This window comes from Bactrocera tryoni, chromosome 5 (assembly GCF_016617805.1).
Source record: "Bactrocera tryoni isolate S06 chromosome 5, CSIRO_BtryS06_freeze2, whole genome shotgun sequence".
Taxonomy (NCBI): domain Eukaryota; kingdom Metazoa; phylum Arthropoda; class Insecta; order Diptera; family Tephritidae; genus Bactrocera; species Bactrocera tryoni.
The window spans coordinates 50,573,634-50,645,722 of record NC_052503.1 but is presented as its reverse complement, the minus strand read 5'-3'; the positions used below and the strand labels follow the sequence as shown (position 1 = coordinate 50,645,722).

Genomic DNA, 72,089 nt, shown 5'->3' with positions numbered 1-72,089 from the left:
CGGAGTTTATGCATCAATCAGAATCAGAAATATTGAAACAACTTTATCAATATGGCATCAAACCTTTAAAACGGAAACAAGCTGTAAAGTTGTTGGAATTTATATATAATTCAACACATCCATTAATTCTCAAACAAACTCCCAATTGTAGTAAGCAAAACGATAACTCTCGCATTCCTGAACAATCTAATAAAGGTCCTTCGAATCATATTATTCCTCCCGCAAATAAATTACAGCTAAAGGATTGTTTTGGCTCTCAAATACAGCTATTTAAAAATGATTTACAACTCGATTTGGATTGTGAGGACTATATATTTCAGACGAATGTTACAAAGAAGGTAATTTTGATAGTTTAAGGTTATGCCTAGCTTTAAGTCTCAGACAAGGAGAATATGTTGGGAATTTTGATGTTTTTTGTAAATATTTCCCGTATAGTTAGCGAATTTAATATTTTACCTTTGGTCCAATTTATGTGGAATGAAAAAGAAAATTATGGATTTTCACGACACATAAATACTGGGAATCGAACTAAGGAATAATGTAAATTTTAATTGTTGAACAAATTGCGGTTACACCACAGAAAATTGAGCTTCTGCAAAGATTTCTTACTTAAACGTAGCTTGAAAAACTTAAGTTTTTGTATAACATTTTGTTCCTTTCTTCATTACCATGTGCTATGCGTCTCATTCCCGAAACATTTTACATTTACCATAGATGCGTTGTATGCGCGGTATTTGGACCGAATTTGTGTATATCTTAATTTCCCTTTAGATAATTAAGAAAAAATTACCGAATTACATGTGAAACTGATTATAAAAAGTGATATCAGGAAATAAGTACCTAACGCGACTTTCCAAATTCGATTTTATTTTTTTTCTTGGGGTACTCTTAGTTAGCCAAATTTGAATGAGTCCATGTGAGTTTCCCAGTGCTTGTATTACTTTTCAATTAATAGTCTGAATAGAGGAGTTGTACATCTTTGGACGACCACCACTTTAGCCCCTTCCTAAAAATTCTTATTTGTTATTTAAAATGAAAAACTTTTAAATTTTATTACGCCCACAAATTAGAACCTTCAGTAATTAGAATTTGCAGAGATTAGAATTAGAATTAAGCATACATACATATACATATGTTTAATGAACATGATCATGTAATATGTGTTGTACTGGATTTTTTACTTTTGTTTTCTGGTTTTTATCGATAGTGCACAAAAGTGCACAATTTAATAATTAAATAAAGGAGAATTTCATTGTAGGTTTTTTAAGTAAACTTAACCAATTTTTCTGCATAGACATATACAAATAAAATTCGAGAAATCAGAATTTTTCAGAAATTGGAATCACATTACAAAGTGGTTCTAATTTGTAAACGTTGACTGTATTTGATTATTTTATTACAGACGTCACGGCCGCTGTTACCTCTTCATATCGCCTGGCATAATCTCGTTTCCTCCAGTGTAATTTTGAATGAAACTATCCTCACGTATCAGCCCATAGACTTGCAAGAAATTTACGTATTTTTGAAGGAAATCGGATATCGTTTCGACCCAAAGGTTGAATTTTAAAATTGTGTATTTTACAAGTTTCTTAGTTTCTTACATTTTTATCTCTTTTTCAGGACATGAAAGCTTTCCTTGACAAGCGCTGCATAATTTTCCGCTATGATATGACCCAACCAGATCGCCAGGCGGAACGCCATACCCGAAAACATAAAAAAACTACTAAAAGATAGCGAATTGTTATGAATTAAATATTTTAATTTTTTTTTTACCTATGTATGTGATTAATTTTCAATACTGCCTTACAATTATTAAAAAAAAATTATTGAATATTAGTATTTGTATTGCAACATTGAAAAAAAGTAATAACAAGAAAAAAAACAGCTGCAGGAAAGCTATAATACACTTCATAGGTGTATTTCTTTTAACAAGTATGTGTATAACTAAATTCGGTAATGTATCCAAAGGAAAATACTTTGCAAGTTCTTTTTAGCCAGGTTGTTGGATATATAGAACTTTAAAGTCAAATTAAGGTTACTTAAAGGGTTAAATGGGTTTCCACGAGCAAAAAGTCTATTTTCAACATTTTTTTTTCGTATAAAAAAAATTAAATATTTTTTTCAAACTTTATTTATACATATATAAAAAGTACGTGTCACGTTGTTTGTTCGCGATGGACTCGTAAACTATTAAACCGATTTTAGTAAAATTTAGCCCACTGTGTCCAGATCGAACCAACATAGAAGATAGGATAGTTAAAAAAATTCATAAATGAAATTTATTGAAAGCTCTATTAAATAGACTCCCTATTAAGCGGACATCTCCATTAACCACGGACATTGTTGATGTTTATTAAGTGTAATCTATTCTATCTAATTTGCGATTTGAAAACACATTCAAAGTCAGTTGTTAAGATTTTCGAGGAAAACACATTGAATGTTTTAAGTGACTACTTTGACACAGCTAACCTCGAGCGATGAACTTGAGATTTTATGACAATATTCCAGGAATGTGAAGCCGTGAAACCCATGTAACCCCTTAACAAAGAAAAAATATATTTCATGAAAATCGTCATCTTGTTTTTTATCGGGGAGCTTCTATAAAACCTATATGCAGGGCTGCTATATTCTCTGATTTTGACCTTCGGCATTGATTCCCCGATTTTCGTGATTCCTTGGGTTCCTCCTGAGTTTTTTTAATTACAATTTTTGAACGAGTGCGTGAAAAAGTAAGCATCACAGTGTTTTAGTCTACTTGGGCGTTTCGAATTTGCGCACCACGCGTAAGATTGATTTTTCATGAATCATATCTTTCATGGTTGCGTTCCAACACTCGATCGAGTTCAACTCGCGCAGGTTTTTTTTGGTATAAAATTCCTACGCAAGTTGAACTCGGTTGAGTTTTGGAACGCACACCATATGATATCGCCATCATACATATGTACATGTATACCGTCGCATGGAAATGTAACTGCATCATTTGTCACACACATGTCTCGACTCGAATTTGCGGAAACATATGCAATGGGACTGATTTTGACTGAGACCGATATGGTAACCCTACCTACATACATATATGCAATAGGGGTCTGATCTGAACATTATTTACATATTATACCAAGTTCTTGAATAACAAGGATTTGATTATGATCGATTAGTTTGTATAGTATCTGATATCGGCGAAGGACGCGTACTAAATTTCATGGATTAGTTTGCATACATATATATAGAGAGACGGACTTGGGTAACTGAACTCAGCTTAAAGTCAAAAGTTAGCATATAGATGCTTCTAATACCATAATATTACACGGGTCTGCAACAAAAAAGCTGTCCGGATTTTTTAACTCGAAGTCATAAATAAATATGTTTATTTTAATTATTTAGTCACAGATTTAAGTATACAAAAGTGATGTCAACTAATTATTAAAACAAGAGGTTAGACACAATTTTCTTATCTTATCTTCACAGTTGACGAAGTTAAAACACTATTCCGACCATATTTTGTATGAAATTTTCGAACCGCAGCAGCCAAGTTTTCATTATTTTTGAAATATTGTTCCTATACACGTTGTTAAAATTTAAATATTTTTGCTTAATTATATTGAGAAATCTTTTATAAAGTTATATGTGATATAAGCCCAAGGTCTGAACTTATTTACTTCATATTCAGGGCTAAACCATTTAAAAATTAAGAAAATATGTCCGCTCGAATTACGCAAATCACTATTCATTGTATAGTATATTGGGACTAGAGTGATTTGTGGACCTATTTAATGTTCAATTCGGATATCTTACAAATTGGTCTATATGTTTGCTAAAAAAAAGTCAGCCCTGGGCACTTACATCCTCATATTTCATATCTGCGGATCAAAAAATCCTTCAAAAAGTTTTTCAGACGTGAAGTGCCGCACACTGCGGGTACAGTTTGTGGAAAATATTATTGTAATATCTTAACGGGTGCTGCTATCATACATTACAAAGAAATATGAAATAATATCTATTATATGAGAAATAGGCATTGTTTCACAAATTTTAAACAGTGACGGGAGCATATCAAGATAATCGTATGAATCAAATACGATTAAAATTCATTTAATAGTTGCAGAGAAGAGGGATTTTACCCAACGTTTCAGTTAAGCGTAGCTACCGTAAGTGATTAATATGATTCCATAAAAACATTCTCTTTGCTCTTTTGCTACTATATTCCTACAATAAAATAAAAGCTGCGATCAATGTTCATTATAACCTGAAAAGGGTATATTAAGTTTGACTCAAAATTTTTAACACCCAGAAGGAAACTGAACGAACGTAATGAAGTGTTTGCTTTTTCATTTGAAGAAATATCTTCAAGAAATTTTACATGGAATATTGCCTAAGGGCAATGGTGGAATATTCGAAATTGTTCAACTCGGATCAATATATTTAGTATATATTGTAGTTCATGTAAGGAATATTTTGTATTTGTGAAGGGTATTATAGCTTCGGCGTGATCGAAGTTAACATTTTTTTTGTTTTAATCACATTTTACTTTTTAAATAATAGATTGAACAACTCATGTGCCTCAAAATTATAAAATTCAGCTGATATTTTCAATTTGTTTTGTTTTGTATCATAATAGATAGTGTTACATAGATGAAAATACTGTTCTCGCTTATATTCGCACAATAGAAAGTACAATCACATTCTGACATGTAAACTCTGTTATTTAATGTCATATTTACCATTGTGCATAAAATTGGAAACAAAAGTTAAATACATTTTACACTTAATTCGAGTTTAACTTTTGTTATTTTTTAATGGTTATGCCCGCTTGCGCGGTAAGGTTTAGGTGGTTGTCGTTAAAGTCATCTAACGGTAGGCGCAGAAAACGTGATGTTTCGACGGGGTCGGACCATAGTGAGAGGGGTGTAGATGAATGGGGTTTGCTGGGCATGCAAAGAAGTGGTTAGAGTCATGCGGGGACTCGCTGCATGCTGAACAAACATTTAGTATATCGGGTTCGATTCTGGATAAGTAAGAGTTTAACCTGATACAGTATCCAGAACGAAGCTGCGCAGGTGTCCCTTTAGATTCTTGCGGCAACTCCGAAAAATTCCACATTTTCATATTAACGTTCAGAGTCGATTTTCGAGTAGTTTGTATATTCACACTTAGAACTCCGGGCCCGTGTTGAATTTAATGCTAGCACTCTGCAGAATGCGGATGCTCCAATGATGACAAACTTACCCATCCAAACAGGGAAAGAACAGCCTTTGTCCGGATAAAATCCAAGTCATTTACGGTAACGTAGAACCGGTTGTTTTGGGATTGCATTTTATTTTGTTTTTGTCAATGGAGGAAAAAAGCTTTCAATCCACTTCATAAGAACAAACAAATTTGGTTTATAATGGAATAATTAATGTGCCAAATTACTGCTTATACATATGTATAATGTTCGTCAGATCTGTTTTATTTTGATATCAATTTTGTACTTGATTTTAGATCATTTGAAAGCTTCAGAGCTTTACTGTTGAAATATTTACATATTCCATATATGTATATATCTATTTATGTATATACTTATACTATTATCGAGCGTTTAATTAACTAAGTAAGTTAAATTTAAATGATTATATTAACAAACTTAAAAAGTAAAAAAAAACTCCAAAAATTAGAATTACGTTTCGAGATCCTTATAATAAATTGCAAGAACTACTGCAGTTATTAAGCGGTTTGCTTTGCCCCAGTCGTATGGCATCTTCTTTGTCTTCTTCTACAGTGTTGATGTCATGACGCCGCTAAATAATTAAACAAATGGAGTTATTTAGTAATTACGAAAAATAAACACTAAACTAATTTGTCTCATATACTCAAAATTCTTCATATTATCTATTGATTTGTAGACCTATTAGCAAATTTTTAAATTTATATATTTATTCGGGTATAATCTTCATGGAAATATTCATATAATTTTATACGTACTAAAAGGAGTACATTGCTTCATATATATGTTCATGTGTTCGTTTTCGTTTGTTCTAGCTATATCGTTATAAATATAAATAATTGAAGGAAGGAAGGGCCAAGTTCGGATGTAACCGAACATCAAAGACAACTAACTATGCATTGAAATTCGATGATAATATCCCTGAGGCCGATGTCGCCGTTTATTAGATCTTTACGAATTAATCAGACTGGGAGTCATGCTGCCTTTTGAGCTCTTTCGACCGTACATGTGCGTTGTTGACCACTAGACTGGAGTAGCAATTGACAATGCGACAGCCGCAGTTGTGCCGTGCTTGTTGTTGTTGTGGTTATTTATCCCCGTTAGGATTTGGTTGCTATTGTCGGTGCCTTGATTGTAATTTTCATTTGACTATCGTCGGGGGTTTGATAAGTACAAAATCTGATCATAAAAACGCGTCCTTCTTTTGCGAATTTTCGCTCTTCTTCAATAGATCGATTGGCTCGGTATAATCTTGAAAGCCGAATGATGAAGTGCATGACGACTTTGGATCTTTTTCAAGTTTTTTTACCTTTTAGCTAATATAGATTGTGAATAAATATATTAAATGCAAGGGACAAGATTTCTGCCTAGTTAGCACTGGCTAACATGGTTGGCAAACTAGTTCTTAAGCAGTTAAAATAAGAACCAACATAATAATTATTTGAAATTGTTTACCATATACATACATATGTTAAAGTTTATATTTCAATTAGTTTGCTACATACCTTTAATTCCGTTGCCAAACAAACAAATGCGTCTTCAACGTTTGTATTTTGTTTCGCTGATGTTTCCATTACAAAAAGGATTTCGGGTATATATTGGCACATTTGCTTTGCTTCTTCAAAATCCACTTCACGCTCTTCGTCTAAATCACACTTATTTCCAATTAAAATAAGTAACACGTTGGATGCTGTGTAACGCCGAACCTCTTCAATCCACTTTTGAAGATTTGAAAAAGAAGACCTCTTTGTTATGTCATAAACTAAAAAGATTAAATAATTTAAATAAAGTTATTTACAACTTTGCAACAAAATAACATTTTTCTAAAATAAGATCTGTTGTTATTCAGCAATTATAGCAAACAATATATTTAGAAGCCAATATTATATAATTTCTTTCTGAATTTCCTTTCTCTTGAAAAATATGTAGAAAAGGAAACACTGATTATATGTTAGAATGCAAACCATTTCTTATTGTGTGAACAAAAAGAATTGAACAATAGTTAAATATTGAATTAAAGTTATCTTTGCACTATTTACTATAAAATCTCAAAAACCGTAAGGTCAACGGCAATTATATATATACTTTCTTAAACTGGAGAACATCCTCCATCCGCATATGCCCATTTTAACCCCGAAATCGGGAATGCTATTCTAAAATCCCCCCATATTGGATATAAAATTTTTGGTTGCACCAATACATACCAATTATAACACCATTTGCAGAACGATAGTAGCTTTGCGTGATTGTACGAAACCGTTCTTGTCCAGCTGTATCCCATATTTGAAGCTGGAAACGATTATAATTTATTTGTTCACATAATTTATCGAGGCGATACTTACTTTTACTTGCTTTCCTTCGATATTAACTGTTTTCATAGAAAAGTCCACGCCTATAGTATTCCCATGTCTTTCAATGAAATTTCCAGTTTTAAAACGCTCTACAATACAAGTTTTCCCAGTTCCGCAGTCTCCAATCAATACCACTTTAAAAAGGAAATCAAAATTTTCCTCATTTGGCAGTGCCATAAGTGTTTGTGGATTACGCGAATTCATACTCTAAAGCTTTTATTTTTTTAATTGATGTTGCATTCAATATACAATGCAAACTCTAGTGAACAAAACTTTGATATGATACAATAAACCAAAACAATTCATTGAATATCAGCTGACAGAAGTAAGGAATTGGCGTTGCCAATTAGCAGATGTATTTGCTAAACTTCATTTTATTATTAGGTTGTGTGCCAAACGAAAACATTGTCCTTATGTTGAGTTGAGGTGAAAAAGTTTCCTATGTTGTAAACTAATTTTACATTTTGCTTTGCCCAATGGAGAGACAAATTTTGACAGTTGACGCTATTTGCTTTCGGTACATATGTATATGTATGTACATACATAGTGCTTACAAATTATATTTTTTTAATAAAACGAACCATAAAAATTTTGGGTGTTGCAGAAATTTATTTTGGAAACTTCATTATTAGTTCAAATAAATTTTTAACTCTGGCTTAAAATAAAAATACAGGATTTATTTTGAACAAAAATATGTATATATTTAAACTGCTTATACGTGATAAGACCAATATCACGAAAGTGTTCGGTAATTTAGTTTGTGTAAGAACTTGCAAAAGTTCCGTTATTACAGATACAGATGGGGTAGCAATTTATGTTCAGTCTGAATGAAAACTTTGCAGAATCCGAAGTCGAATGTCTTAGTTACGTTAAACTGTGTATGTATAGTTGTATGTATTACATAAAAATAATCGATATATATATAGGATTATGTATATATAAATGATCAGGATGCACAGACGAGATGAGATCCGGGTGGCTGTCTGTCCGTCCGTGCAAGCTGTAACTTGAGTAAAAATTGCGATATCTTGATGAAACTTTGTACACATGTTCAGAGGCAAAAAAGTAAGGCCGAGTCTTTAGTTGGGCGTAATCGGACTACTACCACGCCCACAAAACGCCATTACCCGAAAACTTATAAGGTGCACTTAATTAAGTTAGAATTAGAATTGTAATTTGCCACAGGGGTTCCAGTAGCAGGAGACATCTATGGAAAACCAGTTTTAAAAAAGTGGGCGTGACTCTGCTCTATAAAATGTTTAATGTATATACATACATACATATGTATCTCTTAACTTAAGCTAAAACAACTAAGTTCACCTAGCGCAGATATTATACGAACTCTTACTGACAGTGTGAAAATGGATGAAATGGGAAGATAACCCCGCCCATATAGCGGTATTGTTAAAAACTACTTTAAGCACGATAAATCAATAACAAAACCCAGAGTCATTGAATTTTACCCGCGAGGTGATATAATAGGCCTTTATTGGAACCGGTGTCAAAATTGGACTATGGGCTTGACACCGCTCACATATAGGTTCTACCTACACATATCTCGAGACCCGCCAGACCGATTTCGATCTAATTTGGTATACACATTCTTATGTCAATGAGCGGACTTCAACCACGCCTAAACGTAAATGTTTAAGCCCCAAATATAGGAAATATGAACTCCAGTACCTATAGTTAACTTTTGACCGAAAATATCGGTCACTGTAAGGGATCTTCTTTATTGGTGTAGACACCGCTTATGCGGTTATAGCTGAATTTATAACAGGGCAGCCGTCGTTCTTCCTTTTCGCTGTTTGTCGTCAAATGGAGATTCCAAGTGTAGCCAGGTCCTTCTCCACCTCTGATTCCCCCGGCTTGTACTGCGTCGAATACTTTTAGAGCTGGAAGTTTTCGTCCGTTCAGTCGACATGACCTAGCCGCTGTTTTTTAATTCGCAGAGCTATGTCAAGGACGTTGTATACCTCATACGGCTCATCGTTCCAACGAATGCGTTATTCGCCGTTGTCAATGCACAAAGAACTATAAATCCTCCGCTGAACCTTTCTATCGAAAACTCGTAAGACCGACTCATCCGCTATAGTCATGGTTCATGCCTCTGCACCATATAGCAGGACGGGAATAATGAGGGGCTCATGGAGTTAGGTCTTTGTTCGTCGAGAGAGGACTTTACTTCTCAATTGCTTACTCATTCCGAAGTAGCACCAATTGGCAAGAATTATTCTGCGTTGGGTTTCGAGGTGGACATACGACGAAGTTATGATTGTCAACAGTGACGTGGATGCTAAGTCGTGAGTGCGACAACTGTTTGTTTGTTGACAGGAGATATTTCGTCTTGACCTCATTCACTACAAGACCCATTTGCTTCGCTTCCTTATCCATTCTGGAGAAAGCTGAACTAACGACGCGGTTGTTGAGTCCAATGATATCAATATCATCAGCTAGTACACTCTTATAAAAGAATGTGCTTTCTCTACTCAGCTCTGCAGATCGAACTATTTTCTCCAGTAGTAGATTGAAGAAGCCTCACATTGGCAGTCGCCTTGTCTGAAACCTCGATTCGTATCGAACGGCTCGGAGAAGTCCTTTCCGATCCTGACGGATCTTTTGGTATTGCTTAACGTCAGTTTACACAGCCGTATTAGTTTTGCGAGGATACTAAATTAAGACATAGCGGCATAAAGGCAGTTCTTTTTCGTGCTGTCAAAAACAAGCTTTCGAACAAAATCTTTCACACAATATGCTTAAGAGAACCTTATATGCGATGTTGTGGAGACTTATCCCACGATAGTTAGCGCAGACGGGGGGTCTCCCTTTTTGTGGATTGGGCAGAACACACTTAAATTAAAGCGAAGGGCATGCTTTCTTTTGACTATATTCTACAAAGAAGTTGATGCATGCTCCTTATCAGTTCTTCGCCGCCTTATTTGAATAGCTCGGCTGGCAATCCTTCGACATCCGCCACTTTGTGGATCTTCAGGCGGGTAATTGCGAAATTCTTCATGGTCGGGCAATGGAACGTCTGCTCTATCTGTCATCGAGTAATCGGATTCAGTATTTCCTGGTGTTATGCTTTCACTACCATTCAGTAGCCTGGAGAAGCGTTCCCTCCATAATTTCGGTATGCTCTGGGCATTAGATACTAAATCACCTCTGGGGGGTTCTACAAGGGTATGCCCTGGTTTTGAACCTCCTGTTAGTCGCCGCATATTTTCGTAGAATTTTCGAGAATTACCCCTGTTGACCAACTTGTCAAGGTCTTCGTATTCACCCATTTCGGCCTCTCTCTTTTTATATCTGCAAATGCGTCTCGCTTCCCTTTTCAACTTTCTAGCACATGTTATGTTCGATTGTAATGTTGCGAAGTAGGCAGTCTGCTTCCTATCCGCTGCAATACGGCACTCCTCATGTATTCAAAAATTTTTCTAGCTCGGTAGCAGTGTAAAATACTGATATTCGGATTCACCACGAAAAAGGTCAACATTTTACTTTTATCTGTCAGTTTTTTTCTTTTTTCTACCATTCGTTGGTAGTGGTGGTAGTTTCATACAGCTAGAGGTAGTTGCAATAAAACTTACCACCACGAAATCAGCGAAAAAATTTGTCAGTAAAGTAAATTGAATAGCAGTAATATACGTGTAAATTTCGGTGCAGTCCTTCAAGAAATTTACCGATCCGATGCCGAATTTCAGCATACTGGGTCACCGACCAAAATGAAAGGTTAGAATCTCTACCGAGATTTGAACTCGAATCGCTGGATTCAAAGCAATTTTCACGAATTCTACATTACCTTAATTGACTTTTATTTTATCCGACCAAGGGCTGTTTTTCGGAGATCTAACCCCGTATGAATCGGTGAGGCTTAAATTGATCGGTGAAAGATTGAGTGAGCTTATAAATTTGGAACGTAATCTACAGACGAAGGGAGGCCAAACGAGTTAGAGACCAAACAATAACACCTGAGCTGTTACAATTCAGCCATATAACTAGATTAATGGGTAGGAGGTCAAAAATATGTGTAGATGAGACAAGCCTGATTAGACTGACAGCTGGAACTGTAAGACGGCATTTTAGCTCCTTATGTACCACAACACGTGCCGGATTTGGTAGATACCGAGAATTGAGGAGGGAAGCGAGACGCATTTGGAGACAAAAGAAGAGAGAGGCCGAAATGCGTGAGTACGAAGAACTTGACAAGCTATCCGAGAGGGGTACTGCTTGAATATTCAACGAAAAAATAGGGCGACTAACAGGTTTCAAGACCGGATTATTCGTATTATTGTAGACCCCAGAGGTGATTTCGTAACTGATGCCCAGAGCATACTGAAATTATGGACTAACATTTCTTCATCCTGCTGAATGGCAGTGCAAGCATAACGCCAGGAGATTGTGAACCCGATATCTGCAAGCAGCCAGGGCATAGAAATCTCCTCTTTTTCGGAGTATAATTGTAATGTAGTGTTCGTTCCGGCTATTTCATCTGCTTCACAGTTCACAGGGATATCACTTTTCATAATTTTCTATAATTTCATGAAAATATCACACATTTTGACCTATATAAACCTATACATAGATTAAAAGTCAAAATGGATGGAAAAAAACTAGGAAAGTCCTGGACTGATTGTACTAACTTTTGTTATTACTCAAGTATTTTCACAAACATATTTCTAAACAATTTTATTTAGTATAACGAACATCTTTTTGTAGTATTCTAAATCACCAAAAATGCACCAAATCACACATTTTCGGATATAAGCCGAAGCGTATCTAATTTATATGTTCACTTCATATAATTTATTTAATCGGGTGTTTGAAATTCGTTTATTAGGTATATGTGAGATATGTTTATTATTGGCGCGATGCCTTAAGATGTCTATGATACGTTATAAAGTCAACCGGAAATTCCTTAAATTTATTACTATCCATTTTTGGCATCACGACGTACATATAAATTACAGAAAAAGATGCTTTCTGAATTTCATTAAGTGATATCTTATATTTTCGGTAAGCAGTGATGTCCACTTACATATTTGGTATCTGGATAACTGAGTGTAATTGTCCGATTTCGTCTATCTTGGTGAGATCGCATAGCTTGATACAGATTGTGTGTGCACAGTGGCGTAGCTACAACTACGGGCGCCCGGGGCCAAGGATGTTCTGCCGCCCCCCTTTATCTACCTACCTACAAGTTTCATTAGGTGGTTCGAACAAAAGTGAATTTTTACAAAATATCTTCGATATTAAGTATATAAAATTTAGAAATACAATACGGTTTTTGAGGAAATTGATAGTAAAGTTAGAAGACATCTTATTAAAAGCCAAAGAAAAAACCCTTTTCGCCCTATATCTTGTACACTTTTGACACAATTTTCAGGAATTTTTGCCCGAATTGCAGTTTTAAAATACCATTTTTGAAAAATTGGAGAAATAAAAGTATTTGTTACATTCAAAGCATAGGGTAACTGTGAGAGTGTCACGTCGCTAGACAAAGCTAGAAAAGTGCATTTTTAAGTTCTATCACTATTTTTAAGAAAGATATAAGCCAAAATATATAAGACAAATTCAAAGACTGAAGAGTATTCGAGTAAAAATTAATATTTTTCATTGTTATTCAGATTATTACATTGTGAGTGCACAACTCTTCATCATTTATAATAAATTTTGAAAAAAAAATTGTTGAAGTATGTTTCTGAATATTAAAAAACAGCGAGGATCGTTTTGCCGCCCCCAAGACGTTGCGCCCGGGGCGACGGCCCCCTTCGCCCCCCCTAGCTACGCCCCTGTGTGTGCATCATTGGTTCTCGATGAACATGAACAACGTGATGTTAAAATGAAATAAAACACTCAAGTTTGGTCGAAATGGGTTCGGTTTTTTTGTTATGTAGGTAATTTTATGTCATTTATTATTTGAACAAAATGTCGGCCATCTACATACCCCGTTTACGCCAGTTTTTGTAGAAGATCAGCATTTATCCTATAGTTTGCTGAATGTTGTCTTCGCGCTGAAGTAAACCTTTGATTTAACATACCCTCATTAGATTGGGCCATTTCTAGAAATTAATGAGTCGTCAAACTTTGCATGAAATGTGTCCATGTTTAGGATTGAAACATGAGTCGAAGCACCGTTTTATAGGAAATAGAGATCGTCCGTTGATTTTGTCAAATTCCGAAAAAAGTTGGTCTTACTGAACACATTGACTGTCAAAATCACGTCATTACTATTGAACGCTGTATACGTAGTGAACAAAAGTATTCACATTATATTGTGGAGCACATACCTTCTTCTTCTTTATTGACGTAGACACCACTTATGCGATTATAGCCGAGTTAACAACAGCGTGCCAGTCGTTTCATCTTATCGCTACGTGGCGCCAATTGGATATCCCAAGTGAAGCCAGGTCCTTCCTCACTTGGTCCTGGTCTTACTCTTCCTCTGCTCCCCCGGCGGGTACTGCGTCGAATACTTTCAGAGTTGGATTGTAGGCGAGGAGGATGATGGAGTCATGTGTAGAAGTACACTCAAGTGAGGAAAGTACTCTGATCGGCAACACATGAGAGTGGCCAGAAACGATTCTTTTACATATGGCTCAATCAGCTTGTGCGCTGAGTTTGGGACCCGCCACGTAATAAAAACACCCCAAATGAAAAATAACAAACAGCCTCGGATGAGAGACCCCTCTTTTTGGAGCACATACCACTGTATTTAAATTTATGATGAGTCACTTAAAGTCGCGCTACTTACAAGTGAAATCCACTATTCTTTTTACGGATTAAATAAGGGATATATTATATTTCTTAACTACACTTAATGTAACACTTTTTTAAATATTGAAAGATAGACGATGTCAGAGATACATAGATGTCGAACGAAAAAATAATATAGTCCTTGCGTGCGTTGAGCAGTTGAATGGACGTATGCGTTTCCCAGATATCCAATATGTGGCCTTGTGTCTATGCCTGATTTTTATACTCTCGCAACAAAGGTGCTAAGGAGAGTATTATTATAGTTTTGTTCACATAACGGTTGTTTGTAAGTTCTAAAACTAAAAGAGTCAGATATAGGGTTATATATACCAAAGTGATCAGGGTGACGAGTAGAGTTGAAATCCGGATGTCTGTCTGTCCGTCCGTCCGTCTGTCCGTCCGTGCAAGCTGCAACTTGAGTAAAAATTGAGATATCATGACGAAACTTGGTACAAGTATTTCTTGGCTCCATAAGAAGGTTAAGTTCGAAGATGGGCAAAATCGGCCCACTGCCACGCCCACAAAATGGCGAAAACCGAAAACCTATAAAGTATCATAACTAAGCCATAAATAAAGTTATTAAAGTGAAATTTTGCACAAAGGATCGCATTAGGGAGGGGCATATTTGGACGTAATTTTTTTAGAAAAGTGGGCGTGGCACCGCCCCATACTAAGTTTTTTGTACATATCTCGGAAACTACTATAGCTATGTCAACCAGACTCTATAGAGCCGTTTCTTTCAGGCATTTCCAAATACAGTTCAAAAATGGAAGAAATCGGATAATAACCACGCCCACCTCCCATACAAAGGTTATGTTCAAAATCACTAAAAGTGCGTTAACCGACTAACAAAAAACGTCAGAAACACTTAATTTTACGGAAGAAATGGCAGAGGGAAGCTGCACCCTGGCTTTTTTTAAAAATTGAAAATGGGCGTGGCGTCGCCCACTTATGGACCAAAAACCATATCTCAGGAACTACTAATCTAATTAATTTTACAGCAAAATAAAAAAATATGTAAATGACGGATAATGAAATATCGATTATCACTTTATCATGCGAGAGTATAAAATGTTCAGGGACACCCGAACCTAGCTCTTCCTTACTTGTTTACCGAAAATTTTATTTTTTTAATTTAGAATTTAATTTTTTAATAGAAGATAGATAGAAAAATACAATAAAATTTACGAAAAACTTCCGAAGATGCAAAAAATGTTTTTCCAAGGGGTCAATATGGTCACGTTTGGAGTCTTCTTTAAATTTATATATTCTTTAAAGGCGTAACTTCTGTGAAAATGAGTTTACACTGGGACAAAAGTATACCAGCAGGACGTGAACGTGATAAAACAGTTAAGCTAATACTCTCTTCAATGGTGAGCATTGGATCATACAGCAAGGTTCCGCTCCAGCACACAAGATAAAAACCACCCACTAAAACAATATTACTCATTTCATAACTGCGGAGTGTTGACCGTCTGAAAGTTTAGATTTTAATCCGTTGAACTGTGGTTTGTGGTTAGAGTTGGAGAACATGGTTTGTTGAATACCCCACAGAAATTTGGAGAGTCTCAAACGATTTTTGATTCGAGCAGTGGCTTCAATAGAAACTGTGCGTTCTGCTATTGATCAATGGCCAAATCGTTTGAGTGTTTGTACGAAAGCAAAAAGTGATAATTTCGAAAATATTTTGTACATCGCTCTTTTAATATACATATGCATTATTGAATAAACTTAGCTTTATTAAAAAAATTATCATATTTTAATTTTTATAACACCCTGAACTATATATCATAAGTATATCGTTTTACAAGTGGGGAAGTCTGGATGATTTTAAAATAAATAACTTTGGCACGAGCCAATTTGTAGTAATTAAATTCGGTGAGTATATGACCTATAGTACGTTAATAAGATACCAAATACATATTTTTGTAATCCATCCACAATTTTGTCGAAAAATGCATGTTGAGTTTTTACGCAACATGTTTTAATATTATACATACAAGTACATATAACGTTTTGTTAAGACATGTTCCTTGCAAATTGCGATGAAATTATGAACGAGTCAAATCAAATCGAATCACACTATAAATAAGAGTTTTGGTTTTAACTCGGTTTTGGCATTACTTGGAGGAAAACTTCTTTTTTCTCCTCTTTCTTTCTGCTTATATAGTACCTTCGTAAAAGAATTATAAGATGTATTAAAGAAAAACAAAATTCTAATTATTTATAAATTTTTTTAATACAAAAAAATTATTTTACTTTAATTCCATAGAAAATAATTATATGTGCAAAATAAGAAACTTCTCAAAATTCATATCCAATGTTATTTTAACACGTATATAATAAAAAAACTTTAAGTAATTGATGTTTTAAATATTTTTAGTATGTAATAGTATTACCCTTTTGCAGTTTTACCATGCACAGTCTTAGTGGCATGGACCCTACTAAGTTTTGCAGAGTAGTTAGCTTAATTTTCTCCCACTCTTATACAATGGCACTTTTTAGCTGCTTAATAGGATCATACTGCTTGGCATGTGCATATATTTTAGCAGTAAGTATACTCCAAAGGTCCTCTATGGGGTTAAGATCAGGACTCAAAGCTGGCCAATCCAATAATTGGATATTCCGGGACTGAAAAAATGCTTTCGTAGCGCGAGACACATGAATGGGGGTGTTGTCTTGCTGAAATCTCCAATTGTCGCCATGAAAATTCTCAGCAAAAGGGATGAGCATACTATCTAGTAGATCAATGTATACTTCGGTATTCACTTTACTAGGCAGCCCATACCATTAAAGATCCTCCACCTTTTTAATTCTTCCTGCTTATATAGTAAGTACATACATATATGTAAGTATATTCGACTATGACCCGAATATGATGCCAGTTGATGCATCGCAATAACTTTTCTCAAGAGTCACAAAGTAGTATCTCAAAATTTCGGATTGTCAAAACCTTAAGTTATTATATAATATATTTAAAAATGGAGATATTCGTGTTTTACCACGGGGTATTAAGAGCCATTTGCGCCCATACCAGTATTTTCATTTTTCTGCGAGAACGTTTGAATAACAATATCGCACAGTACAGCCTCGCTAACTAAAGCTTCTGACAATTTGTTACTAAAAAGAAAAAAATGCCTCAATGTATGTATTTGTCTGAACATGATGTGTTGATTATTTATGAAACAGTTTAAATCTATTTTTAAAAAGCAATGGTTATAAATTATAGCATATAGGTTATACATTTTAAGAATATTCTGTTAAATTTCCATGCAGAAATATTAAAGAAGACGGCAATTACTTTGGAGCGTCTCAGAAAAAAGTTTAATTGTTATGCCTCTCATAACTCGTTGCTGAAATTAAAATTATATCGTTAGATAATCGCTTTGCCCAGTTAACGCTGGAGGGTTTTTCCAAATTTCAATTTTTGATTTTTTGTGAACTCTTTGAAGAAAAAAATGCGTAGTTTGTTGTTGTAAAACGTAAAAATAAAAAAAAATCTCCTGCGTCACCTCGTAAATTATGTGTAGAAATATTGTTCAAAATTTCAAAACGATGGGCTCAAAAGTTTTGAAGTTATGAGAGGTACTGACTTTGAAAATGTGGGTTGTGGGGAAAAAGCTTTGAATTTTGGAAATTTATTGCGAAGTGTCCATAAGACATACACAAGTATAAAACTACTCGTAACTTCTTCAAGATCAACTTGATATTTGTAACCAAAATTCTTAATCGAATCGAAAAAATTATTTAAAAACCCTCTTCCTCAAACAAATTAAATACGAATAGCAAAATAAGTATAAATATGTTGTTTATTATGTAGATTCAACAAGTTTGACCTTAGAGCCCAGGTACCTCTGTACAGCTTAAGTTCGAGTTGTGTTAGGTGTAGCAGAGAGTTAAAACTGAGCAGAAAAAGCTATTTGACAGCCGCATCAACAGCTACACACATACGTATGTATGTACATTTGTATATTTTGAAACTATATTGTGCATATAAATTGCACACACATCCAAGCCTGCATTTATCGAACATTCTTTTGGGCACGTTTATCCATAGATGTGAATACTCGTATTTGCACACAGAGACGGGCATATATATCAACAGTCATTGCAACAAATCGACGGTGCACTCCGGAGTTGCGAGTGGAAAGACGATGGTCAATTTGTAAATTTGGTTTAGTTAAATTCAATCCACTTGTGCACGCGGTCGCTCTGATACACCGAGTCTCCTGCTATTGTTGCCGTTGTGCTGATTTTTCGCGGTTTTAGACACCGTTTTATTTTCACGCTTATTGCGTATGAACAAAGGATTAATAAATGTTTCATATTTATTACAAGTATACTTAAATAATAAAGTATATAAAAAAATACGATTTCTGTTGAACGAGATACATAGTATATATTTTATACCATATATAAGAGTAAAATAGTTTTCCGTTATCCAATGCAGTTTCTTAAGTGTAAAACAAGGCATTCTGCATTTTAAAATAAGAAAATTTCGAAGGAACAGGACGTGATATAAACGCTCTTATTGCTTTTGCTGGGAAAACTCTTTAACTGCGTGAAGGTAAAACATAAATTTGTTTATATTTATTTGTCAAGGATTTGAACAAATACCATATATGTATGTATGTGTGTAAGTACATATGCCAGCAGAAGTGTATAGTGGCTCAACACGTTTATTGTTCTTAAGACTTTCTGATCACATCTTCATACGCTTTTTGGGGCTTATCAAGTTTTACGCGGCAAAGTGTGATAAGTAATGCGAGTAATTCGTTCGATCGTTGTGTATTGTGATTCATGCAATGTCTGCTTGTGAATATTGTTAATGAAAATAGTGAAATTAAATTTAGTTTATACAATATGCTGTGACGTATTCGATTAAAAATAGTTTAAGCTTGTAGTACCTCAAAGGAAAGTTAATAAAATATTCAAATGAGATTGCTAATTGAACGGGAATACCTTCAGAAACTCGTAATTTTTATCAGTAATAAATAACGCTTTATAATGAAATGTGAAATTTTGAAAAGCAAATTATGAACAACAACAAATATTTTAAGCAAAATAAAACTAAAGTTTTGTTTTTGTCCATAATAAATTAAAAATAAGGTAATTTAAGTAAATAGACATTTTTTTGAATAAGTTGTCTTTGCAACATGTAGTTTGTTTCATACAATTATTTTCCCATATTTTATTACTATTTTTCTCAGCTTATTTTGATTACGTCTCGCTTTGAAAAATAACACCACAGCAGCCAGTATGTTTATAACAAAGTGTATAAAAAAATCGGAATATATAATCTTTAGATTTGATATGACTTTCTATGTTACATATTTTGTGATAGCACAACATTTATAACAGCAAAGTGCAGCATCAATAAATATAAATTCTCCTAATACGCTTACGATAAGGTGTATATTAACTTCTTTAAAATAAATATATGTGACCTGGTCTACGAAAAAGGAGCTAACGTGCGAAAACTAGTTTTCTGGGAAAAGCTGTTAAAAATAATCGTCAGTTTCTCGTTATCTCATTAATTGTTCTCCTTTTTTTTGACACCTAAGCCCCCTTTCCGTAGGACCAGGTCACATATACTATTGGTGGGAGAGCTCCGCACTTAATTCCGACAGCCTACTGTTTGAAGACTAAGTATAAAGCAATTAAAGAATTATGTTTCTCTAAAGGCAACCCAAAACATCGATTTGGTTTGTAGATTATGCACCGGTGTCTGCTTCTTACTTTGTTATTGCTTCTAAAGTATTTAATATTATTTAATAGAAAATTTAAGTAATTTACTAAATACATAATCTTTTCACTACGCTATATAATCCAATTATGCTGGAAATGTTTTGAAATTTGATTTATTTTTGGAAGATAACTCATTCAGTTACGCTGTATAGAACATCAATTCTTGCAGAGCAATGAACTAATTTTGTATTCTCATTCATCATATTTTATTTAATCATATGCAACCCAAATATTTTCTTCTTTTTTTGTGCAAAATATGTTTCAATATACTTGACTTTTTAAGTAAAATAACTAAAAGTAATAAAGTAAACAGATTATACCCCAAATACTAGAATCAACAACCTATAAAAAAATAACTCTGATCGGGGTGTATCAGATTTTTTTCTCGTAGAACTCCTTCTTGCGTTTCGACGTTTTTACCTTTAGTAAATAAAGTACTTTATTTCTAATATTTTTTACGATTTAAATAATTCGACTATTTAAAGAATCACAAACATATAAAGATAATATAAACTGCTTAAATTTGGCAATAAAAGTTGAAACTACAAATAAGATGATGGGTACAAGTAGATGGTATCGAATTTTATCGATATCAACAAAAATTTTTTTCCTTATATTTTCTTAATGTTATACAAAAATTAAATAATTTTATTAACACAGCAAAATTTATATCACGACTGAACATTTATTTATTTATTATTATACATACAAGTATATGCAAAATGCAATACGCACCTTCGTAATTTGCACATAAGCATAAACTCAATAGAGAGAAAAACATTATCAATTGCTTACAATTTTAGAAATGTAAATCTTTTTTCTTAAATCAATTCATATATACCCTAAATATGTAGATGTATGGTATTTTCTTTAACCACTAAGTATCCAAATAAATAGATGTAAACAACGTCTTCTGTACTTAGAACCTTTATAGAAAGTTGCTTCATGTAAAATTCGGTGCGAGGTGTTAAGTTGCTGTTTTTTTGAATATGGGATATGTTAGTCTACCACAATCAAGTTTCGATTAAACCTAAATGCATGACCTCACATGCACATACATGCACTACGCTGTAATTCAACCTTTGTCGCAAGAAAATGTAAGGGAATGTCGGTAATTTGAATAAATAAAAATAAATATTTGAGCTATCTAAAAGGTCAAATTAGCAATTTTTATTGTGTCATATACATACATACTATATTTAGTTATGCCATGACCAGTTTTGCAGGTATATATGTATCACATTGCATTGTAAAGTGAATTTTTGATGTAAGTTCAAAATTTACTTATGAAAACATGAGAATGTAAAAGTACAAACTTGTACATATGTATGTATGTACAGTTTACTTTTGGTTGCAATAAAATAATTTAATAAATTATATATTTAAAAATGTTTTAATACACAATATGTATATACATACATATGTCAGGTTTTGAAAAGCTTAAAACCTTTAATCAGGCTATCCGTAATATGTATGATCATATTTACATCAGTTAAGTAAATACATATAGTACGAGTATATACATATGTAACTGCCTGTAGTAAAGGGTTAGCCAATCAGAGCGGTTATATAATACTGTAGAGGCATAGTGATTTGAACATAATTACCATCAATACCATAATCATTCATACTATCCTTTCTCATCTTTGTTTGATATATAATACATTTAAGTTTTCATAAATCCTTTTGAGTTTATACTTTGTGAAACTTTCCCATCACAAAATACATACATATAAAAGCGTAAACAAAAGTACGCAAGACACTTGTAGCATAAGTGAATATATTTTCAGATAAACAATGACTTCATAACTCCATTTAAACAAATATATAATAAAATATATAAGTAATGTACGCTTTTTTATAAATATACAAATTCAAAATCTAAAAAAAAAATGTGAGATATCTAGCCGCCCTTATTGAAACCCCCTTTCTTTCTTTGCCATTCTGATCGAATCTAGAAACCTTTTGGAGTGAAAACAACAAAAGTGTGCGTGCAAGAGCACAACTTGATTCAACAATTTTTTGTCATTGTAAGCGAGTTTGATGACTCGTTTACGAGGACGACTTCCAAATCTGGCTGGATTCTTTTTGCTTTTTCTCACATCACAGCCAACGGCTTTCGTTTTCCGCATTTGCTTGATTGGATTCTGGTTACATGCCGACAGTGCAGGTGCTGTTGACTATTGGTTTTATGTTAGCATTTTACATATGCTATACTCTTATACTACATACTCACATTAGACGCATACTAATGCGCATACATCTATGTGTGTCATGATACCTTTGAATTTTTGTTCATATGAACATACATACATAAATATACATATGTACGAGGTGTGTTCAAAAAGTATAGCGAATTTTGTGTTTTTTCAAAAATTATTTATTTATTCATGAATATCTATTTTGCCCCCTTCAAAGTAATCCCCATGAGATATTATACACTTGTGCCAACGGTTTTTCCAATCTTCGAAGCACTTCCAAAAATCATTTTTTTTATCTTCAAGTCAAGAGAAACGTAACGTCGTCCTTTCATGGGCCTCTTCAGTTTAGGGAACAAGAAAAAGTCACAGGGGCCAGATCTGGGGAATACGGTGGCTGCGGCATCATTAGTGTGTTGTTTTGGCCAAAAAGTCGCGCACAAGCAACGATGTGTGAGCAGGGGCGTTATCGTGGTGCAAAAGCCAATTTTTGTTCTTCCACAAATGCGGGCGTTTCTGGCGGATTGCTTCGCGCAAATTGCGCATAACTTGCCAATCGATATGTTTAGGTCCTCAGCAACTTCTCTAACGGTGATTTGACGATTGGCCATACCATTTTCTCCACTTCATTAATTTTTTCGTCTGTTGTTGAAGTGCTCGGGCGTCCGGCATGCTCTTCGTTGTTCACATCTTCTCGGCTTTCTGAGAACATTTTGTACCACCGATAAACGTTGCTTCGGTCCAAGGTAGCTTCTCCGTATGCCACAGTCAACATTCGGAATGCATCCGCGCACATTCGTTTTTCACACAAAATTTGTTACAGGTTCTTTGATCCATTTTTTTGAATAGGTGAAAATCGAAGACGATCCAAAACATGTGCAAACAAAGCAGCGTCAACAATTAAATGAACATTCAAAATGGCCGAGCTTGTCGGCATAAGTGAGAGAGTAACAACATAACGCCACAAAAAATTCGATATTCGAATATACGTAACCCGCGAAATTTAAAATTCGCGATACTTTTTGAACACACCTCGTATATGTACTATACGTAGTCGTACGAAATTATCTGTCTACCCGCACTACGCATGTCTCTTAAGGCGATTTAGCTCAATCGATCTTTAATTGGCGGGGTGCAAATTTTTGTGTCATACAAACATGTAAGCTTTTCAGCATTTCAGAGTGATTTCTATAAGGAGGCTTTTTGCTTTATTTACTTCAGATGGGTAGTGTTCAATGACAGTAGGAATACGATATCTGACTTTTACTGTGGAAATCTAGAATTTCATAAAGTGGAGCAGTGCGTACTCTTACAATTGGGTCGTGTGAGAGAGACGAGACAGTTGCAAAGTTTTGATGGATGCTTAATAAACATGTGGGTCAAATGGCCTTATACCTGATTTAAATTTGAAACAATTATTTTTCATATTTCAGTCGATTGCCATTTTTTTTTTTCTAAAATAATCGGTCAAATTTGATCCTTAATTGCATCTAAAATATTGTCTTTTTGTCCCACCCTATGTATCGGTAATACAATACCTAATAATTTAGTACACTTATTTCATAAATTTCAGTTAATTCAGCAAATCTTGTGTTATACTCAACTATCTTATGATGTGAAAATTCAGAAACATCTCACTTATTTGGTGGAAGAAGAACAGAAGTTCAGTGAACGGTGTACATTGATAGCTTTTAACGGTTACCGTTGTACGGACGTAATTCGAAGACCCATAAAGTGCAATAATCAAGCTACAAATTATGATACTATCTGTATTTAGGTACTCGAAGTCGCAGTGAGGAGCGTTTAAAAGTTTTTATAGAGTAGGTGTGCCTCGATCCCTATTTTAATGTATGTACATTTTCATAAACCATTAAAGCTTTATCAACCAAACGCACTGAAATTTTTTCTATCATTTCCTCATACTGTGTGAGAATAGAAGAAATCGCCTGATAACCACGTCTACACGAACCAAGGAATTCTAATTCGAAGTGGTATTATTCGCGGTCTCATTAAAAGTCAGCTGATTTACCTAACTTAACCTTGCCACTCATTTATGTTGAAAACTGCTAAAAGTGCGTTTAACTACTATGTAAATAAATGCGTCAGATATATTAAATTTCACAACCAAGATTGTTCGGAAGGGCTTCATAGGAATCGGTGTAAAAATTGGATAACGGGCATGACACCGCTCACATTTTTATATCTCAGGAACTACTTCACCAACTTGAATCAAATTATGCTGATCATTTTGTGAAAATTAGAAAAATCGGTCTACAACCCGGTCTATTTCATGTTTAAAAAATAAAATTTCTTGCCCTCAAATACCGAATATGTGAACGTCAGGCTCTATAATTTGATAATCTGTGAGATTTGTTATTAAAATTTAGAGATAATCCTTTTCCGATAATAAAGAGCTCTTTCGTCTACAATGCATGAAGCTAGATCAGTTGACTTTGTACCAAATACACTAGACAATGCGAGTATGTACGTTATCTTAATGAGAGAACATCTTTTATTTGACAATAATATGTCATTGTACCAAAAATGTATAAAATCGGGTCAATATCACCTCTCGTCCCCTGCACCTTTTCAAAGCCAAATGACCGCATATTTGAACCCCAAACATAAGATATATTTTGAAAATGAAGAGATAAAGTAGTAGTAAAGTGCTCATGTGTCTAAAGTGGATAAAATTAGGTCAGTACTTCCGTTAGCCCCAAATATATCTAATATAAAGATTCTCAAACTTAAGTGTGCATGCATATATGTAAATATATGCTTAATCTGGTGAGATAAAGGAAAACTTTATTGTACGTACATATGTAAGACATAACACTTATGTATGTATGCTTACGTACATATGCATATGTATGTATATTGAACGTTACGCTCACATTACATTAAACGGTTGGAATTCTTGTTATATTGAAGGTGGTCACTTGATTTGGCTCTCACTTTGAACATTACACACTTGCACGTTTTGTTACTTAATTCGCATTTGTAATTGAAGAACATGACGTGCATAATTAACAATCAGTGAAACGGTGACGAGTAAAATGTAGAAAGTAAAAATACGGAAGTAAAAAAATCAAATCGAAAACAATAAAATGTGCATATGCATATTGTCACACTTAGATGCCAAATTTTTAGGACACCAATTTTAAATGTCTTCAAAAGCGAAAATTTGCAAGCTTTTTTATCGGGAAATATTTTTATATGTTAGGAAATATTATACTGAATTGCAGAAACTTAACGTCGATCAGGTTTAAACCGTTAGTAGTATTGACAGTTAGGTGTATTTACTTACTTTATATGCATTACGTTATGCATAACATACCCGAAAGCGCTGTGGAATCATGCTTCATAACAATATAATGTACTTATGTAGCATGTCCATTGATACAATGTGCATAAGTTGTTTTTAGTTGAGTATGTAAACTATACATACATACATACATAGGTAATCGAAAAATCAAACTTTCTGGTGTTATTGCATCATAGTCGTCTTTGAGTCATTTTACTATTCGGCAACAACTTTAATTGAGATCGTGATTTTAGCGATAAGCAAATGTCAATTACAAGACAATTTTAGGCAAATTAACCTCATTAATCGGTACTTTATTATAAAAAAAAGAAAAAACATCAACAAATAGTACCCTTCCCAGGTGCATTTCTTATAGTAAATGTGTGTATTTATGTTTAACTAAATTTGAAAACGCAACCGGTCAACGGAAAACGTTTTGCTAGTTCTTTCTAGCCACGTTGTTTGACATAAAAACCTTCAAGTCAAATTAAGGTTACTTACATAATAGGGGAACAAGATATTTTTTTAAGTTTGTGAGCCTGCTATGAGCTATATATATAATGGGTTGTCAAAAAAGTCTTGCGGCATTTTTATTGATTTTTTTTTTTTTTTTAAATTGAAATGAATTTTTGATGACTCATGCCCAGCTCTTGACCGATGCTACGGCAGCTACTATGCCGGTCTCTTTCGACCAATTCAGCGATTTTATCGCAATTTTCGACAACAGGCCTTCCGGAGCGTGGCGCATCTTCGACCACCTCTACACCAGAACGAAAACGTTGAAACCATCGTTGTGCGGTGGAAATGGAAACTGCATCGGGTCCATAAACTGCACAAATTTTATTGGCGGCTTGAGATGCATTTTTGCCTTTATCGTAGTAGTACTGTAAAATATGCCGTATTTTCTCTTTATTTTGCTCCATGTTTGCGACGCTATAACTCACGAACGACTTAAAAGAAACGACAATCAATCAAACACGTGTTAGCGCGTGAAATGAGCTTTCCAAAAAGGTATAGCATGACCCGATGCGACGATGAAACTAGAACTACGCGCTTTCAGCGCCAACTAGCGAAAATACCGCAAGACTTTTTTGGCAACCTATTATATATGTATGCCATAGCTTCTCGATCTTCATTTATGTTTGTTGGTTTATAAAAGAAAGATTAGATCCATTGAGATATATGTCCCGCGACATGCTGCCAACTTATGGTGGTCAAGAAATCGAAAATCGGCGAAATTGTTTTATTCTCGGATAATGTTGCTATATAACTGAAACTGTGAACATATTGTATGTTCCAGACCTTTATACCAACATAACAAAATAAAAAAATCAATAATCGAATGTATTTAGCCCGCGAAATTTGAAAATTCATTTTACCGTATAATTTTAACCGACCTCATATATAGAAGGATAGAATGTCGGACATGGTTAAATCGATAGCTGTCAGTCCAATAACTTATATACTTGTGTGGTATGTACATATATACTTTAAAATATCCCCGATGTTTTCTTTTAGACGTTACGAACATCTTGGAAAACTTAATATACCCTCTTCAGAGTAAAACAAGACATTTAAACTCAAAACCTGATATACCTAGAAAAATCATAATTAATGATGAGTTACATATATCATTTTTGAAAGAACTTTAGTATTTAGGATATGGTTTTACATTTCATTCAAATTGCAACTACTGACAATGTAAACTAATAAGCAATATTTTTCATAATTTATAAGGTACAACAATAAAAGCTCTATTAAGATGCTTTTTCAAAAACTAAACTTTATTTTAAAAACTAAAAATTATAATATTTGTTATTTGCTTAGAACGTCATAAAACGTTGTTCTTTTCAGACTGCGCCTGCTATTTCTAGTCTCTCCCAGTTGTCAGGCTTCAGCGTTTACGTGATTTTGTAACCTTGTAGCATGTTTCGATGCAGTTTCGTGAATGATTTCCCGAAGCATATTTATGTGAAGATTACGATGTAGATCTGAATTTCGTATGTACTTCGGGGCATTTACAATTTTTCGCAGAACTTGGTTTTGCAACCTTTGCACCGCTTCGATGTATAACGGTGCAGCGCATCACAATAGTTGAATTCCGTATGCCGAAATGGACTTTAACGTTTGGTTGTAGACTAGGATTTTATTTGAGATTGTTAAGGCTGATTTCTTGCCGATTAACCAGTGAATTTTGTTGTATTTTAGTTTTAGTTCTGCAACTTTTCTTTGTATATGCTCCTTCCACTTTAACTCTGCATCCAGCGTCAAACCAAGATATTTCGCCGAGGTGGAGTACGGGATTACTTCATTTCCAATATGTAAGGGGATATCCATACATATCACTTTTGTTAGTGAAGTTTATATGTATAAACTTCAACTCGTTTGGAGTAATGTTCCATTTTTGTGTCCATTCTACAATTTGGTTGATTGAAGACTGCATTCTGTTCGACGACTCAGATTCATTTTTACCGGTAGTAATGATGCATGTATCATCTGCAAATGTGGCGATTGTGCAGTTTGGCGGCGTAGGCATATCACTAGTAAACAAAATATATAAGAATGGTCTCAGGACACTTCCTTGGGGTACACCTGTTCTTATTGGCAGTAATGTAGTATATGATTGTCCCTGTTTGATTCTGAAGTAGCGGTTGCTCAGATAAGAGGCAAGTAATTCAGTTTGATGCTGTGGAAAGAGAAGTCTTAATTTATGAAGTAAGCTATGGTGCCATATTCTATCGAACGACTGAGATACGTACGTTAAGAAAAACAGCTGTGCAATTTTCTTTTTTTTCCATCGCGTTTTCTATTATATCTATTATTCGATGAACTTGATCGATTGTGGAATGTTGCGATCTAAATCCAAATTGATGGATTGGTGAATAGCTCTTCTCTTCAATTATGTTCTGAAGTCTTCTTACAATTACAGCTTCAAGTAGTTCGGACAAAATAGGCAACAGTGATATTGGACGATATGATGAGACCTCCTGTGCGCTTTTGCGAGGTTTTTGTACCATAATTATTTCAAATGCCTTCCATAACAATGGCAGCTTTTGCTTTTTCTGAGAGTCTGAATAGAATATTGTTAAAAGAAATAAAATTGTTTGAACTAGAAAAATTGAACGGTTTTTAGGGCAAACTATAGTAGTATTTGGCAGCAGTTGCAGAACAACCCTGAGCTATCATGCCCATTGACGCATACGCAATGCAATGTTGCGCTTCTCTATGTGTTGGAGAAATTCTTCTCTCCCAACAAAATAGTAACCTCTTGGTTTCGAGCCTTGCGATTAATTTCAAATCTTAAGTTTCGAAAATCAATAAAAAAAATATTTTTTTGTTTTTAGAGTGGTTTGTAATATGAGCAATTCACAATGGTAAAACTGATTTAAAATGTGTTATACCACTTTAGTAAGATACTCGGTGTTTGTATCACCTAAAAGTAATCGAGATAGATATAGGATTAGGTACATGAAAATAATCAGGACGACGAGACGAGTTGAAATCTGTCCGTCTGTCTGTCAAGCTTTAATTTAAGTAAAAATTAAGATATCTTGTTGAAACCTATTAAGTGCCACAACGAATCGCATTAGGGAGGGCGTGACATCGCCCACCTATAGCTTAAATCGCATTCCTCACGACTTACTCCATCAATTTTAAATTCTGTACATTACATTACATTGACATTCCAATGTCACAGTGCGAAAATGTTCAAAATCGGTCTTCAACCACACACATAACAATTTTAAATTCCATCAAAATGTGTGATATTTTAATGAGATTAATATATCGGTATTCAATACACAATTTAAATCAAATATCTCAAAAACTGACTAGATAATATTTCCGGTATAGACATACTATATAGACAGACAGACAGACGACTCAGATCGTCAAGCTGTTCGTTTATATACATAGATGTATACTTTATAGGATCTCCGACGTATCCCATATCCGTATGTTACATGCTATTATATATATTCAGGATTTGAAAATGTACAGTAAATATTTATAATTTTACCGGCCAATTTATTCATGCATATTATGCAGAAAAAAACGCACGTCAGGAAGGTTCGACATCGAGAAGCTGCAATCACAACAGACAGCCGAATGGTTTTCTACTCGACTTACACTCCTGCACTCTGAGAGCACTCGTCAGCAACTTGGTATAAAGGAACTGTGGGACGGCATTACACGCTTCTTACGTACAGCTGCAAATGAAACCATTGGCTTTCGGAAAAAGCAAAAGAACAGCTGGTACGACGAGGAGTGCCGTGTCGCAGCGGAGAGAAAACAGACTGCCTATCTCGCAACATTACAATCGACCACAACAGGTGCAGGATGGGATAGATACCGGGAGCTGAAGGGGGAGCGAAACGCATTTGCAGCCAAAAAAAAGAGAGAGGCCGAAAAGAGCGGGTATCGAAAGCTGACCAGCTGGCCGACGGCGGTGAAGAACTGATAAGCATCAGCTTCTTTGTAGAAATATAGTTGGACGAAAGCATGCCCAATGATTGGAATTTAAGTGTGCTCTGCCCAATCCACAAAAAGGGAGATCCCACAATTTGCGCCATTTGCCGTCAACAAACAGATTGGACCTTATCAGTGTGGTTTTAGACATGGCAAATCAAAAACTGAACAGATATTCATCATGCGCAAAATCTTGGAAAATACCCTTGAAAAGAGAATCGACACGTATCACCTCTTCGTCGCTTTTGACAGCACGAAAAGGAGCTGCCTTTATGCCGCGATGCCTGAATTTGGTATCGCCGCAAAACTAATACGGCTGTGTAAACTGACGTTGAGCAATACCAAAAACTCCGTCAGGATCAGGAAAGACCTCTTCAAGCCGTTCGATACCAAATGATGTTTCAGACAAGGCGACTCCCTTTCGTGTGACTCCTTCAAGCTACTTCTGGAGAAAATAAACAGAGAAGTCACCATCTTCTATAAGAGTGTACAGCTGCTGGCGTATGCTGATGATATTGATATCATTGGCCTTAACAACCGTGTCGTTAGTTCTGCTTTCTCCAGAATGGATAAAGAAGCGAAGCAAATGAGTATGGTAGTAAACGAGTGGAAGACGAATTATCTCCTGTCATCAAACAAACAGTCGTCGAACTCGCGACTTGGTTCTCATGTCACTGTTGACAGTCATAACTTCGAAGTCGTAGATAATTTCGTCTATCTTGGAACCAGTATCAAATCAACAATAATGTAAGCCTCGTATAACTCTTGCCAACTGGACTTAGCAGGAAAATGAGAAGTAAAGTTCTCTCTCGACGAACAAAAACCAAACTCTATAAGTCACTCATTATTCCCGTCCAGCTATATGGTGCAGAGGTATGGACGATGACAACATCTGATGAGTCGACGTTACGAGTTTTCGAGAGATACGTTCTGCGGAAGATTTATGGTCCCACGGCATCAACTACCCATAGAAATCTATATTCACAAAATAACAGCATGTTCTGCAATAAGAATAATAGAATTGGGTGGTTGGAATCAGAAGAACTATGGACATAGTGATATCCTAAACCAAGTCAGTGTAAACGTCCATAAATCAGACTACATTCTCCCAATGCTGGAATTCAATATAGGTGAGGATACCCTCTAGACGAGAATGGAGAAGGGGCATAATAGGGGAGGAAGATACCAACTCACTCTGCACCGACGGTTCCAAAATGAAGTGCGGCTGGGGGGTACATTCCGATGATCTGGACATTTCTCTCTCTATCCGTCTAACGAACTCGGCTGGCATTTTCCAAGCAAAAGTACTGGGCATAGAGAACGCCTGCGAAGCTCTATTAAATAACTACGAGAGGATACATAAAGCAGCAATATACACGGATAGCCAGGCGGCTCACCTGGCCTTGTCGTCGCCCATTACTAATTTCAGCATAGTCCTTAAGTACAAGAAGGCACTGAGCTCAATAGAAGACAAGCTCCACCTAGACTTGATCTTGGTTTCCGGCTACAGAAACATTTTCGGCAACAAAAAAAACAGACGAGTTGGCAAAGGCAGGAGCTTTCCTAAACGAATCCGAGGCAGACTTAACACCAAGCCTGCTAGGTTCGATCAGAAGAGAGCTCAATATACAATTTCAGCAATTAGCAAATAACAGATGGAAAAATATAACAAAACAAATATGGCCAATATATGACAAGAAAAGAACTAACGGCTTATTAAATAGGTTCAGGAAAAGTATCTACAGACTAACTGCTACTATATGACAGAATATATAAATTATATTTACACCGAGTTATACGGTCGTTGTGTAGAGTTTTATTTCTACCACTTAGTATTCTGTAATATTAAGAATATTTTCTAATATGTAGTTAACTACATAATTTTTACTATATGTCATTAACATAAAATCCTTTAGCCATAAATCAGAGGTAAAATCAGATTAGAAAATGAATTATGATATTTACTTTTATTCTTCTCACTTTTATTAATATTTGACCAACTTATTACAATAGTTTATAGTTATTTTGCGACTATGACGTTGACTACGCTGGAGTTAGTCAATGACTTCAACAAGACCAGCAAGACCCCTTGGCTATCCGAGTATATGGTTGCCTTCTGTATCCTCCCCGTCGTTATTCAGTAGAACACCACACATCTTCTCTGTACCTAGTACTTCCGTTGGAAGATACCATTTGTTTATTCTGATTATTTTGATATATCTACATAGCTATATAACTATATTTTTATCTTGATTAGCTTCGAATGCTCTAAAAAATCGTGAACCGGTGAACAAAAATATACTCTGAGTAACATGATGCGGGTGTGTCAAGGTTTATTAATAATTAATTTTTTGTTTGATTTCAGGTCAATATACAGAAATGTGCGAACTTCACCATACTACCCGAAGTATAGAACAACTTACTTATACGTATGTATTGCTGCTAGCATTAACAATAGTGATTGCTGTGGAAGCTACAAATACCGCAACGACAATATTGCATAGTAATAGAGATAGTGGAGATAACGAGTTCACAGCCAAAATAGGAAGCAATGGGTTTGTCGTCGACCAATCAAAACAAACTCATTCAAGAAGAAAACGCTTGGTGTGGATAACAGAGGATGGTCGACTTGCTTTGCCGCCAGGCACTGCACTTACAATTACGCCGACAATTTCAATGCCATTAGTCCGACATCCTCCAGAAGGATTCTTTTCCAATGTATCCATTAGCTTTCCATTGACAAGTGAGTATTTTCAAATTTAAAATGGTCAGTTTATTGTTAAAAAGCAACTTTTTGAAAAATGGCAGAGTAATCCGTGCTGCAGCTGATACAGTTCAGTGAATAAAAATATATAAATATTTGTATACATACTCGTATAATACATTTAAGTTCTGCAAGTATATGAACCTCAGAAAGCTACTGAAAAATAAAAATTAATAATTTTTTATATGTTTTGGACAGTTTTCCATGCTCTACAAAATAAAAGTTGAATTACATTCACAGAAGTTGAATTGCAAAAAGATGATTTCCAGGAAACGGGTTTTAAATTTTCGATTATCGATTGATACAAAAACAAATAGATAGTTTTGGAAGATATTAAGCAAAAAAAAAAAAAGAAACAAGAACAAGTAAGGAAGGGCTAAGTTCGGGTGTCGCCGAAGATTTTATACTCTCGCGTGATAAAGTGATAATCGAGATTTCATTATCTGTCATTTACATATTTTTCAAATACCGTATTTGTGCAAAGCTTTATTCCGCTATCAACATTGGTTCCTAATGTATATTATTATACAGAGAAGGCATCAGATGGAATTCAAAATAGCGTTATATTGGAAGAAGGCGTGGTTGTGAACCGATTTCACCCATATTTCGTACATGTCATCAGGGTGTTAAGAAAATATTATATACCGAATTTCATTGAAATCGGTTGAGCAGTTCCTGAGATATAGTTTTTGGTCCATAAGTGGGCGACGCCACGCCCATTTTCAATTTTTAGAAAAAGCCTGGGTGCTGCTTCCTTCTGCCATTTCTTCCGCAAAATTTAGTGTTTCTGACGTTTTTTGTTAGTCGGTTAACGCATTTTTAGTGATTTTCAACATAAACTTTGTATGGGAGGTGGGCGTGGTTATTATCCGATTTTTTCCATTTTTGAACTGTATATGGAAGTGCCTGAAGGAAACGACTCTAAAGAGTTTGGTTGACATAGCTATATTAGTTTCCGAGATATATACCAAAAACTTAGTAAGGGGCGGGGCCACGCCCACTTTTCCAAAAAAATTACGTCCAAATATGCCCCTCCTTAATGCGATCCTTTGTGCCAAATTTCATTTTAATATCTTTATTTATGGCTTAGTTATGACACTTTATAGGTTTTCGGTTTTCGCCATTTTGTGGGCGGGGCAGTGGGCCGATTTTGCTCATCTTTGAACTTAATCTTCTTATGTAGCCAAGAAATACGTGTACCAAGTCATCATGATATCTCAATTTTTACTCAAGTTACAGCTCTGCACGGACGGACGGACGGACAGACGGATCCGGATTTCAACTCTACTCGTCACCCTGATATCTTTAGTATATATAACCCTATATCTAACTCTTTTAGTTTTAGGACTTACAAGCAACCGTTATGTGAACAAAACTATAATACTCTCCTTTGCAACTTTGTTGCGAGAGTATAAAAAACGTCAACTTCGGCTGCACCGAAGCTAACATACTCTTCACAGGTGCATTTCTTTTAGTAACTATGTGTCCAGTTTATATGGAAGCTATATGCTATAGTAATCCGATCTGAACAACTTTTTTCGGAGATTATGTTATAACCTTCAGCAGAAATCCATGACAAAATTCGTGAAGATACCACGTCAAATGTGAAAGTTTTCCATCATGGCAGCTATATGCTATAGTTAGCCGATCTGAACAATTTCTTTCGATATTACATTATTTCTATAAACAATAACTCGTATCAAATTTCGTGAAGATATGTATATCATAAAATGAGGAAGTTTCCCATGAAAGCATTTGATTCCGATCGTTCAGTTTGTACAGCAGCTATATGCTATAGTAAGCCGATCTGAACAATTTCTTTGCATATTCCATTATTATCTTAGAAAATATAATATACTAATAATTGACCGTTCAGTACGGACTGTGGTATGGCGGCTTCATCGGGCCTTTTTTATTTCGATATGAGGCAGGAAATACCATTCCCATTCAGCTATTGATGGTTATAACACGTTGATGAGCGACTTTTTTCTCCGGAGTTTGGTGAAATTGACGCGGTCGATCTTTATTTCCAACAAGACGGTACACTGCTTCACGTTTTACGTTTTGAGCAATGTCAAAAGTCCGACTTCTCCCACCTGTCTTTAAACCGTTTCGGTTGGTCAAAATATGTAATGTTTTAGTGAAATTAAAGGGACACGCTTTCATAAAATTATGTGGCTTGATATGAATGCAACTAGTCCAGAACCTGGTTCAAAACTCATATCAACTCATCCGTAAGGCATATCAACTCAATTTACTAAATTTAGCCTTTTCAGTTGTGTTTATGACAGATATAGCTCAATTATGGATGATTATAATATAAGTTTTCGTGACGGGAAGTAAAATATAGTTATAACTACTAGTCTATGACGTATAGTAGCACTGAATCGATTTACAAAAATTTATTGAACCAATCGTTGCAATTCTTTAAAACTTTCAAAATAGGCTCCTTCTGCGATGCAGCGCTGCCAGCACGATTTCAAAGCATTGAAGGCTTCACGGAAGGCATTCTTCGGAATACCCTTGAGAGCCGCGGTGCATGCTACTTGGATCCCCTTTGTCGTCTCAAAATGCTTGCCTTTCATCGGCCTTTTCGGAGAAGAAAACAAAAAAAGTCCGGTTGGGTCACATCTGGGCTGTATGGCGGCTGCGGAAGCGTTAGGATGCCACATGTTCAAATTTTCTTGCCATACTTCCAATCAGCGCAATTCCTGGTCGTCAGTGAGCACTTTTGGGACCATCTTCGCGCACACCTTGCGCATGTTCAATTGCTCCGTCACAATGTCATAAACCACAGATTTTGATAGCTTTAACATCTGGGCAATTAAGCGAATACTTAGTCGATGGTCTGAGTTTAAAACTTTGCGCACACGAGTCACATTGTAGGTGTTTGTCGAAGTCGCAGGTCACCTAGCACTGACTTCATCAGCAACCTCTTCCCGGCCTTTCAAAAAGGCCTGGTACCACCGAAACACACCACTTCTTGCTAAAGCAACATCCGGGTAACCCTGCTTGATCATATTAAACGTATCTGTCGCAGATATACCGAGTTCACCGACTAAGTACAGTCGCGGCGGAAGAAAATCAGTCCTATTACTTTCCGGACAAACCCTGTATATGTTTATAACATACAAATTTGATTGTACGAGTAATACACTCACCACTTCGTCCATCAATGAATGTTGAATTATTTCGCAACATCTTTAAAATAAAGTTTTTCCAACACCTGATAGTATTTCCCCTACTTTGATCCAGTCAAGTCGCTAGACTATGAAATGTTTTCGCTAAGTTTGTTTGATTTTCATATAGTTATAGTGATTTGGAAGATATACATATATTAAAGGGAGGGTGACACTTGGTTTTAAAAAAAATATACTCCTCCTTAATCTGATTCTCTGCACTTAGTTGTTGCATTTATAGTTTGTTAATAAATGGGAAATTTGGTACCAATCTCCAAGGGATAAATCGTCAAGATATCTCAATTTTTACTCAAGTTTTTATTGACAAGCAAATATCCGTAATTTAATTCGTCTCGTATATTGATATATAAAACTCTATGCCTATCTCAATTACCGGCTTTATGGTAAATCCGGAGTCACATATCAGCTTACTTTTGTATATTTGAAAGTAAGCGCATGAAAATGAGGACATTTTCCATAACAAGAAGAATGCGAGACGAGGGGTCTGCTTATGTTGTTGTTTTATACATAAATTATAGAACTCGAAATAAATAAGTACTCACAGTTGTAGTATAATAATGGAAGTAAATAAAAACATTTATAGAAATACATATTCAAATAAATAAAATGTACGAGGTGTAAATATTATCCATGATTCGGTTTAAAAAAGGCTTAAAGTGTTATAATTGTGATAATTAGTTAGTTAAGTACCAAAATAAACACTCGTACTCAAGTAAAGAAGCTGAATTGATGGTTTTATAATTAAATTTCAATATTGTACTAATTGGGTTACAATATCGCTGTACAACATACAATTGCCATCTAATTTCATAACATCGATTACCTACTATATATATCAGTTAATGTTATAATAAATAAGGAAGCGCTAAGTTCGGGTGGTAACTTTTCCGACTTGTATTTTATCTATTTATGTATTTATGGGCCATTCCATGGTTTTGTACCCGTGGTTCTCCGATTTCGACGAAACTTTAGAATATCATAATATAGACCAAAATAAGAATATCAGTAAACTTTTTAGTGTTCAAAGTTGCTCCATTGCTTTTTGGCGCGCAATTCAAATTGAGATCAAACAAAAAAATGACTATTTATTTTATTTTTTAACGACCTCAAAATTAAGTGAAAAAAATTTTGCAGCTATCTAATTTTATGTAAAAAAATCTCAGCTTTCTGATAAAAATATTTTCAAAATCCCAAACAATTTTAAAAATCAAAAAAAAAGAAGTTTTTTCCAAAAATCCCGTTTTTTGTGCTTTTTCCCAATTTTTTTTTCAAAATTGACTTTTTCATTCGATTCCTCGTTCAATTTTACATAAGAATCAGCGTTCAAAAGTATGGGACTCTGATCCCATGAACAACAAAAAAAATGCAAAGTTGTCGCTTGTATGCCCTAAGATATGGCTTTTCACCTGAACGTGGGTGGTACCACGACCATCGTCTTACTTTGACCCAGGGTCCTATAGAGCCTTTTCATACTATTTCGGGTGGAAAATTTATTGTCTCTGACGTATTTATTTACTATCGTGCTTTTAATAGTTTTTAACAGTACCGTTATATGGAGAGTGGAGGGGTTATCATGTGATTTCATCCACTTGTACAGATTCCTTAGAGATGGTTAAGGGTTTTTTCGTTATTATAGCTTGAATGGTTTGGGAGATATGAATATTAAACCTCTTAGAGGGCGGGCAACGTCCACCCCTGTGTCAAATTACAGTTCTATATCTTAATTTATTGCTTAGTTAATGCCCTTTATAGGTTGCGTTTTGTGGGCGTGTGATATCTTCGGACCACCCATCTACGAATTCATCCGCCTTTTTCAAGAAACACGTGTACCAAGTTTCATTAAGATATCTCGATCTCAAGTTATTGCTAGCACAGACGAACAGACAGATAGTTACACGGATTTCAACACGTTTTACCATCCTGATCACTTATTTTTGATGATTTTTTTTTCAGAGATTCCCGATATAATTAATTGAAATTATTTATATTCCTTGAATATGCCATATTATTAAATGTGAGCTTCCGCTTGAACTTAATCTTCTTTACTACAAGGGAGGAATTTGAAGCCTACACATTTACTTTGCATAAAATTATTGTATTTATTTTTGAAATTTCAGTTGACTTTGACAAACTCGGTTTAACAGATGAATCAAATCCCTTAGGTGATTTGCCACCTGTATTCACAAGGCAGTTTGGTCGTTCAACAGGACATGTGCTGGGAGACTATGTGGCTCGTTATCTCAATTATAAAAGTAAACGAGATTTGGCTGCACAGAGTAAGCCTTTAGACAAGGAAACGCCTGTTTTTAAAATAAAAATGGATTCCGAAAATGTAGAAAAATTAGAGTTGCCGCGACTACCGGAACATTTTAAACATGCATTTCATGGTGGCGAAAGGTACATACATATATTATAAGAGAATAACACACAGTTGCATATATCGATTAACATTAGTAAATATGTGCCGAAATAAATAATTTGATTTAATTAGAGTAATACTTTATGGAGTGGTGGAGGATTTACTTGGAACTTTTGGTATAAATGGAAAAGCCTGTTTACTACGTACAATATGCGAAGTTCATTCCCGGAAATTGCATCACTTAGGCGTACTCGGCGAAATAACGAAACTGTTTTTAACGTAAGCTTAATTTAATAGAACCTAATTATAGGTACAGTATTAACTGCAAATTAATTAATATATTTAAATAGAGCAACTAATTCACCATTTGCTGAACTTATTCCGGAATATGTGCGGGCACAGGAAGTTGGAGAAGGTCGGAAAGCTCCCGGTGAATGTTTTCCCTATTATAAAGAGTGTCCAAAGAGTATATTTAGAGAAACGCAAAAGGATAAATACAGGTAATTGTAACGAATTTAGCAAATGGATCAAATTGCTTTCACGATGGGCTTAGCGGTGAAGACCACTTTCAGTAGCTCTGAAAAATTCAGTTATATCAGATATATGGGTTTTAAGCTATAAACTGGTAATAACACATTTTTCAACAAAAATCACAGAAACTTTAAATTTAATGCGGAATGTTTATTATCATTCAAAAGAACATTCCTTGGAATTTATTTATTTGATGATTATCTCTTTCAAATGTTGGCCGCGACGACGTCTCAGATCCATCCGTTGAGTCCAATTTTCGATGATTGGTTCGAGCATTTCGATTGGTAATTGGCGAATGACGCGCGTGATGTTTTGCTCCAAGACCTGAATTGAAGTACAATTGTCCACATAGACTTTAGATATAATATCCCACGATATTAGTGGTCAATCGATCAAATCTCAATAAATCTAACAAAATGTCGCCGAGATCACGAGCTTCAATTTCAGGCATCAAATAGTCGGTTATCATGGCACGATAACGGTTACGTTCTCACCGCCATCATTTTTGAAGAAATATGGACTGATGATTCCATCAGCCCACAAACCACACCAAACCATTGTTTTTTCTGGATGGCAACTCTTCAATCTCTTCAGGCTGTTCTTCGTCGCAAATGCGGCAATTTTGTTTGTCATAGCCATTGAGCCGGAAATGGGCCTCATCTCCGAACAAAATTTGTCTCGAAAACATCGGATCTTCTTTTTGAATTGTATTATTTCGTGAACCTAACTATTAAAAGTTTTTTATGATTTTTATAACACAATGAAAAAAATCATTTTACTAAATTGCAAAACTAATGTGAATTTTCCTGATCTACAAAATGGCATCTTATTTTTTTTAATTTTTTGTACTCTTGCAACCGTTGCTACAGAGTATTATAGCTTTGTTCATATAACGGTGTACGTATCATCTAAAACTAAGCGAGATAGATTAAGGGTTATATGTAATAATATAATACATATATATACATAAAAGATCATTATGAGTATGACGAGAAAAGTTGAAATCCGGTTGACTGTCTGTCTGTCCATCTGTCCGACCATGGAAGCTGTAACTTGAGTAATAATTGAGATATCTCGATGAAACTTGGTACGTGGCTTCCTTAATACAAAAAAATTAAAAGTTCGTAATCGGACCACTGCCACGAACCGAAAATATATAAAGTTCCATAACTAAACACTAAATTAAGACATAAGGCTGTAGTTTGGTACAAAGAATCGCAGTTGCAAAGGTAATAGTGTTTTCGGCCCAAATTTTCAGCTCACTTACTGCGTATCTGAGACAAGTATGTGCTTAATCTTGAAATAAAAAATATACCAAGCACTCGATATGGAATTATTTAATTGTTTTATTTACCATTAAATATAAGTTGTATGTATTAACTTTGAGATCCAAATTTTTAAGACGAAATTATAAAATTAGCTGATTATCTTGTTAACTATTATCATTTCCCTTATTTGTTAATATTAAGACGAGATTTTAAAATCTTTATTCGAAAATTTTTCCGAATTGAATGCCCACAATCTCACTTTCATCGTTGTTTTATGAAACCATACACTCTCATTTAATAATTCTTGAGAAAAAAAATTGTATGAATAACTGAAAGCATTCTTTACTTTTTTACTTTACAGTGAATCACAAACGGACGATTATGATGAATTACAAGAAAATGAGATTATCAAGGAAGAACTGCCTGATAAATTATTCAAATTCTCAACAGCGAAACAAACAGAAAACCATCAAAAAAAGAAAAAGTTATTTAGCATGTGAGAACTACTAGTAAACAAAAAACTTAAACACAATATTATTAAAATGAAAAAAAGCTGTGAATAGAATTTTTGCAACCTTTGTGTTTTCGGGAAATTGAATAATTTACAGTAATGTTCAATAAAAGTCATTTATAGCAATTTGCTCATCATCAATCTAAGTCGAATTTATAATTTATTGTTATAATATATCCATAAAATATTTATTTATATGTAACTCTAGTATTTATTGTTCTTATACACATATTGTGTACTTGTATATAATAAAAGCAAATAATAATAACGTTAATATTGTTAAAAAAAAATCTACTTTGCAAAAACGAGTAATGCGTAATTTTGGCACACTTTTTAAATAGAAAAACTTCTTTACTAGATAGAGATTTATTCGGAACTTGTACCCTTGACCTAATCAGTGTTCATTAAATCAAGACACTCGATTGCGGCAAGACTGATTAAGAAACTTAAACTTGTTCAAAACTACTTTCTAATAATGTCAATCTCAAGACCAATTGGTCAACCAACTGGATCTTTTAAATACAAGAAACTGGTACATGTCAAATGGTTTTCAATGAGACAATACCTTTCGGTTCGTTCGGTTCACGCGACGCATTGCGCACTGCATCCAATATACGGTCGACATAATCGTCCAGCAGAGTCGGAAATTCTAATTTTGGAAAATGCGTATAGACATCGTACAGTGCGTACCGAAGCGCGGTTTCTGTGGAGCAGAATATCGAAGAAGACCTGAATGAGTGTGTTCACCATCGCGCGTAGAAATTGGGGCTGTGCCAACCGACTTTAAGAGAGATTTAGCGGATCTAGGACAAAACGATTGTCGGATCATCTCGTCCACGTCATGAAGTTCACGGAGCCTTTGCTTTGTTGTGGGGATACAGCACGTAGTTGTATGCGACGTTTTCGATGAACTTCCACAAATGCTGCTGCTAATTTCGTCAAAAAACTCTTTCTTGTATGTGTAATACTCTATTTGTGACCAATTTTCAGCCACTGCAGACCTTACATTTGATAATGTGGGTATTTGATTCCTTAACTGTTTCAACTACGATAAAATGTGTGTGTTTTTTTTTAATATAAACATTGGATATATACTATATATATTAATTTAAAAACGTTATTGCATACAGGAAATTTAAATTGTGTCTTGCTTAGATAAAATAAAATATATAGGTTTTAATCATCTCTTTATTTAAAAATTTAAATAAATAAAAAAATTAATCTAAAGCAGTTGTAATAGATTTCACACATTTAATTATTCGGAGCACAGTGTATTTGCCACCCTGTTATTTACGTAAGCACCCGGTGTTTCAACAAGTTTGTTTCACGTATTTTCTGCTTTTGTAACACTGAATTATTATTGTTGCAGGTTCTGAAGTTTGTTTTTATAATTTGTGATAACCATGTTTTCGTGTAAGGATTAGCTCAACGGTGTAGTTAATAATGTCGTGAAAGAGAAAGTAATAAAGAGTTGCAAGATGAAATGATATTTAAAGTAAATCATGTGTCGTATGTTTTAATTTCTATTGTCTCTGATTAGTTTTTATAAATGCTCTAAACAAAGCGTTAAATATATAGTATCCCGGTTAATTCATAACTTTTGGATGAAATAATATAAAAAATATGCCTGCTTAAAATACATTTTCATTCGTGTGCACCATCTAATTGAATCCAAATCGAATTTTGTGAATCGTGTATAAGGTGGATAAATATACAAGCATATAAGAATTCCATTAAACTCGTAGCTACTTGACAAGCAATAAAATGAATGATAATTTAATAACAGAATCAGAGACAAGATCAAAAGTATCCTCTTATTCAACAATCATAAGTTCGAATACTTTAGCAAGTGCTATCGGCCCATTGTCTTCGACTCCTCCTAAGTCACTAGATTCCAGAACGATACGTAATTCGTATCCCGTTGATACTAGTTCACAAAGTGATGATTCAGATAATGAATATTTAGATAACAGTATCGAACTCCGCGGTTATCTCAGCAAATGGACAAATTATATATATGGCTGGCAACCACGTTATATAGTTCTGAAGAATGGCACTCTTTCTTATTATAAGTCGGAGTCGGAGTCAGACCTTGGTTGCCGTGGAGCTATATCTCTCAGTAAAGCTGCAATCAAAGTAAGTTTATTATCAACTTCAAACCTACAAACCTAGCCATAATGTTTGAAATTATGCTCTTTGTAATCACAAAATGTGTACCTCCAACTAGATCTAAATGAATTGTTGATAGAAGATGGTCTCCGGTTCAATAATATAATCGCTGAGGAAGCTTGTAGCTTTGATTTAATTTGTTAATAAAGTTCCTATAGTCAATACAATCCTAAAAGCAAATTTGAAAATGGAGACCCTGGAAGAAAAGGAAAAAAAATGTGGAAACTTCTTAATTACCGATATCAACTCAACGGATAAGAAAAATTGGTTTGAAGTTTTCCTAACTGCCAACTCCTTTGGATTATTGTGGTTTTTAACTCTGTGCCTGTGAAATGTCGTTTATATAAAAAAAATATTACGATGGTAAATTTTAGAATAGCATCCCCCAATTTCCGGGTTATTATGTACGGATAGAGATGGTCCTCCAAATTAAGAAAATATATAAACATATAGTTGCAGCTGTATTATATTTTTTTCAGATATTTGCATTTAAAATTTAAGAATTCACAATTTAAAACACGTGTTTCTCCGAATTTTAATGAATTTACACTTATATTTTTATACTCTGTTGCTTCCCTATATAATAGTTTTGTTCACCTAACGGTTGTACCTATCTCCTAAAACTAAGCGAGATACATATATATCAAGATGATGAGATGAGAAAATTTGAAATCCGGGTGACTGTCTATCTGTCCGTCCTTCCGTCCCTGAAACCTGTATCTTGACAAAAATTAATATGACTTGATGAAACTTGGTATGCGGGTTCCTTAGTACAAAAAAAATCGAGTTCGTAGCTGGACCTAATCGGACTACCCCCAAGTCCACAAAACACCATTAACTGAAAACCTATAAAGTGACATAACTAAGCACTAAATTAATATATAGAACGAGCAAGGAATCATAATAGCAAAGGGCTCCTGTGGGCAAAAAATTTTGAAAACAACAAATGTACCCATACTATCTGAAAATAGATGAAATCGGATGATAATCCCCCTTACACCACATATAACGGTACTGTTAAAAAGTACTGAAAGCGAAATACATCAATACGCCAGAGGCGATAAAATTCATCTACGAAATGGTATGAGAAGTCGTTATCGGAGCCGTGGTAAAAATTGGATGATCGGCGCGGCAGCGCCCACATTTTGAACTTCCGGGTGACTTTTGCTGCATATATCGGGCAATATTTAAGTTATCTCAATGAAAATTATAAAGCGTGTTTTACTATAACATAAAATTGGGCGAAAACTTGACCTACCCCATATAACTATGTAATATCAGGATTTTCGAACATCTTGTTGTTGTTGTTGTTCCGTTTCTCTGGTTGACATTTTAGATCTTAAGGTATTTTCCCTGTATTTGATTCTTATAAGTTTCAAGAGTATAAAATGTTCGGTTCCTGAACCTAGCTCTGCCTTACTTGATATATTTTACCACCATGAAAGTTGTTGCTCCATTTCCCACAAATATGTTTTGGTAGTCAAGGACTAGTGAATTAGAAGATGTATGCCCAAATCGTAATCAAAAGGCCGAGCCAGTGGCGAACGTATTCATCAACAAGTGGGTAACGAAAATGGTACTCCAATGGAGTTACGTTATAACCAAAAAACAATTTCGAATCGCCAATAATTCAGTTGATGTGCTAGAAACTGGGTATCCGGGAAACACATATAACCGCATTACTACTTCTCCGAATATTCCATATATCCATGTTACTGATGGGATATCAGTCTATTGTAGATGAAAAAGGCGTCTAATCCGAAGTAGACGATTTATCGAGAAATCCGTTACAATATTCAGTTGTTTAAATTTATGTCAAATCTTCATTTTTCAGATTGGCAGAAACAATGATATTTCGACTGAAAATAGTCGCAGTTCGTAATAACAAAAAAAGGATTTAAAAACCGTAATAGTGCTATTAACATCTAACTTGGGGTTTCTTTTCTAAATTACTGCTTCAAAATATGGCAAAAGATACATTTAAAAGAAAAAAAATTGTTGTGTCGAAGAGAATAATCTAAATACCTGGCCTAGATTACTACGGATATAGAAAGATTATATATATTATATTCGATTTTCTAATTCATGTCAACAAAAGTGTTTGTGAATGCAGAATTTTTTACTAAGAATATCCTTATGTTAAATTATTCGGAACTATTGTGGGGTCTTTGTAATGTTGAAAGTAGTAAACGAATTCACCAATCTTCCAAATTTTGTTTACAACAAGAGAAAACGTAAACTTCAATTGCACCGAAGCTATAATACCTTTCACAAATAAAAAAGCTTTCATTCCAAAATTTCGAAAAATATTTTGCAAATAAAAAATTTTGATAGTTCAGTTTGTATGACAGCTATATGCTATAATGGTTCTATATCGGCGGTCCCGATTAGCAACAACAACGAACAACTTCATGGGGAAAACAGACCGTGTGCAGAATTTCGTAAACTACTACTGCAATAGCTGCAAAATGTACCAGAACAATAAGGGAATTACAGAAGACAAAAATAATTTGATGGACAATAACACTTAATACTTTTGTTATAATACCAAACAACTCCGCAAATACTTAAGCAACCCGAATCACCCTACGTAAATTTTTTGTGGAATTTGGAAGAGATTTATTATGCGGAGTACTCTTTTAGGTTGACTAAAAAATATGTGTCTTTAGTTTTTATGTCCTGGACAGGGTCCTGCAATATTTTGGTCAAATCGGTCAACAACCGTCATAAATTGGTTGTACTGAGTTACAACACGCGGATGTAAAAGGGGTATTTTTACAACTAAAGCAAGTTAAAGCAAGGCAGACCACCGAGTTATTTACCAAGGAGAAGAGCTCGGGTTGCGGCGTGAATAGACCACGACATACTCAACTTATGTCCAGCATGCAATGAGTCTTCGTACGATACTAATTACATAAGTATTTGTATGTCCCATGAAACCTACTCACTTAACTCCTTCTCCCTTTGGTCCGAACCCGTCGAAACTGCACGTTTCCTAGGCCTCACGTTAAGTGACTTCGATGGTTGCTAACTTGTTACTTTCTCCTAAACAGGGTGTAGGAAATCGCTACAACAACAACAACAATCGAGTTATATCCGTTTAGTCAGATAATCTTCTTTGATTTCTACTTCCTGTTGTGTGTTTTAGTGGGTCCTTAGCCCCGTTGGGATGGTAAGAATTAGCTAAGTTGTTGTCGACGTCATCTAACGGAAGGCCCAAAAACGTGCTGTTTCGACGGGGTCGGACCAAAGGGAGAGGTGTGTCAGATGAGTGGGGTTGGTGGAGCATGCAAAGCGGTGGCCAGTGGCGGAGACTCATTGCTTTGCAGCCCCACATGTCTCGAAAGCTTCCAGTAGAGTTGTAAATATCATTAAAATAAAACAGAAATTGCAACGTCAATATATGCGATGGGTCGCAAGCATAAGTATTAATTCGCCTACCTTTTTCAAACACAATTTCACATTCAGCTTTAAGTTGCATTGGACGTACATATTATTCGAAATTATACCTTCATCGTCACCGTCACCTCCCCCACTTACATTCTCTTCCTGATAAGGTGGCTCGCTATATAGTGCTGCGAAGTTCAAAATGCCGACAAATCAAAATACCGACAAATCAAAACACCAACAAATCAAAATGCCGACATGTGAAAAATATTTTTACTTGTCCGCCCTTATTTCTATCGAAGCACGAAAACAAAATTCTACTGACTAAGGGTTATGGATCCTTAGAGAACAACGCCACCTTTTCTTGATTTGTCAGTGTTTTGACTGTCGCAGTTCTAAAATTCGATATTTTGATTGTCGGCATTACGTTGTACACCCGAGGCTGGCCTTCAAAAAGTTTAGATTGGAAGAAAGGCATTAGGTATTATTTGTATATACATATATTATAATTCAATCAAGTCAACTTATAGCAGTGGGCTAATCTGCCTGGCGGTGCCATATGAACACATGCACAAGAAAAATGCAAAAAAAAAAAACAAATCATTGAAATATTTTTTTTTTTTTATTAAAAAAACTCATTAAAAATTATTTAATATTTCAAAGATCACACGAAAACATAGCTGGCATTGCTCGACCGCTCGATCATCTTATCCATTTACCTTAGATCTACTTATTTTTTCATTTCACCTTTTTTCACTCTACATTCTTTTTTTTATCAACTTTGCACTGTACTCACTATCACGAACCAAATACTACAATTGTCGGGTAAATGAATGCAAATGAAAGCGATCAATTACGCAGTACCACGCGCTAAAAGGTAACGGTATCAGCATTCTTTGAAAGTTTGTGGATATGTCCATGCAAGATTATCGCCCGTTTCCATATGACAACTCGGTGGGGTTTCTGGTTAACACTTAAGTTAAGTACCTTTGGTTATCGAATTTCAATACATCTGTGAACAAGAATATCAGTTTTTCTTTAGGTCAATCTCTACTTATTTATTTTCATTCTAGAAAAACGTAACATGATATAAAACCACCCAAATAAAAGCATAAAAATAATTATAAGGAGAAGGAAAATTTACATATGTACATACTTACATAGTTCGTGCTATTGTTTTCATTGGTAATGCACTGAGAGAAGTATCCATCGTTTCTGAATCTTTGTCCATGTACATCTGCATGCTCGTATACACCGTTGTCTACCCATGGGTCTTGAATCGAAGGAGCTTTTTCTCTGAAGCATCATCTCTGCAGTCAAGACTTACAATGGCGAACGGCCCGAAGAGGTCCTTCCCCATTTTGACGAAGTTGATGGTTGTGCTCAACATCGATAGTAGAGTAGACTGGAAACTCCCTTTTTGCGGTTAGGGCAGAGGACACTTATATATGTTTATTCGATACATATACTATTACACACAAATATCTTTGAGTTTGTTTTTGATAACTGACCTCATCACTTAATTTATATCTATTTCTTGTAACACCTTCTAGATTCCTTAAAAACATGTTTATAATATAAAAAATATTTTAAAGAAGCAAAAAAAAGTAATTTACCTCAAAGATTTTAAAATCTTGTTGCAAAATAAATGTCAGCATTTTTTGGCCAAAGCATTATCTATATATGCATCTTTTTTTTACTTTAAATTAGCTATAAGAACAATGTGATAAAAGATGAGAAACTTTACATTTGTAGTTTTGGTTACTAGCGTTCTTGGGAAGTTTCTAATCATAAGCTCTTAGTGTAATTCAAAAATTTTATTAGTTGTATTTATCTTATCTAACCAACCTTATTTTAAATCGCCTACAGGCTCACGATACTGATGAACTACGCTTCGATGTGGTCGTTAACAATTACAATAATTGGTGCTTACGTGCGGAAACACCGGAAGATCGCATGCACTGGGTCGAAGTACTTCAGATGTATAAAGAGGAGTCGGGCAGCACTGATACCACATCGTTGCGTCGTCATGGAAGCGCAATATCTTTGCAATCCAACACAGTGTCTGTAGCTAGTGGCAGCAGTCTGAAAAAGTCACAAAGAAACTTGAAGGAAAAAGTTGGAGAAATAGAGACGTTTAAAGACATTCTTTTCGGACAGATAGAAACTCTTCAAAGGTTGGTAAAAACATATTACAAGTATATTGCTTGCAGTTTCATCAATTTCGTTTTGAAAACAGATATTTTGATGCGTGTGTCGATGTTAACAAGTTAACAGGAAAACCTCTGGATTTGGGAGATGGTCTGAAGCCAATCGATTTTAAGGTAATTGCGTTAAAGTAGCAAGCGAAATTTTTACTCTGTTTCATTCATACTAACTAAAATATCTATTGGCAGGGAGAATCTATCACATTTCGTGCTACGGCTTCTGGAGTATTGACAACACTTCAACACTGTTTGGAAATTATTGCCGAAAGTGACGATTTGTGGAAAAGAAAATTAGAGCGAGAAATAGAAAGGAGGAAACGCTCAGAAGAACAAAATCGGTGAGTAGATACCAATGTACAGCCCAAAAAGAAATGGAAGAATGTTATGGTTGTCAAAAATTTGCATTTTCAAACATAAAAATGTGCGAAATATTTCTTATTAATACTCTCACTGACGAGTTAGATAGTAAATGCCGATTTTTATTCGATATTTCGGTGAATTGTGTAAAAAAATATAAAACACATTTTAATTGAGAATAGTTTTAAAATCAAACGGATTATTCCAAAAGGATATATTTAGTACATTTGACACAATCTCTTTCTACTTATTCCATAAAATTTCAAAAAAATGCACAAATATAATAAAATAATATTAAAAAAGAAAAATTTAACATAAATAACTTACAATGACATTTTAGCTAGCACAATTGATTTTGGTTTAATTTTTTGTGCAGCTACTTTTTATATATTGCAAGTTGCATTATGCATCTGATCGAAATAGTGCGCTTTTCTGGCACAGAGATTACAAAAAAAAATTAAAAGAAATTTTTTTGTCAAAACATATTTTTATTACAAATAGTAATGAAATCTTTCCACAATGTTTTCGGAACAAAGTTTATAGCTTATTACATGTAGTTTGCAATATAGTTGTGTTACCGATTTTTGTTTTTTGATGTTCGGTTCTTCAGATATATAGAGAATACCAGTCAAACTGCTCTTCATGTATTAATTTTAACAGAAACGAGAAAACAACGTTAACGTCGACTGCACCGAAGCTAGAATACTCTTCACAAATAAAAAGGTTTCCATGCAAGAATTTGATTTTGATCGATCAGTTTATACAGCTATACGCTATAGTAGTCTGATCGGAACAATTTTTTCGGAGATTGTATCGTTGTTTTGGATAAATATTCATTCCAAACTTCGTGAAGATATATTGAAAATTAGAAAGAGTTTTTCATACAAAGACTGAATTTTGATCGACAAATTTGTAAGACAGCTATATACAGATACTTGAAGAGATATACAGGGGTTGTCGGAATCAGAATTTAAACCGATCAAAAAAAGTAGTAGGTGTCATGAATTCAGATATCATTGGTTTGATATTAGAAACATAAGTTGTATCGGTTTTGGTTGTCAGAAAAAAAAGCAAGAAGATAGTCGCTCACAGATTTCAAATTAAGAATTTGAGATTTGAAGTTAAGAAATCAAGTTATTTTATTGTTGCGAATTAATTTATCTTTGTTTCTATAGGAGAAAACATAAGAATAAAACACGAAATGTTTAATTATTGAGTTTTGGGAAAAAAATGCGGATATTTAAGAAGGGAGCCTGCTTTAGAGGCTTCAAAAAATCGATTTTTTTTTGAGTTTTTTTTTTTTGGAGGAAAAGAAATAATTGATAAAAGCGAAATTTCTAGGGCTTATAGTTATATGTATATTTAAACATCATCCGAAAATTTTTTGGATACGAAATTTTTGATAATCTACCTTAGGGAAGCAATTGCCCGATGCATCAGGCATGTGCATTTGTCAGTCGGCGCGCAGTATGCAGGTCGTAATTTCTATCGGAAACAAAAAATTCAAAAAGATTACTATTTGTTAATAACTTATGTTCCCTGTTAAGGGCATCCTCTTATATAATTGTGCAAAAAGTACCTAATATTTGATATTTTTTTTGAAGAAGTAAACAGACTTAGACATACATACATATGTGCTATTCTGCAATATATTTATTCGGGCTAATTATTCTAAAATCAGAATTTTTGAGTGTCGGGAGTCAAAAATGGCGTCCAAAATGGCGGCTCCAGCAAAAACCGACCTCATCTGCGGGCACGATACAGGTCGCAATTCGTTGTCTACAAGCAGAAAATCAAACGAATCCTAATGATAACATTCCATAGAGGCGCCCCAACCTAAAAAACATGAAAAAATTCGTTACAGAAACAAAATGGCGGGCACTTGAAAATAAAGTACCTTTTTTGCGCATGATTTTCTACTTTGACCTGTTGTAAAAAATCGTTCACGATCAAAATATTGCGATTTTGTATGTGGCCAAAACGCGAAAATAATTGGTTGAATGGTTCAAAAGCGAGAATGCTCGCAGATTCGAAAAATCTTGTTTCGAGAATACGCGTGTCAAAGTTCGAAAAAAGTCCGTCAATGCTCAGGACATAGGTCCGTTCAAAGTCGTGTTGCGACGGAACTAATTCACGGATCGAAAAAACATTTTACCAACATATTTATTCTAGACCATTTAAGCCTTCGATTTGTACAGTAAAAAAAAAATCCTTTTTATACCCTGAACAGGGTATATTAAGTTTGTCAGGAAGTTTGTAACACCCAGAAGGAAGCGTCGGAGACTCTATAAAGTATATATATAAATGATAAGTATGTTGAGCTGAGTCGATTTAGCCATGTTCGTCTGTCTGTCTGTCCGCCCGTCCGTCTGTCTGTATATATACGAACTAGTCCCTCAGTTTTTAAGATATCCTTTTGAAATTTTGCAAACGTCAATTTCTCTGCAAGAAGCTGCTCATTTGTTGGAACGGCCGATATCGGACCACTATAACATATAGCTGCCATACAAACTGAACGATCGGACTCGAGTTCTTGCATGGAAAACTTTCACATTTGACACGAAAATTGGTATGAAATATTTTTTAAGGCAACAATGTAATCTCTGAAGAAATTGTTCAGATCGGTTAACTATAGCATATAGCTGCCATACAAACTGAATGATCGGAATCAAATGCTTGCATGGGAAACTTCCTCACTTGACAATATATCGTCACGAAATTTTGGCATGAATTATTTCTCATAGAAATAATGTAATATCGGAAGAAATTGTTTAGATCGGTTAATTATAGCATATAGCTGCCATACAAACCGAACGATCGGAATGAAGGGATTGTATGGAAAACTTTCGCATTTGACGTGGTATCTTCACGAAATTTGGTATAGATTACTGCATAAGGTAACAACATAATCTCCGCAAAAATTGTTCAGATCTGATTACTATAGCATATAACTTCCATATAAACTGAACACATAGTTACTAAAAGAAATACACCTGTGAAGGGTATATTAGCTTCGGTGCAGCCGAAGTTAACGTTTTTTCTTGTTTTAAAGAAATTTTAAGAGAGGACCCCCTTAAACTAAGTAAATTTCAAAAAAAAAAAATGTGTAAAAACTTAAAATTTTTTAAAATTTGCAAAAAAAAGGGGTTTTTGACCAAAAAATTTTACTTTATGTTTAAACACATATTCAAACTGACCTTTTCTTAGTTTTTTTTAGTTTAAGTAGAAGATAATTTAATGCCAATGATAATAAACTTTGCCCCAATTCCATACGACGTTTAGTTTTTTTTTCTATCCTGCGCTCATACATATGTATATCTGCTTCTAAAGCAGGGGAGCCTGCTAAAAGAAGATTTACAAAACGTAATTTAATACTCAAATGCGTCTTTATTCATTCGGTAAATGTTATATCTTAAAATCTTTCTTTTATTCGGAACTCATTAAAAACTCTAATAGGATTGCTTCTAAATGTATTCATTTGCAAGTTTTGTCACATTAGTAAACAGCTGATTCGAATATTGGTTTTGCGTATGTTCGAAAAGACGAAAATCCAAACAGATTCTGTGACACCATTCAACATCAGAATTCGTTTGCAATTTTGACAGCTAAACAATTCTGTCTTGGATTACACAACACCCCTGATAGACGTGTGCAAAATATTAGATTGATATCTCAAAAACTGAGCCGTTAGATATTTTGTTGATAGAGTTGAGCCTTTTTGGAACATTCGGCCGTTTTAGTTAGTAATAGAATATCTAATGCTCAATTTTCATACTCTTGCTACCAGTTGCTACAGTGTATTATAGTTTTGCTCACTTAACAGTTGTACGTATCACATAAAACTAATCGAGATAGATATAGGGTTATATATACATATACAAATGATTAGGCTGACGAGAAATGTTGAAATCCGGTTGACTGTCTGTCTGTCCGTCCGTGCAAGCTGTAACTTCAGTAAAAATTGAGATATCTCGATTAAACTAATGCAGGTTTCTTGTACAAAAAAAGTGTTATAACTAAGCCCTAAATTAAGATTTGAAAATGTAATTTGGCAACGGGGATCACAGTAGCAAGAGGCACATGTGTGTATTAATGTGTTTAATGTGCATATGTCCTGAACCACTTTAGCTACAACAACGGTACTGTTCAAAACTACTGAAAGCCCGATAAATGAATAACTAAATGCGCCATAAACGTAAAAATTTGCCGCCGGGATAGTATAACAAGGATTTATCGGGGCCGGGGTAAATATTGTACGATGGGCGTGGCACCGCCCACTTTTTGGTGAAATCACATATCTCGGGACACGACTGACCGATTTCGCCAAAATTTGAAACGTGGCAATCTTTTCATATTCCTATGTCACTCTGTGAAAATGAGTGAAATCGGACAACAACCACGTCTACTTCCCATATAGCATAATTTAAAATTCCACTTGATTTGTTCAGTTTCCAGTACACAAATCTAGAAATAAATATTAATAGTGTATGCCAGCGTAAGAGCATAAAATGTTCGGTTGCACCCGAACTGAGCTCTTTCTTACTTGTTTGCTATGAGTTCCCCATTCTATAGCATTCTTTTCATAATTTATGTCACATTAAAAGCATTCGCGTGTACATGTTTAGGATTTGATACTTGTAAGTTTCACAATATACAATAGTACATACTCCTAAAATTTTGTTTATTTTTATCTTACAGAAAATACAAAGACGAAATCGAAAAAGTCAAACGTATTTCATATCCAGGGCCGGATTTAGAGGTAAGTATTAAGCGGTGTACTAGAAATAAATATAAAAAAATACAATAATAGTACAATATTTATATAATCAACTTTATCGAATATTGGTTTGTTTTAAGGGGGTATTCTGATCTAGAAGCATGAATTTCAGGTAATTTTTAAAGTGTCGTAAAAAAAAGGCAATTAATATTTTTAGTGTCCATTTTTTTATTAGTTATTTGTTAGTTTTTGAAAAGTACAGAAAAAAATTAAAAACTGAAAAAAGAAAAAATTTCAAAAATAATTAATAGTGGGGGGTCTCTAAAAATTTCCACGTGACCATACCCATGATTTTAACCCTCCTAGTTATCTGAAACCAAAAAAAAAGATTATTAATCTAGAATAATGTCACAATGGCCGGAACTACGGAAAAGTGGTAACAATTTTTTTTCACAAAATGGCGACTGCCTGAAAAAAAAAGTATTTTTGGATCACTTTTTCTGACTATTTCGAATTTTTTGAAAATAACAAAAATAAAAATTTGGGGATGGGGCTAGTTCCAACCATAGACAAGCATATAAAGAAGACTCTATAAAAATTTCAAGTAAATCGGTCCAGTAGAACCTGAGAAATCGTGGGTATCGTTCCGAAAAAGTCAGTCTTTTGTTCGATTAGTTCCGGCCGAACCAGTTTGGATGCCGGGTCAGAAAAATGCCTATATCTCCGAAAATAATTTGAATTTTGAAAAATCCTCTTGTACACATATTCTTGAATAGTTAAACTTTGAAAATATAAAAAAAAAAATTTCGATTTTTTTAAATTTCTAGACCAGAATATCCCCTTAAAGAATTTCAAAATACATCTCTGTAACGATTCCATAAAGATGCTAATCAATAATGTAATGTTGGAAGATTAAGTTTTGTTTTATGAGCAGTATTCATGATATTATGAGCAGCTATTTTACTATATATAGTTCAAGACTTAATTATTGTCCGACCAATTCCCAATTTTTGGCCAATGACAAGCACTCAAAAATACATCACTTATTTAATATAAATCCATTATTTTTAAGTTAAATTGAAGATTTTTTAACATACTTATAGTTAGAATGATTCAACTTAGTTTAAATATGGAGCGCTTTGTTCGATAATTTGTTACCATTTTGAAGGAAGTTTCATAATGCCACTCTCAAAGAAAACCTAGTACCTATGAATAATAAACTAGGACAGTCGACTTCAAAAGCTTCTCTTGTGGCTATTTTTTCACCAGCATCATCCTCTTAAACAGGATCAGGTAGTAATCACGTGGTGCTTGGTCCGAAATATTCGGTGGTTTCAAACGAATATCCCAATCAGGCTCGAGGAGCTTCTGGTCAATCTCTGTCTATTACTTCCTTCAGATGATCCAATTGTTGACAGTTTAGCTTAGAATCAAGACTTTGGTCGTGGGGGAGTACTATTTGCGCCGATTCATCGCGATTCGGCCACAAATATTACCATTTGAAGATTCCAAGTGTAGCCAGGATTTTCCATCGGAGTAGAGCTGCGTAGCCGCTGTCTTTTAATTTACTAACCTATATCAATGGTATCTTGAAATATCGACGAAATTTTAGTTTTGCGGGGATACCAAATTCAGACAAAGGCAGCTCCTTTTAGCCTGTCAAAAGGATGTCTGATATTACATATACATATATAGTGCATTTGGCTTTTCTGAAATTAACTTTTTATTTTAAAAGGCCTTACTCCAACACTATGACTTGGTCTATTTATTAAATAAACAAGTAAGATAGGCTAAGTTCGGGTGTAACCCAAAATTTTACACTTTCGCAATTTGTAAGGAAAATACTTTCAGGTGTAGGCCAAACATTATGTTAAACAAGTAGGGAAAGGGTAACCTTCATTTTATAGTCCCTCAATATGAAAGGATCAAAGTTGGGGAAATGCATTCTAAATCGACTCAGCTCGTCAACCTGATCATTTATGTATATATAGTATATATATATACAACTGTGTTCGTAATAATAGCAGTGGTATAACCAGGAATTTAAATGAAGCAAAAAAATCGTGTAATTGATTTTTATTATGGGTTATTATTATTGTATTTACATAATTCGCTCATATTTAAGCTTAAAAGAAATATGATTTCTTTAAAGAATAAGGTAAAGTTCTTCTTTAAATAAATAAAAAAGTTTGTAAATGAAAATTTCAGCTGTGATTAATAATAGCAATATTGAGGATTTTACATCAAAAATCAATTAATTCATTGTAATAATATAAAATAAAGTTTAAACAATTAGTATTTCGGATTCTCTTTCCCTATAGCTTCTTTGCCCTCTGCCCAAAGATTCTCAATTGGATTAAGTTTCGGTGAACCCATAACCTCAACTCCATTTAGAGCAAACCAATTTTTTGCCAACCTGCTGGTATGTTTGTGGTCGTTATCTTGTGGATAGACCCATTTCAACTGCATTTTTCATTCATCGTGTGGTAGCTTAGCTTAGTCGACTCCATTATTTCAACGTACAATTTTGCATCCATGTTTTCTTGAATCCAAAATAACGGGCCTGTACCATAGTAAGAGAAGCACCCCCATACATTGATTTTGGCACCTCCATGTTTTACCGTCCGTAAAACATATTTAGGATCAAATGAAGCGTTTATTGGCCTTCGTATATACTGTCGGCGTTCTCCGGTACCAAATAAAACAATTTTTGTTTCATCGGACCACAATGTGTTGCGCCATTTTTCGACTGACCAATGCAGGTGGTCTTCCGCAAATTGAACTCTGCCCTGCACATGTCGGGGCTTAAGTAATGGCACCTTTCTTGGGCTCATGCCATAGACTTTAGCTGCTATCAACTTTTTTCTTATTGTTGACGCAGCAACACTAAGGTTTAACTCATCTTTAAGTTTTTTTTGAGGTATAAAATGGCTTTTCTCGAGCCAAAGCCACAACTTACCTCAACTGTGTCCTCGAAAGAGCTTCTTTCCGTCTCCTTGTTTCGGGATTTTGTTTCCATTTTTTTGCATTCGCAATTATTTTGGCAGAACATCCGAGCAAATCTTCGATAAACTTGTAAGATTTTCTTTCCGTCAACATTTTTTTAATGAGATTTCGTTCTTCTTTAGAGCAATGTTTGGCTCGGCCCATTTTTACAAAAGACATATATTTTAAAATTTAAAGAGCGATCTATTCACTAATGAACTTTTGTTTGAATTAACATTAATTAAAATTTTCGCATTTCAATCAAATTCTTTGAAACAAAATGATTATTTCGTTTACACTGCTATTTTAAATCACAGCAAAAAGCAAATACGCAGCATAAAAAATAACGGGACTCAAAGAATGTGATAACTGTATCAAAAAAAATGTTAACCCAGAGTGGCAATATTTGGGTCCATGTTCTGGCATAAAAAAATTAAATGAGTGCAATTTTTTAAGTGTAAAACTAACATTGTTATAATTTTCACAAGCCACTGCTATTATTTCGAACACAGTTGTATATATTTTATAGGATCTTCGACGTTTCCCTATTGGTGTTACAAATCATGGCACACGCAATATACCCTGTTAAAGGTATTAAAAGGTTTCGTTAGATTTCAGCATGCATTATTCGAAATATCCGCATAGGTTAGGTATATACTTATTTTTGAGTCGATGTATTTGTTTTATGTTTCTGAGAATTTTTTTATGTTGAAAATCATTCATATTCAGGATCTGGACTGGTTGCCTAAACTGCTGACATTGTATAAGTAAACTCGAGAACATATTTCTACGCAATTTTAAGAATATAGCTGACACACTGAACAACATATTCGTTGTAAAGCCTTCTAAAATAACGAAATGGTATATGTAATACATATGTAAATAGGAGTTAGGTAACTGGTGGACCGATTTCGAAATTTTTCTGCATTAAACTGTGATAACTATATCCAATATTACAAGTATATGTTATTTTACATTTGCTAAAATTTCTTACATATTGACTGATATATACGGTAAAATATACTACTGTAATAAAATTGAAAGGTGAATTTTGTCCATCTCCTTCAAAGTAGTCCCCTCCCGCTGCAATACACTTATGCCAACGAATTTTCCAGTTATCATAGCACTTGGAAAAATCCTCGGTCGTGATTCAGCTTTTATATCCTCAATTGAGTCAAAACGATGTCCTCGGAGTGGTCTTGTTAATTTACTGAATAGCCAGAAGTAACACGAGGGTAAATCAGGCGAATGTGGTGGTTGCGGTACGATATTAGTTGAAAATATGGTGAATCATTTCGAATAACCAATGCCTATTAGATGGTGCATTATCGCACTTCTTTGCTCAATAAATTCAGACATAGCAAAAATTGAAGAATTCACTTTTTAGAGACTCACAAAACGACGCGTATCTCAAATACTTGTGAATATTTTGACGTGAAATTTAGCATAGATGTCACTAACAGTACTACCAAGTTACAGAAAAACAATTTACCGATTCGAAAAACGCGAAGTATAAATTAAAAAATCACCTTTCAATTTGATCGCAGTAGTTCATACAGGGTCCAGAGCACTCGAAGTGTAACCAATTAAAAAAGCCATAAATTTGATTTGGAAAATTATTTTTATTTATTTTAAAGTACAAAATGTGTGAAAATAATCATAAATTCAGAACCAATTCACTTTTGCTCGATATGACCACCTTTTGCCTTAACTATGGCCTTGAGACGGTCAAAAAACGAATCGAAAGCTGCTCGAATGTGACTTGCCGGTGTTTTGGCGCACTCACGGGCAATGGCTTTCTTCAGCATCTCGCGACTGGTGTATTTTTTACTTCGGACCTTGCTCTCCAAAATGGCCCAGAGAGAATAATCCATTGGATTCGCATCTGGTGAATTCGAGAGCCATTGTGTGGTCGTAATGAAGTTCGGAACGTTGTTTTTCAGCCATTCTTGGTTCACTCGCGCTTTGTGAGACGGTGCTGGGTCTTGTTGAAACGTCCATGGTTTGCGACCGAAATGTTTGTTTGCCCACGGCTTTAATGCAGCCTCCAGGACACTTTCCCGATAATATGTCGCATTTACTTTGACGCCAGGCTCGATGAAAACAATTGGAGAGCGCCCATCTGCGGTGACAGCGGCCCAAATCATTATTTCTGGCGGGTGCTGGCTTCTGGTGGCCAACTGATGACTTAGATTCTCGTATGAACGGTCGGTCAAGTAAACCCTATCGTTTTGAGAGTTTACGAATTGCTTAGTTGGAAAAAATTTTTCGTCAGAAAACACAATGTTCGCAATTTGACCGCTTTCGGCCAAGCGAAGCAACTGCTTCGCTCTCTCAAGTCTTACTTGTTGCTGCTTCGGTGTGAGATCATGGGCCTTTTGGAACTTGTAAGGCTTGACCTTGAGCTCAGTTTTCAATATGCGTCGGATGCTGCGGTCGAATATTTTCAGTTCTTTAGCCATTTGGTTGGCACTTCGTCGTGGATTTCGCTCAAGCTTCTTCACTTTCCGAACCCCATCTCAAGTGACGTTGCAGACTTTTGATGACCACCTCCATAGCGTTTTGCGATGCTACCAGTATCATTGTAACGAGTGATGGTGCGATAAACAAAAACATTATTCACATTAAAGTGTTTGCGCTTACGAACAATTGATGGCTGTGATTTTCCAACTAAATATAAAGCAATCACACACTATGACGTTTGAATTCCATCGCAGAACACTTTTTTTGCGTTCGCTTTTGGCAAAGCGCTTTTGTACACTTGTGAACAATACTCCGAACGGTCATTCAATGACAAATTTATAAACAGCTGAAAAGCGCTTTTGTACACTTGTGAACAATACTCCGAACTGTCATTCAATGTCAAATTTATAAACAGCTGATTCCAGTGCGGCAGCTGCGCAACTGTCTGAAGTTGGTTACACCTCGAGAACCCTGTACAAATGATTAGCATAACGAGCTGCGTCGATTTAGTCATGGCTGTCTGTCTACCTGCCGATACCGCCGCAAACTTAAAGATCGGAATCAAGTCAATTTTTTCGAGATATCTTCATAAAATTTGGCATGTACTATAATTCTCCAAAGAAACGGTACAATCTCCGAAGAAATTGTTCAAACCGTCCCACTAGAGCATATAGCTGCAATACAAACTGACCGATCCAAATCAAGATTTTGTATGAAATCTTTTGTATTTGTGAAGAATATTATAGCTATTATAGTATATATGAACCGAATTAACGTTTTTTCTTGTTTTTTTTAAGTAATAAAATATTCAAATGGTTCTTACATAAATTTTTAAAGCACGTACATATGTACATATATGATTTGATTTTTTTTTAGTTTATGAATGTTTTTAACTTTTAATAAAAATAAGATATAAACTATCCGACTTTTTAAGTGAGATCAAACTGGACACACTGTGCTAAATTTTACTAAAATCGGTCTAATATTTTAGGAATACACCCCAGACAAACAGCGCGACACGTAATTTGTACATACATAAGTATAGAAATTATATATAAATGTATGTTCATGTATACATATACATAGATTTGAATATATTCATATACATATGTGCATAATATATTGTTATATACAAAGTTGTTTGTTATTGATAAAAGTTAGACAACATGAATTAATAAGAGTTGAAGCTACTATACCCTTCACAGGTGCATTTCTTTTAGTAACTATGTGCTCAGTTTGTATGAAAGCTATATGCTATAGTAATCCGATCTGAACAATTTTTTCGGATATTATATTATTACCTTAAGCCGTAATCCATGTCAAATGCCAAAGTTTTCCGTACCAGCATTTGATTCCGATCATTCAGTTTGTATGGCAGCTTTATGCTATAGGGAGGCGATCTGAACAATTTCTTCTAAGATTACATTGTTGCCTTAGAAAATAATCTATACCAAATTCGGTGAAGATACATTGTCAAATGTGAAAGTTTTCCATACCAGCATTTGATTCCGATCATTCAGTTTGTATGGCAGCTATATGCTATGGTGAGCCGATCTGAACAATTTCTTCCGATATTATATTATTTCTATGAACAATAACTAACACCAAATTTCGTAAAGATACGTTGTCAAATGTGAAAGTTTTCCATACCAGCATTTGATTCCGATCATTCAGTTTGCATGGCAGCTATATGTTATAGTGGTCCGACATCGGCAGTTCCGACAAATGAGCAGCTTCTTGAAGAGAAAATGACGTTTGCAAAATTTCAAAACGATATCTTAAAAACTGAGGGACTAGTTCGTATATATACAGATAGACAGACGGACATGGCTAAATCGGCTCAGCTCAACATACTGATAATTTATATATATGTATATACTTTATAGGGTCTCCAACGCTTCATTCTGGGTGTTACAAACTTCGTGACAAACTTAATATACCCTGTTCACGGTATAATTAAAGGGCTTTACACGAACGCCCAGCTGCAAACCGTTGAAAAAATATACAATAATAATGTTTTTTTTTTGGTTTGTTATATACAATTTTAACTTATTAAAAACGAGGACCACTGCTCTTCAAGGTCAGCAATACGCATGCGCACGTGCTTAATTTTATTTCAGTGTGGATTTCCAAGTAAACTAATTTGGCAAGGTATCTTATAACGTCCGATCTAGTCCAAAACAATATTTGCTAGCATTATTTTAAGTAAATCGTATACAAAAGTAAACGTTGTTGGAAGAAATGGAAAAAATAAACAGTTAAAATGCACTACACGTTCAAGTTTTGACCGCCAAATAGGTAGTTGTGGTTGCCAACGCTAGTCAAAAGTAATATTACAAAAATAATGATTGTTTTAATCGCGGGAATTTCAATATACATATATATTTTTTGTGAAAAGCGAGTGCACTGTTTTTCGATGTAAAAATTGTGAAATCGGCTTTAAAATCAATGAAATCAGGGATACTTACGTTCCCATGGACGAGCTTTATCGGCATGATTCTAATTCAAGAATTCACATTTAAACTCGAACAAAAACTTGCAAGTAATATGGACAGAACGATTATATGATAGTTTGATTTAACGCACATAACCAAAAGTACAAACGTTTCTTATGGAAGCCCAGTTCCAGATTAATTAAAGTCAACAAATATTTTAATGGCAACACTGATCGACGTGACGTGTAGTTAGAGCGCACATATTCCATATATTACTCAGAGAGTTGTGTCCAAAATAGTAACCGCTTCTGCCTAAATGTTATTTGTGTACTGTAAGTGGAGAGTTTTGGTCGTCTACGGTTGTCTTTACTACTAAAAATGTGAATTTTATTTGTCTAATACTTTTTGCAAAATTATTCGTACTTTTCGTATGAACTACATATATATATATAAATATATGTATGTTTAAATGTGTGCATTTATCTTTCTGAAGAATAAAATTGAATGTAAAAATATTTGATAACTGTTTAAATTTAAAGAAAATGTTGTTAAAAAGAAACTATGTAAATGAAAAAAATTTAATTAAACACTCAAGATACTTGTATAAAAGAAAAAATACTACAGCAAGCATCCCAAAAGTGAGTCTAAATTTAAAATTGTATTCAATAATATGTACTATTACTTACAGTTAGTTCAAAATATAACGTTTTTCCTTTGCAATTCGCGGAAAATTGTTTTTATTTGTATGCAAATTACATATTTTCGATTGCGCTCACTGACGCATACAATTCGGCCAGTTTGTTTAGATCTTAATGTGTCACGTCGTGCCGTGAAGTCAGAAAAATGAGTGCTCTGTATAAGAAACATTTTGAAGAAGCAGCCTTTTTAAAGAGGCATCCTAGTTTGACCATTAAAGAGGAACTGGAAACGTAACATAGATAACAATCGGTGCATACCACTACTCACTTCCCATATAACGGTACTGCTAAAATTACTAAAAGTGCCCTAAATCATTAAGTAAATATGCTAGAGACATCAAGATGGTACATGACAGTTTAACAGAAGTCGGGCTAAAACTGACCAAGTAAGTGGCACCGCCCACTTTTAGGTGGAAGTATATATCTCGGCACCCGCCCGACTTCAAATTTGGTATGTGACATTCTTTTCACATTACATATGTCATATGTAACAGTACGAACATGGGCGAAATCGGATTGAAACCACGACTGCTTCCCATATAACACAATTTTAAATTATATATGACTCTTCCCACTCCAGTGTACAAATCAAGAAGTAATCAATATAACGGGATAAAATTTTGCACAAATAATGCCCTTGGGGAAATGCCACCTTATGGTCAAAAATTGTTCAACTTCAACAAAAACTGTTCAATCCCCTAGGTATCGAAAGTTTTTCCGCAAATCTCGGTCAATATGTGAGATATATAATTGAAATTCAGGGGTAATCCTTTCCGGACACAGATACTGTGTCAAAAATTGGTTGAATCGGGTCAATACTTCCTTTAGTTTCCATATACCTAATACAAAGATTTCGAACTTCCAGTCACTTTATGCCGCATATATCGGCCAACATAAGAGTTATCTAAACGGAAATGGGATAGCTTTTTTCATTGATAACAGTGTTTCTTTGCGCTTAAAATGGATAAAACAGGGCGAAAAGCCCATATAACAAACATAAGACATCCGTGTCATATGGAGTAACATACGGTGATGGTATGTGAGGTACCTTAATAATCTCAGCGAGCTTTTGGCATGCTAATAGTATGTGGTATTGGCAAAAAGAAATAAAATGGGGTCGATACTACCTCCAACTCCCATATACTATACTAGTTTTTATACTCTTGCAACCAATTGATACAGAGTATTATAGTTTTGTTCACCTATCGGTTGTACGTATCACCTAAAACTAATCGAGATAGATATAGAGTTATTTATATATTTAAATGATCAGGTTGATGAGAAAAGTTGGAATCCGGTTGATTGTCTTCTGTCCGTCTGTTCGTCCGTGCAAGTTGTAACTTGAGTAATAATTGAGATATCTTGATGAAACTTGGTATGCGTGGTCCTTAATACAAAAAAATTACGAGTTCGTAGATGGGCGTAATCGGACCACATCCACAAATCGAAAACATATAAGGTGCCATAACTAAGCACTAAATTAAGATATAAAGCTGTAATTTGGTACAGAGAATCGCAGTAGCAAGGGCAACTGCGGGCAAATTTTGTTTTTTTTAAGTGGGCGTGGTCCCTCCCTCTAACAAGTTTAATATACATATTTCCTAAACCACTTATGCTACAACAACCAAATTTGCTGAGTACGAGTCTACCGACAGTGTGAAAAAGAATGAAATGGGAGGTACTGTTACTATATAACAGTACTGTTAAAAACTACTAAAAGCACGCTAAATCAATAACTAAATACGCCAGAGACATTAAATTTTACCACCGAGATGTGATGAGAGAGCTTTATTGGAGCCGTAGTGAAAATTGAGCGATGAGCGTGGCACCGCCCACTTTTTGGTGAAATCCCATATCTCGGGACTCGACCAACCGATTTCGACAAAATTTCGTACGTCACATTCTTTTTACATTCTTATGTTACATTGTGAAAATGAGCGAAAACGGACAACAACCACGCCTACTTCCCATATGGCACAATGTTTAGAAGCAATTAATATAATGGGATAAAACTTTGCACGAATAATGTCTTGCCACCTTATCACCGAAAATTGTTTAAATCTAATAAATAACTGTTTAAAACCCTAGGTACCGAATATTTAGACCCCGGTGCTTAGTTGACTTTTGATCAAAAATGTCGGTCAATGTGTGATATAATAAGTGAAATTAAGAGATAGGGGAAGCAGAGGAAGAGGAAGACTTCCACTCCGTTGGAAGGACCAGGTGGAGAAGGACCTGGCTACGCTTGGAATATACCATTGGCGCCACGTAGCGAAAAGAAGAAACGACTGGCGCGCTGTTGTTAACTCATCTATAATCGCATAAACGGTGTCTACGCCAATTAAGAAGAGAAGGAATTAGGAGATAATCCTTTCTCTTATAATGGTATGTCTGTATGTCGAAAATGGGTTAATTTGGACCAATATTTCCCTTAGCCTCCATTTACTTAATATAGAGATTTTCGAATTTCAGGGTGACTTTGTACCACATGAGTTATCCCAATGAAAATAAAAGAGCGTGTTTTACTCGTAACAGTGTATCTTTGTGCCTAAAATAGATAAATTTGAGCGTAAACTTGGCCTAGCCCCTATATAATTAATATCAGGATTTTCGATCATTCGGCACGAGTATAAAATGTTCGGTTGCCCCCGAACTTAGCACTTCCTTACTTGTTCCAAATAACCTTATGTTGAATATATCGGTCAGTATATGAGTTTAATTCATTTGCTTGGATTCCGATGCTCACCTTTCCAACACTATATGGCATGACACATTGTGATTGGTAGCACTGGAGATATACGACTGCAACGACATCTATTGACAAAATACGAAAAGATTTTTTCGACTACCCAATATTTTAATATAATATCTCAAAAATGAAACATGTACATATTATGCATTGGTATAAATATACATTTTCTTTGTCCTATATAATTAATTATTCGCTTAAAATTTTTAGGAGGGTCCTCATTCCACTTTGCCGGAAGATGAGTTCTTTGATGCTGTTGAAACTGGACTAGAAAAGATCGAAGAGGATATGCAGATTCGTGCGAAACTAAAACTGCAGACGCAACAATCATTGACTTTGGCCAATGTGCCATATCAAACTCAACAAAAAGGAAATGACCCCAGTACAGATGAGTTCGGTACCGGGGGTTTAGCTAGAAGCCACATTCTCTGGCCTGAGGTAAACTAAAGTGAATAAAAATAATGATAACTAAACTTATAATTGCTGTTACATGTATTAAAAACATATTCGGCTGAGTTGTATGTGTTACTTGGGTATATCTTAACAAATTTCGTTTTAATTTGCAGATCGATCGTGTGTGCCGCGAGCAGTTACATTATGCTCGCGAAGGAGTTGGCCAAGGAGGTAATGGTTGGCAAATATTTGCAGATGAAGGTGAAATAAAAATGTACAAGCGTGAAGAGGAAGTGAATGGCTTAGTGATGGACCCATTGAAAGCATATCACAGTGTCAATGGGGTAACTGCACGCGAAATGTGTCATTACTTTTTCATGCCCGAATTTCGCAATGAATGGGAGAGTAAGGATATACATAATCTCAAAATATGAAACATTAATGTATATAACAGTATATTTAAAAATTTACAGCAACCTTGGAAGACTGTACTATATTAGAGAAAATTTCACCAGACACATTTGTCTTTTTACAAACGCATAAACGTATCTGGCCCGCCAGTCAACGTGATGCCTTATTCTGGTCTCACATGCGCAAAATTACAGATGGATTAGATGATGACGCGGTAGACATGTGGGTTGTATGTAATAACTCGACGGAATATTCTAAACAAGAAGTAAGTGAGCTACATAACATATTATGTAAATTAATATAACGATATTTGATTGGACACGGAAATATCACACATTTACTTATTTGTATAAATATCCCTTACAATCGTCTATTTAAGTAAATAGGTAAATTTATTTGTTTTAAATTATCAATAGTTATTACAAATGACTTAACAGAGCTATTTTAATGCTTCGCTTTGTAAAATAACTACACTAACTACACTACTTCTCTCTACTGTCGTCGGCAAATTTAGAAATATTTTTAAATTACTAAATAGATGTGCAGCACGCATTCGTTTATATTCAAACCCTTTTTTTCAATACAATCACATGATGTTTTTATTTGCGAAAAAGGTGTACAGTCATAAATAATGGCTGAAAAAATAAATTTTATTGCTAACAAGTCGATAATTGGTCAAAATATAAGATCTGCCATAGCACGAACAAATTTTTCATGTTCGGACCACTGCCATACAAACTGATCGATCAAAAACACTTTTTTTTTGGAAACTTTTTTATTTGTGAAGGATAATATAGCTTCCGTGCGATCGAAGTTAACATTTTTTCTTGTTTTATTTACTTTGGTCAATAAAGGTTCCTGTAAAAACGTTTGTGCATACTTCTGTCATAAGGTATGAATGCAAACAAATTTTATAAAACCATCCTAGTGATGTTTGTAAATTTTTCTTTATATCCGGTTTCATTTAAAATCATGTTTTTGGTTTTCATGTCATGAATGTAGTGCGTTCACAGGCAAAGTGGCCCAAGGTCCCGTACATTTTTTCAGACAGCTTTTGTCATCGTCGCGAAAAGGCATTTTCTGTTAGGAATGAAGCCATATTCCTTATTGTGAATGTGCGTCTGCATTATGAAAAAAAACGTTTTGTTATGTAATCTACTACAAATTTGAGCTATTCGCTAATATTTTTATTCACGGCGATTGCAGCCTTCTTCGGCGTTGTATTATCCGGTTTAGTGTGTATTCTCACTCTTTGTCTAGCTCCATCGTTTTATAACAATTGTGAGCGTCCTCCCACGTTAGAGGCAGCAATTACTTTGCATCGTTTCCTTATAGCCACAACTGTGCTTAAAGTCAACTTTAACTGACTAGCAATTCGGTTCGAAAAATCACTTTTTGTCAGAAAAGCAACCTTTTCCGCAACTTCGGATGAATGTAGAAGCCTGTGATTCTGTGAAACCATAGTCTAAGTTGTACCACTTTAGAGAATTTTTGTATGGCAGAAGACGCTGGAAAAGATCACACTTGTGGAGAAAGCCCGTAGAAGGTACGTGACAGAGAAAAGATAGTCATTCCAAAGAGCCAAAGCTTGCAGTCTGAGATCAACTTTCTCACTCATACACCTTCTAGCTACGTCCGCGGTATTAAAGAAGGTTATTAGCAGGAGATCTACACTCCTTCAACGCGCAAAGGACAATACATCTTTCACAGAACTTTTATCTCGAAAACTCGCAACGTCGACTCATTAGATGCTGTCATCGTCCATGCCTCTGCAACATATAGCAGGACAATAATAATGAGTGACTTATAGAGTTTGGTTTTTGTTCGTCGAGAGAGGACTTTATTTCTCAATTGCCTACTTAGTCCGAAGTAGCACCTGTCGGCAAGAGATATTCTGCGTTGGATTTCAAGGCTGACGTTGTTGTTGGTATGACTGCCAACTGTGACGTGGGTGCCTAGTTGCGAGTGTTTGATGACATTAGATATTTTATCTTGCCCTCGTTCACCATCAAACCCATTTGCTTCGCTTCCTTATCCATTCTGGAGGAAGCAGAACTAACGACGCGGTTGTTAAGGCCAATGATATCAATATCAGCATACGCCTGCAGCTGTAAACTCTTATAGTAGATGGTACCTTCTGTGTTTAGTTCTGCAGTTCGAATTATTTTCTCCAGAAGTTGCTTGAAGAAGTCACACGAAAGGGAGTCGCCTTGTCTGAAACCTTGTTTGGTATCGAACGGCTCGGAGAGGTCCTTCCCGATCCTGACGGAGCTTTTGGTGTTGCTCAACGTCAGTTTACACAGCCGTATTAGTTTTGCGGGCATACCAACTTCAGACATCGCGGCATAAAGGCAGCTCCTTTTCGTGCTGTCAAAAGCAGCTTTGAAATCGACGAAGAGGTGTTGTGTGTCGATTCTTTTGTTTTTTTTTTTCAATTTTTCACATAAATTAAATGTTTAATTATGTAGAAAATGTGTTGAAACAAATGTTTTAGATCTTTTTATTACGTTAACATGTAACATTTTTCCATAGAACTCGAGCTAAACCATTTAACACTTAAAAATTCAAATAGTCCTTCCACTTCCTCTTTCCAACCTTCGATCGCCGTAAATTATTTTTCCTTTAATTATTCTTATTTTATCTTTCTTTTCCAATGGGTTTCACCGACTAAGTTGTTTTTGTTTTTAAAAATTATCTTACTTAGTCTATTTGGAGCTATCTGTGCTGAAACACGCTCATATTTTGTTATATTCTGACAATACACACGCTGGAAATTGAAATTACTCTATTTAGACGTTCTTAACTTGAATCTGCTTAATCTACTTGCTCCGTTTGCTTCACAAATACCGATAATATAAAAGTACTTTTTATCATATTTTAATTTGTCTATTAAATGTGATTAATTTAAATCTATATTTTTTATTTTATTTGTCTTTAGTCCAAAAATGGCAAATGTGTACGCATATTTCTGACAGTGATTTTAGCTTGTCAAACGCTTTTACCACCTGGAAAAACAAGTAACGATATCCTCAGCCGAGATGAATTAACTTGTAAAATCACATACTGCTCTGTTGGTAAGTATTAGAAGGTTTTGAAATGCGTTTTGTAATTAATTTTAATAATATTGTATATATTTATTTGCTTAATACAGTGAATCCCGGTGGTTGGGCACCTGCATCCGCTTTACGCGCTGTTTACAAGCGCGAATATCCTAAGTTCCTTAAACGCTTCACTGGATACGTGATAGATCAATGTAAGGACAAACCAGTCATGTTTTGATGTTTATAGAAATTAGAATTTTTCTATAAAATATGTAAGAAAATTTTATATTATAGCCGTGTTTTGCTTAATATTAAGTAATTAACTGGACGCTACGCCTTTGGATTATCGTAAAAAAAAAATTGTAGCAATGTTTTGTATAATGATAATATGTAAAAAACACTTTATTACCTTCTTGATAGCTCAAACGATTTCCAGTTTTATCATAATTTTTTTATATATATTAAGTAGAAATAAACAAACGAAAAATCACTATTCTTACCATATATTGTGTGATTGTATATAAGCAAGAAAAATTGCATTCAAATAACGATTCTAATAAAAAATAAATAAAGCTTCAACCATTAAACATATATTAAACAAAACTTTTAATTTAAATACAACCTCATAAAATAATTACTGTTTTTTTTAATAATTATCACTTTGATATCACCGGTTTTGTATTTTGTCAATCGACAGTATTAGCCGTCTTATAATTGCTATATTACTGTCTTTCGATTACTAAATACAATGATATATAACCAATTTTCATTTAATAAAAAATGATAAAATACCAAAACAAGTAAAAAAAGATAATTTCGTATTGAATAATAGTAAATATATGATCAACTTCAAGGTGTTTTAGCTCAGCCATGTACATGCATACATATATGGTAAGTGAATATTAATATTAAGCAAGTAAATGTCACCAAAATCTGTCGGATTTGCCAATTCTAAATGGACCATACATTATTGCAAATAACCGGTGATAAATTGAGGAAACAGGTTATGAAATTTAAATTGAATTTTATAATTATTTCTGTAATATTTGAACCAAATAACAGTTCAATAAATTATCCAAACACAGATGTCCACATCCAAAGCTTTCTTATTCTACATTTTTATACTGTCGCAACATTTTGTTACAGATATATGTGGAGTTTTATATCGTCACCTAAAATGCAAAACAACGTATCATAAAAAAAAATTGAAAATCGCTATATTATTCAATACATAACCATTTTTTCAATATGAGGTTGTGATAACCAAAATATAATCATTTTATAACCAAAACTCAAATTTTGTTTCAATATGAAGTTTAACTTTTTTCCTTCGCCTTTAAACTCATGAAAAGAGAAGTTACGTTTTCTGCATTTTAGGTGACGATATACTTGTATATAAATGATCACGATAACGAGACATGTTGAATTTCGGTTAACTGTCTGTTCGTTTTCAAGCCACTAAGGGTGCCCGCAGATCGTACACCTAAAGATGATACGAGCGCAAAGCTGACGAGAGCGAGAAATCAGCTTCAAAACTGTGCGCGTACATTTTCATACGAAATTGCCCAGGCAGCGCAGAGTGTAAGCAGACCGAAGCCAAAATCGCAACTGATCCATGTGAGAAAACAGTTTTTAAGTGTTTTTCGCACCCGCGTTGGAATTGCACAAGTAATTTTCAGAATACGGATATTGAAACATTAATTAGTGAAGTTTTTTCTCGCTTTTCTCTATGGAATAAAAAAAAACAACTATTATTATGGAATAATAGTTGAAAATCTATAGAAAATTCCAACCTTATCAAAAATATAATCGAATGTCTAAAATCTTTATACATATGGCGAAGCTCACCACATTCATCCCGGTTTTTTATGGGATGCTTTCAAACACTTTTTCTTTATAAAAAATATTTAGCATAGGGCTGGAAGCAAAATATTCTTGTCTTCAATTTTAACTTGCAAAAGCACAAATAAAATTACCGGATTAAAAAACAAACTCCTACCACTATAATCCAATCTAATCTATATTATAGATTATATTATAATCTATAAATCTGCGATACCTAAAATCAATTAGTGCTGGCCGAAATTAAGTTTACGCTCGGCTCAACAGCGCGAAAATGGATGAAATGGATGAAGGTATGATGACCCGCCCACTTTCTATATAACGATAATATTTAAAACTACTAAAAGTGCAATAGCGATAATTGAAAAATAAATACGGCAGAAGTATTAAATTTAAAGCAATTAGTCCTCTTTTCCCTAACCCCAACTTCCGACTTTCCACTAACTTCGAACTGTTTATGTTGGTTAACATTTGAGATGTTTGCAGAAACTAAGTGACCATGCCATTAAATTTAATATGGTTTAGCGCTGGTTATGAATGAAATGGGTCTAGACCGTGTTATTTTGAAAACTCTAGTGATCATTACGCTGTAAATGTTAATAAAGAAGTTTAAAGTTTATTCAGAATTATAATTTGCGAAAATTAGTTAATGTTTTAAAGATATAAAAAGCTGCTTAATCGTTTCTCCCCGAAGATGCCTTGTAACGTTAGCTCAATCGAGGTCTTGACCAAAGTGTTTTTTGCCGTGTTCAAAGTATATTGCGATTTTTGAAAAGTCGCGTGCTATATACCAAAATTAAATTTAAAAATTATTTTTGTTTATATAAGAGTTTATGCGCGATAAGGAGTGGCTATGAATAAAACCTCCTTGGTTGAGAGAGGTTCCTCATGATCTTGACGAAGCTTTTGATATTGCACAACGTCAATTTATACAGCCGTATTAGTTTTGCGGGGATACCAAATTCAATCAAAATACCCGCCGGGGAAAATAGAGGAAGAAGAAGATCTCAGGTGGAGAAGGACCCGGCGTCACTTGAAATCTCCGATTGGCGTCAAACAGTCACTTGAATATTATAATAGGTTGTCAAAAAAGTCTTGAGGTATTTTCGCTAGTTGGCGCTGAAAGCGCGTAGTTCTAGTTTTATTCGTCGCATCGGGTCATGCCATACCTTTTTGGAAAGCTCATTTCACGCGCTAACACCTGTTTGATTGATTGTCGTTTCTTTTAAGTCGTTCGTGAGTTATAGCGTCGCAAACATGGATCAAAATAAAGAGAAAATGCGGCATATTTTACAGTACTACTACGATAAAGGCAAAAATGCATCTCAAGCCGCCAATAAAATTTGTGCAGTTTATGGACCCGATACAGTTTCCATTTCCACCGCACATCGATGGTTTCAACGTTTTCGTTCTGGTGTAGAGGTGGTCGAAGATGCGCCACGCTCCGGAAGGCCTGTCGTCGAAAATTGCGATAAAATCGCTGAATTGGTCGAAAGAGACCGGCATAGTAGCAGCCGTAGCATCGGTCAAGAGCTGGGCATGAGTCATCAAAAATTCATTTCAATTTCAATAAAA

At 34.7% G+C, this 72,089-nt stretch overlaps 4 protein-coding genes across 5 annotated transcripts in view; 3 read left to right on the top strand and 1 right to left on the bottom strand.

Moving 5' to 3' along the window:
- Window positions 1-1,906, top strand: part of LOC120777385 (structure-specific endonuclease subunit SLX4) — an 8,284-nt gene extending 6,378 nt beyond the window's left edge. For both annotated transcript variants that reach the window (XM_040108678.1, XM_040108677.1), the window contains exons 4-6: window positions 1-338; window positions 1,403-1,555; window positions 1,621-1,906. The exon at window positions 1-338 is cut by the window's left edge. In XM_040108678.1, the coding sequence (XP_039964612.1) occupies window positions 1-338; window positions 1,403-1,555; window positions 1,621-1,734 (605 nt within the window). In that variant the 3' untranslated portion in view covers window positions 1,735-1,906. The remainder of the gene's footprint in view (window positions 339-1,402; window positions 1,556-1,620) is intronic.
- Window positions 1,907-5,408: 3,502 nt separating this feature from the next.
- LOC120778628 (ras-related protein Rab-43) lies at window positions 5,409-7,851 on the bottom strand. The gene is made up of 4 exons (XM_040110513.1): window positions 7,546-7,851; window positions 7,408-7,492; window positions 6,709-6,965; window positions 5,409-5,777 (listed from the first exon to the last, which is right to left on the bottom strand). Exons 1-4 carry the CDS (start codon window positions 7,756-7,758, stop codon window positions 5,673-5,675), a joined length of 660 nt encoding a protein of 219 aa, XP_039966447.1. The 5' UTR covers window positions 7,759-7,851; the 3' UTR covers window positions 5,409-5,672.
- Window positions 7,852-18,711: 10,860 nt separating this feature from the next.
- LOC120777780 lies at window positions 18,712-40,849 on the top strand. The gene is made up of 6 exons (XM_040109301.1): window positions 18,712-18,877; window positions 32,393-32,770; window positions 38,109-38,388; window positions 38,483-38,629; window positions 38,701-38,850; window positions 40,511-40,849. The coding sequence occupies exons 2-6, from the start codon at window positions 32,407-32,409 to the stop codon at window positions 40,647-40,649; spliced, it is 1,080 nt and encodes a 359-aa protein (XP_039965235.1). The 5' UTR covers window positions 18,712-18,877; window positions 32,393-32,406; the 3' UTR covers window positions 40,650-40,849.
- Window positions 40,850-42,015: 1,166 nt separating this feature from the next.
- Window positions 42,016-69,176, top strand: LOC120777927 (ceramide transfer protein). Its single transcript, XM_040109510.1, has 10 exons — window positions 42,016-42,796; window positions 48,086-48,393; window positions 48,456-48,540; window positions 48,613-48,761; window positions 53,479-53,539; window positions 65,038-65,265; window positions 65,394-65,625; window positions 65,694-65,896; window positions 68,570-68,705; window positions 68,783-69,176. The coding sequence occupies exons 1-10, from the start codon at window positions 42,425-42,427 to the stop codon at window positions 68,908-68,910; spliced, it is 1,902 nt and encodes a 633-aa protein (XP_039965444.1). The 5' UTR covers window positions 42,016-42,424; the 3' UTR covers window positions 68,911-69,176.
- Window positions 69,177-72,089: the final 2,913 nt, after the last annotated feature.

Excerpts from the sequence above, each read along its gene's own strand:
- LOC120777927 (XM_040109510.1), top strand. The coding sequence starts at position 42,425 with ATGAATGATAATTTAATAACAGAATCAGAGACAAGATCAAAAGTATCC. Across the intron at positions 65,266-65,393 it reads GCCACATTCTCTGGCCTGAG|ATCGATCGTGTGTGCCGCGA; the intron begins GTAAACTAAAGT and ends TTTAATTTGCAG. Across the intron at positions 65,626-65,693 it reads ATTTCGCAATGAATGGGAGA|CAACCTTGGAAGACTGTACT; the intron begins GTAAGGATATAC and ends AAAAATTTACAG.
- LOC120777780 (XM_040109301.1), top strand. The coding sequence starts at position 32,407 with ATGTGCGAACTTCACCATACTACCCGAAGTATAGAACAACTTACTTAT. Across the intron at positions 38,630-38,700 it reads ATAACGAAACTGTTTTTAAC|AGCAACTAATTCACCATTTG; the intron begins GTAAGCTTAATT and ends ATATTTAAATAG. Across the intron at positions 38,851-40,510 it reads ACGCAAAAGGATAAATACAG|TGAATCACAAACGGACGATT; the intron begins GTAATTGTAACG and ends TTTACTTTACAG.
- LOC120778628 (XM_040110513.1), bottom strand. The coding sequence starts at position 7,758 with ATGAATTCGCGTAATCCACAAACACTTATGGCACTGCCAAATGAGGAA. Across the intron at positions 6,966-7,407 it reads TGCAAATGGTGTTATAATTG|TTTATGACATAACAAAGAGG; the intron begins GTATGTATTGGT and ends TAATCTTTTTAG. Across the intron at positions 5,778-6,708 it reads GTTTGGCAACGGAATTAAAG|CGGCGTCATGACATCAACAC; the intron begins GTATGTAGCAAA and ends TTAATTATTTAG.